Raw genomic sequence first — 72,089 nt, forward strand, 5'->3', positions numbered from 1 at the left:
GAAAATCATCTGATGTTACCCTCAGAGCTTGATCACTCCTTGTTCTATAGAAAAAAACATCTCACTAGGTTACAGTGACCCTCAGGGAATTCTCCTATATCGTTGATTCTGGATTCTGTTCTTATCCAAGGGCTTTATCTCTTGATTATAATCCACCTGGCCATTGGGCTGTAATGCAAGGAGGTAGAGAGGGAATGCTCAAGAATCCACAAGTCTGCCTACACTTGTAGCCTTCCCCTCTCCAACCCAGCCAGGCCTCTGCACTCCCTGGTATCATCCCCACTGGTAATGGCTGGAATGATACTGCCTCATGCTTTTCTGTCTCATCATGATTTGGAAGTGGGTAATCAGCACATTTTAAAACCCTACTCCCAGCCTTTTGCTTTTCTACTACACACACTTTTGTCCACCCTGGGCTGCTCCTCTTTTCCCTCTCCATACTCAGACCCCATGATCCAAACACTGTCTCTCCAGGGATAGTGCATCTTTTTTTCTTTTTTTTTCTGAGATCATTAACCTCCATTTTCCTTCTGTGATGTCACCAGAGTTGACTTCAGAGGTGTGTTAGGGTTCACCAGAGAAACAAAAGCAATAGAGAAAAAATGTAAATACATGTTCTCAGCCTCCATAATCACATGAGCCAGTAGTGAGATTTATGATAAGGGATTGGCTCATGTGATTATGGAGGCTGAGAAGTCCCATAGTCTGCTGTCTGCAAGCTGGAGGCCCAAGAAAGCCAATGGTGTAATTCAATCTGAGTCTGAAGGCCTGAGAATAAGGGAAGCTAATGGTGTAAATTACAGTCTCAGGGCAGGAGAAGATTGGATGAGATGTCCTAGCTTAAGTAGTGAGGCAAGATAAAAAGGAGGGAATTCCTTCTTCCCCCACCTTTTTCTCTACTGAGGCCTTCAGTGGATTGGATGATGCCCAACCACATTAGAGAAGGCAAACTACCTTAGGAGTTCACTGATTCAAATGCTAATCTCAGACACACACATAACAATGCTTAACTTGGGCACCCTATGGCCTACTCAAGTTGACACATAAAATTATCACAAGGAATATCAAGCCAACAGATTATTAGATCATTAGCTTCTCTCAGAGATTTGTATATAATTGCCCAATTAAAAAATCTTACCCAGTTTTAATGTGCATTTGCCAGTGAGCTATTTTAAGGAGAGTTTCTTTGCTTTTAATATGATATTCAATATTTGGTCTTCGCTGATGTGTTCTTGGCTGGTGATACAAAGAGCATATCCAACTTAAAGGGGATATACCTGAAGCTCAGGCTTCCAAAAAAGCCTTAGACAGTATATCATTCAGGATTCAATCAGAGAAAGAAACAGAGCCACCAGGATATGTGTGTGGTGTGCCTATGTGTGCATCTCTGTGTGTGTGTGTGTGTGTATGTGTGTGTAGATAGATGGTTAGAGATTTATAAATTATATTTTAGGTTATATATAGATATACATAGATGTGCTGGGAATAGATCCCAGCACACACACATCTATTCCCACACACACACAGTATTGCAAGGATATAGATAGCAAGATAGATAAACAGATACACACACATATATCTCAATGAGACAGAGAGAAAGAAGTTACAAAGATTTGTTCTTACACAATTATAGGAGCAAGCTAAACAGTCTCTGTAAGGCTGTTTCCTTTACATTTTATACTAGAGCTTGAAATCCTCAAGGCAGGGAGTTGGGTGGGAAGATGGAGTTATGGACAGGAGAACAAAAACAAGCTGGAACCCACCAACACAAGTTGGAAGCCACAAGCACAAACTGGAAACTGTCAGTTCTCCCTGCTGCTAACCTTGATGATAGGCCTTGCCAGAGAAATTAGTCCTCCTCATCACTGTGCTTAACATCCTTCCCAGAAGTTGAAGAAGCTAAAGGAGAATTCAGGGGAAGATAAAGCAGTTGCAGGCCCTGCTGCTGTCCCAACACCAATGAAGTAAGTCAGTGCATAAGTGCATGAGCTGCAGATGTGCCTGGTGACCCTGCCTGGACTTTTGAGAATATAAAACAATATGGCTGCTATTTTGGTTCTACATTCCAACTGTAATGCAAAAACAAAACAAAACTAGTCTCTCACGGCCCTCCTTACCCTGTAACATATAAGGAAAAGAATTCTGGGAAATGTAATTCAGCCTAGTCAAATCTCTATGGTTCCTCGTTATCTCATCATATTCCATCTGCAAGTCCCATGAAATTAAGAATTGAAATCAGGATCTTGAAGAGATATTATCACTTCTATGTTCACTGCAGCACAGTTTACAATAACCAAGATGGGGAGACAATCTAAACCTCCATCTGTGGGTGAATGGACAAGAAAAGGTGATATACAATGGAATGTTACGCAGCCTTAAAAAAGAAGGAAATCCTGCAATATGGGATAACATGGATGAACCTTGAGGAAATTACACTAAGTGAAATATATCAGTCCCAGAATTCTCCGTAATCCCACTTCTATGAGGTAGCAAAAGTTGTCAACCTCATAGAAGCAAAATGGAATGATTGTTACCAGAAGCTGAATGGAGGGGGACAGAGGGAATTGCTAATCAATGGGCATAAAGTTTTAGTTACGGAAGATAAATAAATTCTAGAGATCTGTACAACATTGTGCCTGCAGTCAACACCACTGTATTGTACACTTAAAAATCTGGTAAGAGAGTAGATCTCATGTTGTGTTCTTACCACAATAAAATAAAAAATAAATTATATGTTAGAATATCTTTCCTGGCCTGGCGCAGTGGCTCACGCCTGTAATCCCAGCACTTTGGGAGGCCGAGGCAGGTGGATCACAAGGTCAGGAGATAGAGACCATCCTGGCTAACGTGGTGAAACCCCGTCTGTACTAAAAATACAAAAAAATTAGCCAGCATGGTGGCAGGCACCTGTAGTCCCAGCTACTCGGGAGGCTGAGGCAGGAGAATGGCATGAACTCGGGAGGCGGAGGTTGCAGTGAGCCGAGATCGTGCCACTGCACTCCAGCCTGGGCGACAGAGCAAGACTCCGTCTCAAAAAAAAGAAAAAAAAGAATATCTTTCCTATGGCAAGGAAAATGGTGAAACTGCTGTAAGAATGAATATATCCCCCACCCCGCCTTAGAATTTCTACCTTACTTTGACCTCTCCTCAAAACTTCAAAAATCACTTTCAACCAGTTGTCAAGACACATATAGTATATCAACCAGGGTCCTGGCAGGAAACAGATGACACCCTCAAATTAGGAAGATTTGAAGACAATTTACGAAGTGACTATTTTAAAAGCGGTGGGCAGGATAAAAGGAGGCCACAGCAACAGTCAATGCTCTGTAGCTAAAACAGTGGTGCTTTTACCATACCTTTGCCCAAAGGGAGGAGAGAGGTCAGTTACCAGCACCCTGAAGGAAAGAGTCACATAGAGAGGGCTACCTTGAGAAAACCAAGGACCTTCCACAGAGTGACACAGCCAGTGCAACTCATCCCTGCAAATGAATGAGCCAAATGAACACATAATCTGACCTCCCTTTCTTCCCTCCCTCTGATCTACCACAAGGACTTCCAGTTAACCAAACGCAACCGAAGCCAAAGGGGCAAGAGAGCTTGCTGTCATTCTTCCGGGGTAGAGAGTAAGGTCGAAAAGAATGGAAAATAGGTGAGAAGAAGCCAATGGATAAGATTCAGCAAAATAAGATAATAATAATAATAACCCACACAGAAATTAGAAACAGCTAAAAATTACTTGAGCTAATTCTGTTATTTTAAAGGTGAAAAAGGCAATGTGTTGAGTAGTTGTGATTTATCAGAATAAAAGATCCATTAAGGACAGAAATATCTTGCTTATTTCATATCCCTAATACCTACTACAATGTCTGCCTCATAGTAGCTGCTCAATAAATGTTAATTTAACTGATTTGATTGAATCAAATTGGATTATATAAGACAGAGGCACAATTTAAACCCTAGTATCCTGACTGCCAATTGTATAGCACCACCTCCGGATATCATTTTCATTTCCAAATATCAGACATGCTAGAAATTGAACAATATAACTTCCTTGTTTTACTCCCACCCCTACTATAAATGGTAAAAGTCAGAAAGCAGGAAAGAAGAAAATTAAAGGGCTTGCCTGATTTACCAAATGTGTAATTAGCCTCCAATTAGATCTGAATAGGCTGCAGCACTTTTTCTCCTGTTGAATCTTTTAGTATTGAGCATATTGAGTGTTTCATCATGCCTTCACAATTGCACAATAGCCAGCCAAGCGCTGAAGGCTTCTTATATTTGGAAAATGAATCCATATTTCTAATACCAGTTTTTCTTTTAACCTATTTGTAAATGATTTATTGTAGTAGCAAATCAGATCACGATAAGATAAAGCTTTTTAGAGGTCATTAAAGAGTTTTGGGGAAGTTCCTACAAAGATGCTAGTTTTACACTGTCTGGGTGATAAGGCAACTTAACAATTTATGTCAAAGTTTGCAAAATGTGTTTGTCTGATAAACAGTTTGCTCTATGGGCATCAATCATACTTGCTCTCAGTGGTGTGTTATATTTTTCATGAAGTGAACTTTAGTGACTTTGCCCATCTACAGGTTTTTGAGATTGCAGCTTGCTAAAGAGAGCTTCCCATCTCCCCTCTGCCCAGTTGCATTTCAGATCTCACAATGCAGCTGCTATAATGCAGGTTGCCAATGTAGGCAACCTCAGCAAGATCGGTAAGAAAGGTAAGTGTGGAAGCTAGTGTCATTGGGGAGGGAAGATTCAATCTTTGGATCGGGGAAAATAGAAATGCTAGAGTAAAAAATTGTAAAGTATGCATGCGAAGACACACTTATACAGGCACATTGTCTAGGTGGTATAAGGATCAAATGGATATGATAACATTTTGTAGCACTGTAAATGTTCACAAATGTGAGGGTTACCTTGATACGAGGTAGAGAGCTGATTCCCAATCTCAGCTCTGATCCTCACTATGTGTCCTCATTTATAAAATGAAGGTAATAATACACCTCGTAGGGTCATCCCAAGATCAGACACAGGAAAGCAGATGAGCCCACTTTGCAAACTAAATTACTATGCAAATGTAAGCCATCACAAAAAAGGTTGGCTCAGGAGAGAGGATATACTTATTATTCTTTCATAATTTAAAAAATAAAATACCCAGGACCGCAGGACAACTCGGTTAACATACGTTTCGCTTTCTCAAATCTTACCATTTCAGAAGCATTTGCAACTGCTTATAAATCACTTCTCAAAATTGCCTTGAGCTGAAATGATATTTCTAAGCGCATGTTAAAAGCCTATAAGTGCTTCTGTTCTTGAACAAAGTGAAATCAGGTTACGTTAATAGAAGTATTAATTAATTTGCTCTAATTTTATTCAGCAGAATTAGCATTATTGAAAAGTCTTTCCCATCTTTGACTACCCTAAAGTGTGTGAGGCGTTAGAGATGGGGGTTCCAGCTGCAGCACCTAGCAGTGAGTATGAAAGTGCAGAAGATTATTGTCTAATTTGGAAACCTGAGATGTTACTGGGAAATGCTGTGGGGTGTGTTATAATGAAAATACCAATCCACATTAGCCATGGTTGCCATAAGCAAAAATCTTAATATCTTGGCCAAACCTACTTAAGGTTCATGTAATAAACCCACATTCCTAATTTTATTAGTGATGTGCGAAGTTAAGCACTTTGCTGGCCTTTGGACAGATTTATAGCTTGACTGTGCTGAATTAGTGGTGACTGACAAGAGGACATTGTTTTATAGGATGCTATTTAGATAAAAACCTGCAGGGTGTTTCTGTAATGTTGTCAGTTCAAGTCCAAACAGGAAAAAAGAAATGTGTATTAAGGAGGACTCTTCATTAGCTTTTATGAGTTTAATCTAGTGCAGTCAAACACTTCCTTATAAGGCAAGACATTTTAATGTACAGACAACCTTATCTCTGTTCCAGGTTTCAGAATAAAACAATCTCTTAGGCTTAGTATTGCATCAAAAGAGAAAGTTCAATGAGTTAATATTTGTTAAGCACTTAGAACAGTGCAAGGCACACAGCAAGAATGCTCTGTGTTTGTAAAGTAAGTTAAATAAGTGACATTGAAATCCAGTTTTCTCATTCCACAGTGTATATCTATATGTTTACCCCCCCACAAAAAAATCACATATAGTCCATCTTCCCTTCTTTGCCAGTATTTTCTTGCTAGTGGAGTTTTCCACATTTGTTAGTCATTATTTCTTCTCATGGTTTTTAAAATTCAGATACTTCTTACAAAGAGGAAGATCCGAACCTTCTGTTTATTCATAGACATCAGAACTAACATTCCTGCCGGGTTTCTTACCGAAAGCAATCTGCCTGTGAGTTATGGGAGATCATATTAACTTCAGACAGTTTTGGTGAGGATGTGAGGTTTTGGACCTCACTGTACCTCACTATTAACAGCTGAAGGATTTTGTGAACACAGACCCTGGCAGCCCCTTGGTTTGGTTTCTTGGAGGAACAAATCTTCTTTAGAAACTAAAGCCAAGGGCTCTAAATGTGTTTTCCCTATTACCTAAACAGCTTATTGGTCTGAATGTCAAATTTATTAATCCAAATCCTGACCCATTTCTCTTTTCTCACTAGAAAAAAAAAAAAAAACAAAAGAAAGACTCTCTGAACTCATTCTTCCCTTCTGAGACCAAAGATAAAGATAACTATATAATTATATTCTATATTCTTACCGCAAACCATGATTGTGAAACTCAAAACTCCAGATGAAGGATTTTAAAGGGTATCTTAGAATCACGTTAAACTCTTCCGAAACAAGCCAAACAAAAGAAGTCAGCTGATAATGGTGATATTATTCTCACATTTAGCAAAAATAGGCTCCTTTTGCCAACATAGCATTAGCAGAAATACATAACAAGCAGATTCTAACACCCCTAAGAGGTAAATTCTGAAACTTATGTTTGGTTTTACTTGAACATTCTTGTAGACACTTTGAGTCAAGATAGGAGTTTACCAGAAGTACTATAGTATCTTTCACCAACATTTTCATATCTCATCTGAGAAGCCTGAAATATCCAAAAAGTATTTATTTCTCTCAGCTCTTTTCTAGTTGTACATTATTATCTTAATTCACTCAAGCATGAACCCAGAGGTTAAATCACATGTACAAGGTCACTAGGGAACCAGAGGCCAACCTCTGCCTTTTATGGGTTTTGTCTCCACAAAACAGAGCCTCTCCCCTTACAGGCTCTTAGCCACTTTGATAATCCAGGTAATTAGGCATCATCTATTCTAATTCTTGATCCTGATGTTCCTAATATTTTTGGTCCGATGTCTGGTTTCAAAGTATAGATTGGCCAGACACCGTGCCTCATGCCTGTAATCCCAGCACTTTGTGAGACCAAGGTGGTTGGATCACTTGAGGTCAGGAGTTCGAGACCACCCTGGCCAACATGGTGAAACCCCATCTCTACTATAAAATACAAAAATTAGCCAGGTGTCGTGGCACGCACCCATAGTCCCAGCTACTCGGGAGGCTGAGGCATGAGAATCGCTTGAACCTGGGAGGCAGGGGTTACAGTGAGCCAAGATCACGCCATTGTACTCCAGCCTGGGAGACAGAGCAAGATTCCATCTCAAAATAATAAATAAATAAATAAATAAATAAATAAATAAATAAACTTTCGACTGCCTCTTCCATGAGCTAGTGGTGTGATCATTCTGAGGCTCAATTTCTGCATCTGTAAAATAAGATTGATAATAGTATCTTCCTAATTGGATCGTTTTGAAAATTACATAGGAAAACCAATATAAAGTCCATAGAACAATGCCTGGCACACAGTCCGTTTCTAACTAGTACTAACCTAAGTATGGTTTTATTGTTACCATTTTTTAATTTTTTTTATTAATCTCTTTCTTTGAAATGAAGAAACATTTAAGTTAGACGAGGCATGACTCCTGCTCTGTTTTATCTGCTTGGTTACATCCTAGGCATGCACAAGCATAAGCTACCATGCACAAACGCAGGTACTGGAGACAGAGTCCTGAAAACTCATTGTATGTGATATCCCATGTCTTGATCCATGCTTCTGTACTGCCTGACTGCTAGATTTAAAAGTGTGTGTGTTTATAAACACACTTATATACGTGTCTCCATGTACGCACAAATGTATGTATGCATATATTGCATATGATAGAAGTGATAAAAGAATATGAATGGTAAAGTGGCACTAAAATATTGTTTTAGAGGTACTGTATTATAACCTTTATAAAACTGCTTCCACTTCATAACTTTTGTGTTTTGTGTGTGTACATATACTTTGACTCCCAGGAAGAGACTTACCTGTTTCAATTCAGGTTTGAAAAGCAGTTCCCATCACCATATATTGATCCTGTGGCTCCTCCTCTCCCGTCCCTTCCTCTCCTCTCCTTTCTCTTTTCCCTTTCCTTCTCTTGAGTCCTAGATAGAAGATGAGCCTTCTGTTCCCCTTGTCTGCCCCATTAAGTGTGTTCCTTGCTTTCTGGAGCCTGGACGAAGTCACATGACTAGAATGCCATCTCTAATCCCATTTTCCATTTGTATACTGGATTTTGTTAACTGCTTTTTAAATAAAAATACAGCATGATGCTAATGTACTAAGGAGATCCAGGGATAACCATATAATTTCAAAATGATACTGATTTTGTTTATATGCAGCATAATCTTTTACAGTCCTTAGTCTTTATTTGAAGCATTGCAAAGTGGATTTTTATGAAAGGTATTATAAAGGACTCCTTGTTTCTTCATAACAGATCTGAACGTTAACTGATCAGAGTTCAGATAAATAGTCTTTACTCTCCATTAAAATATTAAAAAGCCTTTGGTAAGAAACTGGCATAAAGATCCTTCATTCTTGCTTAATGAACACTTGTTGGCAAGTATAACACTTTAATAGCTTTGCAGAATGAATTTTGTGTGTGCATCCTCCATTTCCCTGTCAGACACTTGTCCAGGTGCTAGAAATTTATTGGGGGAAGCATATTTTTACTCATTAGTTTTGTATTTGATTACAGAATAGTAAAATATGAACCACCAAGTCCCCGAGGCATAGCTGTGTACATTGAGATTAGTAATTGCATGTCATCGTGTTTTCCATTGGAATTTATATGGACAGATAGGATAGGTGCTTCTTAAGTAGGTTTAAAAGCAAAGCAAATTTGTATTTAATCTTTTTTGCAGCTATAGTTTCCCTAATGGAGAAAAGGTTAGGCTATATCATATATTTTAAACATAGTTTTAATTTATTTTTTCTCTTCTCTATTTTTTTCTTCACAGTTGAAGCATATCAGATTTTCATGCTAACCACTGCTAAAAAAAATCAGTGCCTATAAGAACGCTATGATATAAAACCTGTCAACAGAGACCAGTTTTGCCCACATTCCAGCAAGCACAATGAGAAGGGATGATTATAGGTGTAGACAAGCCTCACCATTCAAACAGGGAGCTTAAATACAAAACAGAAATTACACATTGATCTTCAAGAGACATCTTTTTTTTATCTAGAAAGTTGAGTATTTTTAATATGAAGATTGTAGTTTTCCCCTTAAACAAGTTATGTGTTTGGAGGCTGAGGTTGTAAGTTTTTTTTTAGTTATGCTTGCAAAGAGAAATTATCATTTTGTTGTTTTGTGATATAATAATAATAAAAGAGCTGCATTAAATAGGTGATTTTGTCTTAGATTGTGCTGTGGTTAAGCGGTGCCAATCATGTTGTGCTCTTTTCTGTAAAAATGCTCATAAATGCAATTTCTAAAACAGAATCTAATGAGGTACTTAATGGTCACAAAACTGGCACATTTGATAATTAATGTTCCTTACTGATTTTTTGCTGATGCTGCATAGTGATAAACAGTGGTATATGTTAACTAAACATATTCTTGAACCATTAGTTAAAATAAAATAAGAGCACAAAAAGAACTTTAATAATGTTATTTACTATAGAGTGAATGAACACTTCATGGCATCTTTCAAGGACCAGCAAGAAAACAATCCACAAAGTATTGTCCACTCTGAGAAGCAGAAACCCCTTCTTCACATGGAGGGTATAAAAGAGTTGTGGCAATTTATCTGCTTATATTGTCACTCTAATAAAAACTAAGGTACTTCATTTCATAGGTTCTCAGTTATCAAAAAAAATACAATTTATTGAGCACTTACTATGTGCCAGGCACATAGCTATACATTTTCTCATTACATCCCCTTAACAGTTCTATATGCAAATTCTCTAATGCCAATAATTGCCCCCATGTTAAAGATTAGGTACTAAGGCTTAGCAAAGTTAAGGTCACATAGCTTGTTAGAGAAGTCATTTATAAGGAAGGCAGTGGCATGTAATGAAAGTGCTGTCATTTTACTGAGCATATAAAACCTGACTTTGAATTCATGATCTACTATTTATTTTGCACTTATGTGAAGCACTTAGCCTCCTTCAGCCTTGGTTTTCTCATCTATAAAATGAGAATAATACCTGATAGTGAGTAAGGTTAGAAATCATATCTGTAATGCAGCTAGGGATATGACTTGAAGATGTTTAATGATCACAAAATGGTAGTTCTTTCCCCCCAAATACACGCGCACACACATGCAGAGAGAGAGACAGAGAGAAAGGGGAGAGAGAGAGAGAGAGAGAGACTCTCTCCATGCTTTCAAAGAATTCAGCAAGTGGAATTGAAAAACAGGTATCTCTGCCTGCAAAGCTCAGGACCTTTCCAATATTCTATTCTGCCTTTTATAAACATGAGTTATCAGTGATTCTTTGTCTCACAGCACACAAAGCAAGTTTAAATCATAGCCGATAGATACCTGAATCTTCAAATGTGACACATGACTTTATGAGTGTCTTTAATAAAAGTACATTAAAGGACTAGTCAACCTCACGACTCTAAACCTAACTTTGTGTGTGACCTTTTACAACCATTTATAATAATATTGCAGGAAATTCTGTTGTTCAAAAACGCATGCAGAAATCAATTTCTCCTTACCCCCAGTTACTAATCACAGAATCTGATTTGGGGTATGCGAATGTGTGTGTAATTCTTGACATTAGTTTGATTGGTTGACTTGAACACACTTTTAATGGAGAACATGCTAGATTAAAATAAAAATGTAGAAAGGTTTGGGGAAAAAATATGACCTAAAATCTTTACTAGACATTGCTTTTTCAAAAGAAGGAGAGATTAGATACTATAGTTTATAAACTACCAACTTCTAGTTTTTTCTTAAATTGCATCAATGTTTGAAGGCAGATGGATCATGTTTATTTTTTATTGTTGTTGTTTGTAAATTCCCATTGACTTCAAAAGGGGCATGCCTACTAAGAATAGTGTGCATTTCGCAGCTGAGATTTAAGGGATTTGAGGGACTCAGAAAAGCTGAGAGATAATTGAAGACTCACAAGGGAGGCATAGAAGGGATCAGAACAGCAAAGGGAGGCTCAAGGAGGATTGCAGGGGCTCCAAAGGAGCTGCGACTGGATCAGTGTAACAAACAGAGGTTAAAGGAGCTCCTAATGGCAGAGGAACAGTGAGAGAGAATTAGAATGTCATAGGGGACAAATAAGAAAGAGGATACAAGTATGGGCTAACTATACTCAGAATGCTACACTCATCTGGACATCTTTACCTGTCCCTGTGGACTAGACCCAGCCTACCTGCTAACTCATCCCTAGTGGCAGACCATAAATCCAACTGCCTCCTGAATGTCTCTATTGGGTTGGCCATAAATACTTTACACTTAGTGTGCCTGAGCTTGAATTAATCATCTCTTCTTCCCTGCCTGTGACTTAGGTGTCAGAGTATCTCAGAGAATTTCTGTGACTCATATCTTCCATTTAGAATCTCCTGGTTCTGAATGGTATTCTTGTACCTGGATTCTCTGCCTGCTTAGCTATTTAAATTGACCCTTTGGCTCTAGTGTCTGTCTGGCCTTCAGTTTCACCTCTGTTCTGTGTTCTGCAGTCCTGCAGGCCATCGCTGGGCTTGCCAAGCCCACATTCCTAGAGAAATTGTTTCTGGCTTTCTGTTAGTCTAAGAAAGAAATGTATGCCTTTATTTGATCTTAAAGTTGGGTGTTCTAAAGTTCTCCCTCATCCTTCCCTTCTCTATCTAATAAGCCACCAGGTTTTATCAATTTCACTTCCAAAATATTTCTTCTTTTATATTGCTCACCTTTTTCCTCAATGCCATTTCTTGTAAATTTATTATTTCTTCAACCCTTGACTGAAACATTGTCATCATCTCCTACCTGGTTGCCCTGTCTGTACTCTTAATCCCCATCTCCCACTCTATTTACCTAAATCATGTTTCTAGAATATAAATACAAGTACATCAAATTAGTTAATTCAATTAAAAATCTTTCAATGTCTCCCTATTGCCTTTAGGACAAAGTCCAAACTCTTTAACACAACATATAAATTCCTTCTAAGTCCATCCCCTTCCTTACTTCTTCATCATCACACTCTGCCATTCACTATCTCTTTTGGCACTCCCCAGCCATACTGAACTACTTGAAGTTTAATGGCAGGCCATGCTTCCACATCTTTGCTATTCCTTCCATTTGAAATGCCTTTCTCTCAGCCTCCTCCCCTCCCACTGTCATCCTGATGAACAGCTCTTATTCTACAACATTCAGCTCAAGTGCCATTTGGTAGAGACACTTTCCAAGGCACTCTTCCATTCAATCTCTATAGTCATGGCCAGACATACCCAAGTTATGTTTCCATGGAAGCAAAGGGGCCAGTAGGTTCACACCATATAATGAGAATGTTTTAGGGGTGGGGGGCCATACCCAGCTGAAAATACTGGGAGAAGTCTGGACCAGCACATAAAGCATGGAATGTTTGGGACAGGCCAATGGCTACAGATGATAGTTCAAATCAGAGGAGAGTCAAATGAAATGTGTGGGTGTCCTAATAAAGACATGGCACTCAACAAAGGAAAATCCAATAGCAGTCAATTAACTTAAGTAGGTAGATGGTTGGTTGATATGGGAATTTTGTTACAGAGGGCAGAACTACAGTTCCTATGCTTAGAGATAGCTGGATTGCTTAATAAAATGGGGTCTTGGGCTCACGAAACAAGACAAAAATAATCAGTAACCAGGAGAGGGGTAAAAGAGGAAAACAAATCTAGAAATAGGCAAAAGCCAGTTGTAAGAAATTGAGGCATACATTAAAGAGTCCATCCAGCAGCAAGTGACTTGATGCTGAGCTCCAGCATGCTGTGGGAGAGTGGCTCCAGATCATGGCCTAAGGCCTCCAGTTAGGGACTGAGTAGGGCTGGATCCCAGCAGAGAAAAGCGTGGCTGCAATCTTGCTATGAGCGAGCTGTCAAGACAGAGCCAGGGAGGGCCTAAAACCCTCCATACTCTAGCTAATATTAATTCTGTCAGGGTGGTGGTTTTTCTTGACATTTGGCCTAATTTTTTTCCTTACTTAATTTTATTCAGTGTAATTATTATACCATTATATCTCACTTTTGTTACACCTTTTCATGATCTTTTTAAAGAAAATCTCTCCCTGATATTTGTAGACTTCCAGTGTTTGTAAATTGTCGACACATCCCTATTAATTGTTGCTTAGTCAGCCCTCTTTCCAGTTTACATCCCTAACCTTTCTTTGTATTCCAGGCCGTTTGTTACATGAGCATTTCTCTAAATCAGTTATGCTCTCATCTTTCTGACATGGATATACCCTCATTCAAATGGGGAACTCAGGAGATGGCTCCCTCAGTTTTGTAACCATCACCATGATCAACAGGGCAAACTCACACAGAAACATAGTTCTTCTCCTGTCTGAAGGAGACCCGGTTCCACTCTGCCCCTCTAGAAAATACCTCAGACTTCTGCAAATTATAATGATCTTCTCACCTGAGATGGTAATGAGTACTGAATCTTCCACCTAAGGAATCTGGTTAGATTTTATGGCTTAGCAGTTACATGCCACAGCTTTAAAGACAGAAAGAAAGATCTATTCTAGGTCTATTTTTGCTGAAAAACTTTGGGCAAATTCAATTTTTATAGGCCTCAGTTTCCCTGCCTATAAGATGGCCATGATATCTCGAGGCTGTTGTAAGGAGAAAATATATGTTAACACTTTGGTACAATGTCACATACATAATAATTGTTCAATAAATGAGTTGGTAATTGTGATGCATGTGGAAAATCTCTCAGATCCAGGTTCTCAATTAGGGTATTTTTTTTTTCTCTTCAGAGTTATCAAAGCTGATACTCTCTGAGACTGTAATCATAGACGGAACATGTTTTTCAGGCTTTGGGGATTTTAGTCCCCCAAATTCATTGTGTTCTCCTCTTTCTATGCCAGCAAGGGAAGGTTTCTCTGCCGGTTTCACCTGATCTTTAGAAAGTTGCCTAATGTGAAATTCTAGGAAATTTCTGTCACCTTTCATTTAAGATCTTTGTTGATATGCATCATCCCTGGCTGGAAATTCATGATTAAAAGGTATTTCATAATTGCTACCCATTTCCTTTCCTCCCCAAATCACAGCAAAAAAATGTTGAAAGGATGTTATAGATGAAATCAAAAAGAAATCAATTGCCCAGAAGGTCTTTCGGCATTGATTGACAACCTGCCTGGTTCATACACATCTAACATCTTGTTTCTTGTCATTTTCACACAAACAAGTGTTATATAAGAGGAAACTGAGGCTCCCTTTTTTTAGGTACATTATAAGTAAATTAACTGTAAAATTCTTTTTCCCTTCAGACATTTCCACAACAGGCTCTAAAATAAGTGGACTTCAAGACTTCCTTGGCCACCACATTGTCTCTCTTAGGAGATTTAAATATGCAACCAGCATTTCTGGGTTTGAATCCTGACTCTACCTCTTATGAACTGTGTGATCCTGGGCAAGTTACTTAGCTATTATAAGCCTCATTTCCATCTGTAAAATGGATATAATAACCCCTGCATGGGATAGCTGAGCAGGCTTTCTGGTGTGTAGTGTGAGTTGGAAAATGGTGGCCCCTTCCTGCTCTTCCCGCCTACTTCAGGTCCTTGTCAAACATTCTTAGCTCTCCCTTTTTTTTCCTTCTTGGACAAACCTCTTCTGTTCAAGAAATTATTAATAATGTTCAGGTACATTCAGAGTAAAAACTAAATCCTTGGCTCTGTGTGAAGTGTCCAAATACTTTAAAATGTCCTTTCTTAAATTCCACCCAAAATGCTTTGTGATTTTTAAGCATATTGCCTTATTTAAACAAGCTGCAATCTGATGTTTAGGAAGAAGTGAAAAATAATACGGTGTTGGTGTGGAAAGTCAGAAACTAATATGTTTATTTTTATTTTAAATATTGTGCACATGTACCCTAAAACTGAGTACTGGGCCACTGCCAACACTAGGAAGCCAGGGGTGAGCACAGCCTACCTCCTGAAGTGTTGGAAAAATTACCTAAGAGAATGTGGGCAAGAGCCCTTGCAAACTTTGGTTGATTATGAAAATGGAACCTGAAATGGTAAAAATGCAGGTAAAATAGACAATAAAACAAATACTTGTTAAAGACACACGTTCCGAGAGACCCTACAATTTCAAGTTTTCGTGTGAGATGAGTGTATTTGCATCCTGTCCCCGATATGGATCATGAGTGCTTATGTCACTACATCTCTCTGCACCTCAATTTCCTCCTCTGTCATATGAGAGTAATGCAGTATCTCCCTCAGAGAAGGGCCCCTAAGATTATATATAATCCTTTCCTATGTAACTATGTGAAATAGTTATTACTTGTAAAAAGTAGCCAACATTCTAGAACTAGGGAGATAAAAATCTATCTAACCAAGCACAGGGCACTGCTCCCTCCCTCCCCCAACCCTTTGAAGCATCAAAGTAAGATTTCATTGTTTAAATTCTGATAGTCAAACTTCTTCACTAAATTTTCAAACCACTGACCCTCTTCACCAGTCTGCAGGCTCTTTCAAACTCAAGTGAATGGAAGTGTTTCTTGTGGCGTTTCAGTTGTGCTGTTGAATGAAATTGAAGTCACTCCAACAAATGATGCAAATAGATTGCTGTAGCCTGGGCGAGTTTCATCCAGCCAAACAGAAGAGAAATAACATATAGAATTCTTAGGTATGTCCTTCCCTTTTCTGTGGCCTAGTCCCTCTGCCTGTTGTCATGGATAATATTCAGCTGGCAGGTGCTGTCACTTGCCGCTTACGATTACGGAGGTTTTTCAGCCCAGAACGCTCAAGAGAGCTCTCAGAAGAATATTGCCATTCTGAGATTCCATACTTACCTCTTGTGCGATTCGTCTCCACTTGAAACTGAACGGAATCCCATTAATTATCACTTCAGGTAGTAAATCAGTTTCTCATATGTGAAAGGAATGCTGCAACCAGAGTCCCTCTTTTTGTTTGGGATCGTCAGAGGGTTATTACAAATGGTATTGAACTCATAAGAATAATTTTAGCATTACTGCAACAACAAAGCATTTTGTAAATGTATAACCTTGTTTTTCTTAAAAATCCCTGAATAACTCTGAAGTCACGTTGCTGGCTTAAGTGTGATAGCTCTTCTCTCTCTCTCTCTGTTCCCTCCAACTTTAAAAGCATGTATTCAGTCTCTGGCTTTAAAGTCAAGGCAATCTGCTGATTGACTGTGCTGACATAATTGTGTTAATGACAAGACACGGAGGCTACATTGTTAGATAGGTCGCTTATCATCACTATTTATTTAGTTCGCCCTGCCAAGTCTGAATTATACTTTTTATACATTGTGGTTAGAGCCAGTCATTTAAAGTGCTTCAGTGTTGAAACAACAGTTTTTTTTACAAGTCTTTTTGCTCTAGTTCAAGAGGAAAAAAATGTCTTCTACAGCATCATTAAACAGGGTTCAAAGTAAGTCCTTGCTGAAAGATGTGAAGTTTGAGCTCTTAGGAAATGAAATCTTTGATCTCCAAAATGATTAGCGAAAATATTTTTGTACACAGGCTCATTTTTATTTCATGTTAAAGAAAATAATACAATTTAATCTACATATTACTTTTTATTCTAATGCCTCAAGTCAATCTCTATAACTGCCTGAAAGCCCCCTGCTCACTGCTGAGGGAAGAAACTGGAGACAGGCCTATCTTTCAAGGCATCAGAGCTATTTGGCTGAGTGCAGAAGGACCTCACTTATATGGTGCCACTATCATATTTTCAAAGGATGGTATTTCAAAAATGCAAAATTCTTTTTTCAGATGACAGTTGTGGAGAATTAATATAAAAAATAAGTGAATAACCATGAGTCATTAGACTGAGCTGTTGAAGCAGTAGGCCATCCTCAAGCCATTCTATGAAAATAGGAAGGATGGCCTTTGGGATGAGAAAGAACAACAAATGCTAGGATCATTAGTACATAGGCTGAGCCAACTCTAGATTGTCCTGCTGAAAAATGATACAAGAGTGGAATGGTTATACTGAATGCTCAAATTATCCTCATGTACATAGAACTGACTTTCATTCTTGTCTTGTCTTTGATTTTGCTTGATTTAGGTGCATTTTAAAGCCATATTTATTTATTTACTAGGTGCCAGCCACTGTTCTGGGCTCTGGAGTATGGTAATGAACTAACCCAAGCCCCTGTCCACACAAAGCTTCTATTCTTTATAAGAGACACGTGAGCATTCTTGCACATGAATCCCATGCACTTATACTAGAATTTTTCTGGGATATAATTCTGAGTCATACAATAAGCTCATCTTCTGTATTATGGATAATGCCAAATTTCTCCCCTGAGTGGTTATGTCAATTAACACAGCAGCCCCCAACCAGGGACTGGTTTCGTGGAAGACAATTTTGCGAGGGACCCATGGGTGAGGGGTGGTTTTGGTTTGATTCAAGCACATTATATTTATTGTGCACTTTATTTCTATTATTATTACAGTGTAACATATAATAAAATGATTGTGCAACTTGTAATAATTATACATCTCACCATAATGTAGAATCAGTGGGAGCCATGAGCTTGTTTTCCTGCAACTAGATGGTCCCATCTGGGGGTGATAGGAGACAGTGACAGATCATCAGGCATTTGATTCTCATAAGGAGCGTGCAACCCAGATCCCTCGCATGCGCAGTTGACAATAGAGTTCACATTCCTATGACGATCTAATGCTGCTGCTGATCTGACAGGAGGTAGAGCTCAGTCAGTAATGCGAACAATGGGGAGTGGCTGTAAATATAGACGAAGCTTTGCTTCCTTACTTGCTCGCCTCCTGCTGTGCAGCCCTGTTCCTAACAGGCCATGCTCAGGGGTCGGGGACCCCTGAATTGACATATATGAGAGTTCCCACAGATCTCCCCTTGGTATTTTCAGACTCTGATTTTGCAAATCTAATGGGTGAGAAATTTTATGTTATTATAAATTAAAATTGCATTTCGTGACTACTAGGGAGGTTGAGCATGTTTGCTGTTCAACCTCTCAGTTTGTTGCTGGTGTTTGGCCACTCTGTTTCCTCTTTTCCCTATGGCACCTGCTCATTCTGTTCTTTTTACTTGCTTATTTTTAAGTAGAGATTCTTATCTTTTTTGCATTGTTTTGTTAGAAGTTTTCATATATTCAGATAATGCTTTGTCAACTATGTTTTGCAAATAATTTCACCCTGTCTGTATTTTTCTGTTCTTTTTTCTTTATAGTATCATTTGCTGGACAGAAGGGTTTTTTTGTTTTTGTTTCTGTCTTGTGAGACAGGGTCTCACTGTGTCACCCAAGCTGGTGATGCAATCATGGCTCACTGTAACCTTGACCTCCCAGGCTCAAGTGATCCTCCCACATCAGCCTCCTGAGTAGCTGGGACTACAGGTATATGCCACCATGCCCAGCTAATTTTTGTATTTTTTGTAGAGACAGGGTCTCACCATATTGCCCAGGCTGGTCTCAAATTCCTGAGCTCAAACGATCTTCCCGCTTTGGCCTCCCAAAATGCTGTGAATACAGGCCTGAGCAACCATGCCCCAACTAGGCAGAAGTCTTTAATGTCAAACTTTTCCATTTTTGTATGGCTTTACTATTGAATTGTCTTTTCCTACACTCAGATTAAACAAATATTCTCTAATTTCTTCGAAAAGTTTTTAAGTTTTGCTTTCACATTTAGGTCTCTGATTCACCAGGAATGGATTTGTTGTCTGTTAAGAGATAGGAATTCAAATTTTTTCCCCATATGGTTAATTGATGTTAGCATGTTGGATCATGGATTTGTAGTGCCACCTCAGTCATCCATTATAATTCTGTCTGTTCCTGGATCTCTTCTGGGCAACCAATCCAATCTCTTCTGTTCCACTGGTCCAACGTGTTTATTCCTAACTCTGTATTACACTGTATTAGTTATTGTAAGTACAATTACAATAATAATGTTTCTTTCTATGCAGTATAGTATGACCCATCTTATTCTTCTAAATCATCTTGTCCCTTTGCATCTTCAAGTTAATTTTATAATCATTTGTCAGATTGTATTTTTAAAGTCTTATTCAAATTTTAATTAGACTTTATAGATTAATTTGGAAAGAAATTGTAGCATTATAATGACAAATTTTCTTATACATGAACATGACAGATCTCTCCATTTATTTATTTATCTATTTATTTTTTGTTTATTGAGACACGGTCTCACTCTGTCACCCAGAGTGGAGTACAGCTTACTGCAACCTCTGCCTCCCAGCCTCAAGTGATCCTCCCACCTCAGCCTCTGAAATACATGGGACTACAGGCACATGTCACCACGCCTGACTAATTTTTGTATTTTTTTGTAGAGATGGGGTTTTACCATGTTGCCCAGGCTGGTCTCAAACTCCCAGACTCAAGCCATCTGCTTGCATCGGCCTCCTAAGATCCTGGGATTACAGGCATGAGCCACCACGCCCAGCCTTTCCATTTCTTTAGACATTTTTAATCTTAAAAAATTTTCACCTTTAAGATTTTGTACTCCTTAGTTGGGCATGGTGGCTTATTCCTGTAATCCCAGCACTCTGGGAGGCCAAGCAGCAGAATTGTGTGAGCCCAGGATCTGAAGAGGAGCCTGGGCAAAAAAGCAAGACCCAATTGCCAAAAAAAAAAAAGATTTTGCACTTCTCAAAATTTTTGTTAGAATCTTTTTTCTAAATGAAATACCTTTTCTAAATATTTTTCCGATTGTTGAAATTTACAGGAATGCATTTCCTTTTGTATATGAATTATTTATCCAAAACTATGTTGAAGTCTTTAAAGTCCCAAACCTTCTCGTTATATGCTTTGTTTTTATTTTTTATTAATTTTTATTTATTTATTTATTTATTTTGAGATGGAGTCTCACTGTGTCACCCAGGCTGGAGTGCAGTGGCATAATCTCAGCTCACTGCAACCTCCACCTCCTGGGTTCAAGCAATTCTCCTGCCTCAGCCTCCCAAGTAGCTGGGACTACAGGCGCATGCCACCATACCCAGCTAATTTTTTGTATTTGTAGTAGAGACAGGGTTTCACCGTGTTAGCCAGGATGGTTTCGATCTCCTGACCTTGTGATCCGCCCGCCTCAGCCTCCCAAAGTGCTGGGATTACAGGTGTGACCCACTGCACCCAGCCCACATTTTAATTTTTTTAACCATGTTATTAGTGAATTAGAAATGTTATCCTTACTTCTTTCTAATTTAAAAAAAATTCATCATGTATTGTAGACATAACTAGAGGCTCCAGCACAAAATGAATGCAAGTGGTATTAATGTTCAACCTATGTTCTGTCTTAAATTTGTAGGAGACTTTATCATTAGGTATATTTGCTGTGGATTCAGCAGAAATCTTTTTTATTGTTTGAGTGGTTTTCTTTCTATTTCTAGATTGCTATGACTTTTTATCACAAAGAACTGTAAAATTTCATCAAATACATTTTCTGCATCTGATGAGTGGTCTCATGTAGTTTTTCTTCTTTAATTTGTTCATGGGGTGAATTATCTCAGTAGGCTTCCTAATGTTAAAACAACCTTGCATTCCTGAGATATACTCAAGTTGGTCATGGCATACTTCTTTTTTTTTTTTTTTTTGAGATGGACTGTCACTCTGTCACCCAGGCTGGAGTACAGTGGCACGATCTTGGCTCACTGCAACCTCCACCTCCCAGATTCATGTGACTCTCCTGCCTCAGCCTCCCGAGTAGCTGGGACTACAGGCGCGTGCCACAATGCTTGGCTAATTTTTTGTATTTTTAGTTGAGATGGAGTTTTACCGTGTTAGCCAGGATGGTCTCTATCTCCTGACCTCATTATCTGCCTGCCTCAGCCTCCCAAAGTGCTGGGATTACAGGCGTGAGCCACCATGGCCAGCCTACTTCTTTTAATATATCATTGAATACATTATTTAAAATCTGTTTTATTTTGTGGGAAAATATACAAAACATAAAATTTACCATCTTAAGTATACAGCTTAAGTGTACATCTTAAGTGTACAGTTAAGTATTTCTGTGCAACCAATCTCCAGAACATTTTTGTGTTGCAAAACTGAAACTCTATGCCCATTAAACAACAAATCCCCATTTCTCCCACTCCAGTCCCCAGCAACAACAATTCTATTAATACTTTCTGTCCCTATGAATTTGATTACTGTAGATACTTCAAATAAATAGACTCTTACAGCATTTATCTTTTGGTGACTGGCTTATTGCACTTAACATAGTGTCTTCAAGATTCATCCATGTTGTAGCATGTTTCACAATTTCCTTTGTCTTTAAGGCTGAACAATATCCCATTATATATAATGTATGTATATGTGTGTGTGTGTGTGTGTGTGTGTGTGTGTATAATAAAATCTATATAGTCCCTTTTTTATTTTATTTATTTATTTTTGAGACGGAGTTTTTGCTCTGTTGCCCAAGCTGGAGTGCAATGGGGCAATCTCAGCTCACTGCAACCTCTGCCTCCTGGGTTCAAGCAATTCTCCTGCCTCAGCCTCCTGAGTAGCTGGGATTACAGGTGCCCGCCACCATGCCTGGCTAATTTTTGTATTTTTAGTAGAGATGAGATTTGACCATGTTGCCCAGGCTGGTCTCAAACCCTTGACCTCAGGTGATCCAACCACCTCAGCCTCCCAAAGCATAGGATTACAGGTGTGGGCCATGGCACCCAGCCCCTTTTATATTTACATATAAATACATATAATTATAAAATAGAATATATATATAACATAAGTCCACTTATATATGAATTTTTTTCAATAAAGTTACACCAGGTGTGCCTGCCTCTTTTGCCTCCTCCTCTTCCATCTCCTGCACCTCTTCCACTTCTGCCACCTCTGAGACAATAAAATCAATCCCTCCTCTTCCTCCTTCTCCTCAGCCTTCTCAACATGAAGATGATGAGGTTGAAGACCTTTATGATGATTCACTTCCACTTAATGAATAGTAAATATATTTTCTCCTCTTCATGATTTTCTTAATAACATGTTCTTTCCTCTAGCTTACTTTATTGTAAGAATGCAATCTATAATACATACAACATAAAATATGTGTTAATCGACTGTTTATATTATCAGCAAGGCTACCAGTCAACAGTGGGCTATTAGTGGTTAAGTTTTGGGGGGAGTCAAAAGTTATATGCAGATTTTCAACTGGGAAGGGTATTGGAGCCCCCAACCCCTGGGTTGTTCAAGGATCAACTGCAGTTAGAATCCTACAGTAGGCAGTCTTTTCAGATTAGCTTCATTCACTTATTAATATGTCTTTAAGTTTTCTCCATATCTTTTCATGGCTTGATAGCTCATTCCTTTTAATATCTATTAATACTCCATTGTTTGGGTGTACTGTAGTTTATATATCCATTCATCTGCTGATATGGTTTGGCTCTGTGTCCCCATCCAAATCTCATCTTGTAGCTCCCATAATTCCCATGTGTTGTGGGAGGGACTCGATGGGAGGTGATTTAATCATGGGGGCGAGTATTTCCTGTGCTGTTCTCCTGATAGTGAATAGGTCTCATAAGATCTGATGGTTTAAAAAACGGGAATCTCCTTGCACAAGGTCTTTCTTTGCCTTCTGCCATCCATGTAAGATGTAACTTGCTCCTCCTTGCCTTCCACCATGACTGTGAGGCTTCTCCAGCCACATGGAACTGTGAGTTCTCCATTAAACCTCTTTCCTTTGTAAATTGCCCAATCTCGGGTATGTCTTTATCAGCAGCATGAAAATGGACTAATACACCTGCTAAAGAATATCTTGGTTTCTTGGTTGCCCCCATGTTTGGGCAATTGTTAATAAAGCTGTTATAAACACCCATACATCCACAAGAAGCTTTTTATGTTGTTTATTTTTTAGAGACAGAGTCTTGCTCTGTCACCTAGGCTGGAAAGCAGCAGTGCAACCATAGCTTACTGAAACCTTAAATTCCTAGGTTCAAGTAACCCTCTTGCCTCAGCTTCTGAAGTAGCCAGGCCTACAGGCATGTGCCACCATGTTTAGCTTTTTGTTTTTTTTTTTTTTTAGTTTGTTTGTAGAGACAGGGTCTCACTATCTTGCCCAGACTGACCTCAAACTCCTGACATGAAGTAATCCTCCTGCCTTGGCCTCCCAAAGTGCTGAGATAGGCATGAGCCACTGCACCCGATCCCATGAGCATATTTTTCTGTGTAAAACATAACTCTTCAACTCCTTCAGGTAAACACCAAGGAGCATGATTGCTGAATCATATGGTAATAATAGGTTTAGTTTTGCCTATTAACTGCCTTCAGGGAGATTACAGTCTAGCTAAAGTGATGCTCAAATAGCTAAGTGAAATACAGTGTTGAAATGTAAAACTCTAGAGAACAAGGAGCTATTAGAGAATGTCATGGATTCATGCCAAATGGAGGAAATTATATCTAAGCCGAGAACTAAAAAGTGAATGGTAATTATTCAAGCAAAGAGAGTGGGAAAAGAGATCCAGCCAGAGTAAAAAGAATGTACAAAGACTCCTTGGCATGAAACAGATATAATTAAAAGGCTCGTTGCAGACACTGTGAAGAGAATCAATGGGAAAAGCCATGGCAGTAAATGCTGGTGTAGCTCCACTCAAGAGATGTTGCCACAGTTGAACCCAACTAGCCTAGAATTAGCTACACAAAGAAACAAAACAGATAAACTAAAAAGTCACAAAACTCAAGGGAAGTCATCCTCATAGTGGCCTAAATGCCCTGTGTAATAAGAAAAAAACAGTATGCAAAAGATAAAGATAGGAATTGCCTTTCTTGACTTCTGACAAGTTGCCAGACTGCAACATCTCAGAGAGATAAATTATATTGTTCAATAATTTCTCACGTGTTTCTTCCTCATATTCTCTCTAGCAGATTCTACGTTCCTTGAGCACAAAAATTATGTCTAACTTATGTCTAAATTCCCTTTAAATATAACCCAGAAAACACATTGTAGATATGTTAACTTGCTTTTCACTGGTGAGCAGCAAGTCCCTACATGATTATTTACATCTCATATGCTTTGATAACATTTTTCAAGACCTTGGTGTCTTTGACCTCTAAGAAAGAAAATAATAAAACTTTCAAGACAGGTATGAGTTAGTATATTATCCTTGTTTGAAACAATCTGTTGAAAGTGAATTTTATCCCACAGAATATAATGTCTCCTTTACACTCATTATGGTGTAAATAAATATGGATTTCCATATGATTATTAAATTGACACTATTTTTCCTGTATTTTCCTACTGTTATGAGTGGGAAATATGTAATTTTTTTTAACACACGATTTTCCTTCCCCCTTCAGAAAAATTCTAAGCCCTTTGGGAAATAGCATTTTTGGCACTTGTTAAAAACAATGTACATTTTTACCCTGTGAAGTAAAAAAAGATGGAGGTTTTCTCAAATGTGTTGAGTACTTTTGAGAACACAAGGTCACTCTGGTCATGTCACATAAGTTCAAAGATTGAAGTAGTTTCTTAATTTTCTTTAATCTAATGGGGACATGGTGGGCAACAAAGTATCATGACCCCTATTGTCCTTACTTAGCCCTGTTTTGAGAACACAGGGAAGAGACACAGGGACACACAGTGAATGACTTCCCTAGAAACTATTGTAAAAAGTATTCACGGATTATAAGTATCAGTAAATACATACATGTATTTTCTTTCTTTCTCCCTGTATATAATATATATGTGACACATATAAACTGATAAAAGGTCGTCAAGAAGAAAAGACAGATAGTTTTCTAGATGGCTTTGTTTTAGATTGATACAAGTATCAAGAAAAGACTGATTCAACTATTTGCAAAACTCAGGTATCATTTATTCAAAGTTTAGTTGACCCGTGAACAAGGCAAGAGTTAATGGCACTGACTCCTTCCCAGACAAAAATCCACACATAACTCTTTTTTTTTGAGACGGAGTCTCACTCTGTCTCCAGGCTGGAGTGCAGTGGTGCGATCTCAGCTCACTGCAACTTCTGCCTCCCGGGTTCAAGCAGAGCCTCCTGCCTTAGCCTCCTGAGTAGCTGGGACTACAGGTGCACCACCACGTGCAGCTAATTTTTTGTATTTTTAGTAGAGATGGGGTTTCACCATGTTGTCCAGGATGGTCTCGATCTCTTGACCTCGTGATCCGCCCGCCTCGGCTTCCCAAAGTGCTGGGCTTACAGGCATGAGCCACCAAGCCCAGCCAAAAATCCACATTTAACTTTTGACTCTCCAAAAGCTTAACTGCTAATAGACTACTGTTGACCAGAAGCCTTACCAACAACATGAACAGTCAATTAACACATATTATATACTGTATTCTTATGATAAAGTAAGCTACAGAAAAGAAAATGTTATTAAGAAAATCATACAGAAAAGAAAATGTATTTACTATTCATTAAGTGGAAGTGGATCATTGTAAAGACCTTCATTCTTGTCATCTTCACATCAAGTAGGCTGAGGAGGAGGAAGAAGAGAAGGGACTGGTCTTGCTGTCTCAAGGGTAGCAAAGTCTGAAGAAGTGAAAGAGGTGGAAGAGGAGGCAGGAGTGGCAGGCACACTTGTGTAACTTTGAGAAAGTACATATTCGTTTATCTAACATTTTGCTTTTCACTTCTTTAAAAATGTTTCTATACAGTACCAATCCTTCTTCCACCATTTGCTTTAGTTTCAGTGCCCATATCATAGAAGTGTCCATATTATAAAAGAAGTCAAAAGCAGTCTCAAATAATCAGAACCCTTCTGCCAGGTTGTCTAATTTGTGTTATAGCACTGCTTCTTCTATCTTTTTGCTCATTGTCTGGCACGGGTGCAGAAGCACACATGTCCATTAAGTCATCTCTTATTAATTCCTCTAGTGTAGTGTCTGTTAACTCTTAAATTTCTCCAAGATCCAAATTTTGAAACCCTTGCCGCACCATACCACTTTTGCCATATCCAGAATCTCTTTCATGACTTTCTTGATTGATTCTGTCATAAATCCTGTGAAGTCATGCACAACGTCTGGACATAGTTTTCTCAAGCAGGGACTTACTATTTTGAGCTAATGGCTTTCACAGCTTTTTCTGTAACAACGATGGCATCTGCAATAATGTAATCCTGCCAGACTTTCAAGATGTTCTCTCTAACACGGTTCTCTTTCGTGACATTGGAGATCCTTTCCATAGAGTACCATGTGTGATGAGCCTTAAAGGTCCTTATGACCTCCTGATCTAGAGGCTGAATTAAAGATGTTATGTATGGGGGCAAGTAGACCACTTCTACACCTTTGGTGTCAAACTCATGAAGTCCTGGAGGCCCAGGGGCATTGTCTAGTTTCAAAAGAACTTTAAAAGGTAGTCCTTTATTGGCAAGGTACTTCCTGACTTCAGGGACAAAGCATCAAGAGAACCAATCCAGAAAAATGATTCCCATTGTCCAGGCCTCCTCGTTGTACAACCAAAAGATTGGCAGCTGGTATTTATTTATATTTTCCCTCAAAGCTCCCAGGCTAGCAACTTTATAGACAAGGGTATCCCTGATCATAAGCCTGCATGTACTTGTACAAAATAGTAGAGTTAGACTATCCCTTCCTGCCTTAAATCTTGTGCTTACTCCTCTTCCTTACAAATAAATGTCCTTTATCGCTTTTTTTCCTCCCAGAATAGGGGAATTTCATCTGCATTAAAACCCCATTTGGACAGATATCCTTTCTCCTCAGTGATTTTCTTAATGACATCTAGGAACTTGTCTGTTGCCTTTTGGCTGGCAAAAGCCGATTCTTCTGTTACCTTGACATTTTTAAAACCAAACCTCTTTCTAATATTATCAAACCATCCTTTGCTGGCGTTAAATACTCCAGCTTTAGATCTTTCACCCTCCTTTTGCTTTCAGTTGCTGTATAATGACTTCACTTTTTCTCTAATCATATTAAAGTCTGCAGGTATGCTGTCCATATAGCAATCCTGCACACACATAGAAGCTGCATTTTCAATACAAGATAAAAAGATATTTTGCAAACAGCAGAAGAATATTGTGCCTGCTGGCATATCTGCAGTGACACCTTCAGGAATTTCCTTTTATCTTTTTCACAATGGTTCTTATACTTGGATTTATTTTGAAATGGCAGTCAACTGCAGCTGCAGCTCTCAGTTTATGTTACATTTTAAGCCATTCAAATTTTTCGTGTAATGTCATGACTTTTCTCTGCTTGTTGTGAGCACTTCCAGCACCACTAGCGATGCTTCTTACGGGTACCCTGGTGTTATTCAGGGTTCTGGGTATGGTGCTAAACACAATGAAAACCAAGTGAGAACCACAAGAGATTACTTTTTACTGCAACAGGTAATTTACTATAGAGAGAAAGTACTAATGTGGAGGTAATTAGTAGCATCATCGGGCATTTTAAGGAGATACTCCAAACACTTGAGCTCACCACAATAGCAGCAGGAGGTGGCTACAAAATTATTACAGTTGTACAGTATGTACTAGAGTTAATTTTATGTAGTTATGATTTAATACTGTGTCTTTATGTTTGTTTACATTTCTCTCCACTGCAAATGGCACCATGTACAGTCTACACGTGTTTGTGTGTGTGTTTCGATAAATTTTAGCTTTTTATAATAGATTTATGTATACTTTATGATAGTGAATGATAAAACAGACTAGTATCTACATATATCTTAATTTTTTCAACACTTCTAGGCTACACAGTTTGCAAGATTTTTTTTCAAATTGTTGCAAATCTCCAGAACATTTTCTAATATATTTATTTTTAAAAATCCATTTATAAGTGGACCCATGCATTTCAAACCCATGTTGTTCGAGGGTTAACTATAGTTACTGAGCACAATGTGCCAGGCACTGTATTAGGTTCCTGGGATATATAGTAGTGCATAAAATAGACACATCTTATACTTAAAGTCAGGCCATACTGTAGTGCAAATAGCCTTTAAGATATATCTTGGAAAGGATTATGTACATGACAAATATGTGTCTTGTGGGAAACCAATTACAAATAGCTCTTGTCATTATTTTCATCTTTTTTTTCACGGTGGTGGGCAGGGTTTCACTCTTTCACCAGATTGAAGTGCAGGTGCGTGATCTCAGCTCACTGCAACCTCCACCTCCTGGGCTCAAGTGATCCTCCCACCTCAGCCTCCTGGGTAGCTGAGACTACAGGTGTGCGCCACCATGCCTGGCTAATGTTTTGTATTTTTTTGTAGGGTTTTGCCATGTTGCCTAGGCTGCATTATTTTTGTCTTCAGCAGAGACTGAGAGTTAGAACAATTATTCTAATAAGTCCATTTTGTGCAATCCTCTCTACTGGTATTGACTCATTCACACCAAAACAGCATGGTACTGGTACCACAACAGAGATATAGACCAATGGAAGAGAACAAAGCCCTCAGAAATAATGCCGCATATCTACAACCATCTGATCTTTGACAAACCTGACAAAAACAAGAAATGGGGAAATGATTCCCTATTTAATAAATGGTGCTGGGAAAACTGGCTAGCCATATGTAGAAAGCTGAAACTGGATCCCTTCCTTACGCCTTATACAAAAATTAATTCAAGATGGATTAAAGACTTAAATATTAGACCTAAAACCATAAAAACCCTAGAAGAAAACGTAGGCAATACCATTCAGAACATAGGCATGGGCAAGGACTTCATGTCTAAAACACCAAAAGCAATGGCAACAAAAGCCAAAATTGACAAATGGGATCTAATTAAACTAAAGAGCTTCTGCACAGCAAAATAAACTACCATCAGAGTGAACAGGCAACCTACAAAATGGGAAAAAATTTTTGCAATCTATTCATCTGACAAAGGGCTAATATCCAGAATCTACATTGAACTCAGACAAATTTACAAGAAAAAAACAAACAACCCCATCAACAAGTGGGCGAAGGATATGAACAGACACTTCTCAAAAGAAAACATTTATGCAGCCAACAGACACATGTAAAAATGCTCATCATCACTGGCCATCAGAAAAATGCAAATCAAAACCACAATGAGATACCATCTCACACCAGTTAGAATGGTGATCATTAAAAAGTCAGGAAACAACAGGTGCTGGAGAGGATGTGGAGAAATAGGAACACTTTTACACTGTTGGTGGGACTGTAAACTAGTTCAACCATTGTGGAAGTCAGTGTTGCAATTCCTCAGGGATCAAGAACTAGAAATACCATTTGACCCAGCCATCCCATTACTGGATATATATCCAAAGGATTATAAATCATGCTGCTGTAAAGACACATGCACACATATGTTTATTGTGGCACTATTCACAATAGCAGAGACTTGGAACCAACTCAAATGTCCAACAATGATAGACTGGATTAAGAAAATGTGGCACATATACACCATGGAATACTATGCAGCCATAAAAAATGATGAGTTCATGTCCTTTGTAGGGACATGGATGAAGCTGGAAACCATCATTCTCAACAAACTATCGCAAGGACAAAAAACCAAACACCATATGTTCTCACTCATAGGTGGGAATTGAACAATGAGATCACATGGACACAGGAAGGGGAACATCACACCCTGGGGCCTGTTGTGGGGTGGGGGAAGGGGGTAGGGATAGCATTAGGAGATATACCTAATGTTAAATAATGAGTTAATGGGTGCAGCACACCAACATGGCACATGTATACATATGTAACTAACCTGCACATTGTGCACATGTACCCTAAAACTTAAAGTATAATAAAAAATAAAAAAAAGAAATATCTTCCCACATGCAAATATTCAACCAGGGTTTGACAGTTATTTCCAAATTGTTCAACACTAATTTCCTTATGTGTCACCTTTCTTCTCATGTGGCTATCTCTGGGTGTCTCCAGCCAACCTGCATGCAGTAAAGGAATTATCCTTTGTTTTTCACTAATTTGCCTTCTACATTAGACCACATCTTTCAAACCACCCCAGATGGTGGATTTTTACATGACTTCTTCTACACTCAAAAACATTCTTTCCTTATTGCATGTCAAGTTTGGTAACTTACTAAGTGAAAATATATATATATATGCCCATAATTCCAGAGAATGGCTCACTTAGGTTTGATTTCAAGGGAATTGAAAAAATGTAAGTCCTATATCCTGCTGTGAAGTTAAAGGGAAAGATCAGCCTTAGTGGGTATTGTAGCAGTTTTCCTTATTATAATTGTTCATTATCTAATTATAATTAAAAGAATACCAATAGAACATCGCTTCCAGGTTTCTAAGAGTTCTTTTATATAGCTCCTTTCTTGTTCTTAATATTTCTTTAAGCAATAGGTTTTTTGAAGTGTATTGTATGTCTCTCAAAATAGAAACTGTAAACCTTTAAGTCATTTATCTATTCTGAACTTAACCCACTCATGAGGTCACCATATGTCTCTTCTTTTCCTCCCATACTTTGAGTTACATTTCCTTTTTAAGGGCCAGTGGTTTTGTTTTGTGTTTTAATCAGTTATGAAAAAGTTTGCCTTTATGCCATTCTTAATAGCTTAAGTATATTTATAAGACATAAATGTTCAAAGTAAATGGAATATGTCCTGTAAAATATTTTTATAAAGAAAAGGGCAAGAGAGGCAAATTCCTTAATGTGATTCAAAAAATTTTGTAGGTAAAAAACTCTAATCTGAAGATGATGAAAGTGCAGACTAATTCTGGAAGAGTAATAACCAACTTGGACAATTGTTAACCTGTTTAAAAACTCTTAGCTGGTAATCCCTGATGATCTATAATTTCCCAGAAACTGTTCTGGTCCATCAGTACTTTTATTAAAGAAGACTAGATACTTTGGAAGTCATTGAAGTCATATGGTCAATAGTTTTACAAATAATGTATATATTAGATTAAGTAAATTCTATTCTATTCTTAGTTTACCAAGAACTTTTTTACATTTGTGGATATTGATTTTTTTTTTTTTTTTTGAGACGGAGTCTCGCTCTGTCGCCCAGGCTGGAATGCAGTGGCGCAATCTCGGCTCACTGCAAGCTCCGCCTCCCGGGTTCACGCCATTCTCCTGCCTCAGCCTCTCCGAGTAGCTGGGACTACAGGCGCCCGCCACCACACCCGGCTAATTTTTTTTGTATTTTTAGTAGAGACGGGGTTTCACCGTGGTCTCGATCTCCTGACCTCGTGATCCGCCCGCCTCGGCCTCCCAAAGTGCTGGGATTACAAGCGTGAGCCACCGCGCCCAGCCGGATATTGAATTTTATCCAATTTTTTCTTCATCTGCTGAAATGATTGTATGAGTTTTCTGCTTTATTCTATTAATGTTGGTGATTCATTGATTAGTTTTTTTTTTTTAAGTGAAAGCAAGTTTATTTAAAAAGTAAAGGAACAAAGAATGGCTACTCCACAGGCAGAGCAGCCTCACTGATTAATTTTTAAATGTTAAACCAACCTTATATTCAAGAATCAACTTGATTCATTATGATGTATGTATTATTTTAATGTATTACTAGATTCTATTTTCCAATATTTTGTTCAGGATTTTTGCAGCTATGTTTGTATGAGAAATTGCCTTATGCTTATTTTTTTAAAAGTACTTGGCAAGTTTTAGTGTCAAGGGTATGCTGACCTTTTAAAATAAATTAGAAAGTGTTTTCAGTTCTATTCTCTGGAAATATCTGTATATGATTGTTGAAAATTGATGTAATTTTCCTTAAATATTTGGAAAAATTCATTGGTAAAGCTATCTGAGATTAAAGACTTTTTGTGGGAAGGTTTGTATTAAGGATTCAATTAATTTAATATATATAAGAACATTTAGATATTTTGTTTCTTGTTTTATTAGTTTAGAAAACCTGTGTTTTTCTAGAAATTTATCTATTTCACTTAAGTTTTCCAGTTTCTTAGCATAAAGTTGTTCACATTATGCTCTTAGTATTCTGTCAGTGTCTCGAATCTGTAGTGATGTCCCATTTTTCAGTTCTAATATTGGCAATCTGTGTCACTCTCTTCTTGATCAATCTATCAGTTTAAAAGTCTTTTCAGAGAACAAACTTTTGGCCTTGTTGATTTTATTTTCTTATAAATTTGTTTTTTATATTATTATTCTCTACTTTTATCTTTAGTGGTTTCTTCTACTTTTGTTGGTTTTCATTTGTTGTGAGTTCTCCCCTGTATTTCTTGATATCAATTCTCACATTCTTGATATTCAGCCTTTCTTCTTTTAGCATGTATGCATTTAAGGCTATAGTTTCCCCTTAATCACAGCCTCAGCAAATTCCTAAAACTTTTGATATGTTATATTTTATTATCATTTGGTTAAATTTTTTTTCCAATTTTCTTAGTGACTGCTTATTTTCTGCATAAATTATTTATAAATGTGTTGCTTGATTTCCAAACATTTGGTTTTTTTATATTTGTTTATTAATTTATAGCTTCATTCCACTGAGAACAGAAAACATACTCTGACTGATCTCAGTTTTCCAAAATTTGAGACTTAATCAATGATACAGGATATGGTCTATTTTGGTAAATATCCCACATGCACTTGAAAATAATGTGTATTGTTAGGTTCAGATATTTTATGTATTTATTGACTTTCATCTGCTTTGTTTACAAGTTAGTAAGAGAAGTGTTATAGTTTCTCACTGTTATTACAGATATGTCTATTTCTACTTTTTTCTTTTTTTTTTTTTTGAAAAGGAGTCTCGCTCTGTCGCCCAGGCTGGAGTGCAGTGGCGCAATCTCGGCTCACTGCAAGCTCTGCCTCCCGGGTTCACACCATTCTCCTGCCTCAGCCTCTCTGGTAGCTGAGACTACAGGCGCCCGCCACCACGCCCGGCTAATTTTTTGTATTTTTAGTAGAGACGGGGTTTCAGCGTGGTCTCGATCTCCTGACCTCGTGATCCGCCCACCTCGGCCTCCCAAAGTGCTGGGATTACAAGCGTGAGCCACTGCACCCGGCCTTATTTCTACTTTTTTCTATCTATTTTTGACTTGTGTATTTTGATACTATGTTGCTAGGTGGTACAAACTTAAAATTATTATCTGCATCTAGTTATTCAAATCCTTTTATCATTTTAAAATGTCACTGCTTATCTCTCAAAATGCTCCTTTATCTGATATTAGTATAAATACAGCAGCTTTTGGGGCAGTTAGAATTTGCATTATTCCTGTGTCCATCCTTTTACTGTCAAATTTTCTGTGTACCTGTGTTTAAGATGTATCTCATGTAAGCAACACATAGTTGGGTTTTGTTTTTTCACCCAATTTGACAATCTTTGTTTTTCAATTGCAGTATGTAGTCTATTGACATTAAATGTAATTATTGATATTTGTAGTTTCATAGCTATAACCTTACTACTTGTTTTCTATTTGTTCCTTCTGCTTTGTATATGTTTTTGCTTTCTTTTTGCCTTCTTTTAAATTAATTAATTATTTTAAATCATTCCATTTTCTTTTTGTTGGTTTGTTAGTATTTTATTATTATTATTATTATTTTTGAGATGGAGTCTCACTCTGTTGCCCAGGCTGGAGTGAAATGGCACCATCTTGGCTCACTGCATGCTTTGCCTCCTGGGTTCACACCATTCTCCTGCCTCAGCCTCCCAAGTAGCTGGGACTACAGGTGCCCACCACCACACCCAGCTAATTTTTTGTATTTTTTTTTTTTTTTTTTTTTTTTTAGTAGAGACGGTGTTTCACCGTGTTAGCCAGGATGGTCTCGATCTCCCGACCTCGTGATCCACCCACCTTGGCCTCCCAAAGTGCTGGGATTACAGGCATGAGCCACCACGCCCGGCTGTATTTTATTATTTTTAATGATTACCCTAGAGATTAAAGTATGCATCGTTATTTTATTGTAGTCCAACATATAAATAAATTCATGTTTTTACTCCTTCCCAAGTAATACTGATGTTACCAACATGTTGATTCCCTTTGTCCTTTCTACCTTTTGTGTATTTGCTGGGCATTTGAGTTCTATATATTTCTTGTACTACATAGGACATTAGTGCAATTAGTTTTCACAGTAAATATTCATTTTTATTTACCCTTATTATTTAACACTGGCCAATGGCTGGCTGGCTTGCTTGTTCTTTCCTTCTTTCTTTATCTCTTTGCTTCTCTCTTTTCTTTGCTTATTTGTTTCTTTCTTTCTCTAAACTTTCTTATAGTTACGTTGGTTTGCTACTAGAAAAGTTGGCAAATAAACCATTTATACAACTGATTGGAGTTTTAGAAAAATTTGGCTCATGTGGACTGAGACAAGGTGACCAAACAGAAAGTCTGAAAACTTCAGTTTGATAGTGAGCTTACTACTGGCTGGCTATACAACATTGGACAAGTTTCTCAATTTGCCTATCTTTAAAGTGAGGGAATAGGGTTTTATAGAAAGTTGATTCCTATTTTAGTTTTTTGTAACACTAAGACATTTTTTCTTTGCCAGGACTATTCTAATAGACTGTTCTATTATGTCATACTGTCTCTTATTTTTGTAATTTTTAATTTATTTAAATTATAAATTTATTTATATTAAATTAAACTATAAATTTAATTTTATTGAATTGTTTTGGATCCAATTATAGACAGAAGTATAACAACAAGAGCTTTTTGTTACTGCCACTAAAATCTAAAAGTTAAACAAGTTCCAATATTTCAATTTTTCTACAAATTATCATATGAAAAGTATATTGTCAGTTAAATATAACATTTTCAAAGACTATTAAAAATTTTGCTGCTTTCTTGATTATCTGTGATTCTTATTTCTAATGCTGAACAAATATATACACACACACACGGATATAAAGGCACACTTTCTGTGGTATGTTATTTTATGTTTCCAATTATCTCAAGGGATATAATGAAATTCTCAAGAATTAATTTTAATTCACTTTAAAAAATAAATATGCCCCATACCATTTTGGGTGCTGGGTGTAAAAATAAGAGAAAATAATTAGTATTAAGTTAAACAATCTCTAGGAGGTTGGAAATAAAATTTAAAGGACAAATAAAACTTCTTATTTCTTGTAATATAATAGGAATTCAGCAAATGTTGAATAAATGAATGAATGCCAACTATGAATAAAAGGGAATTAAACTTTGTACAATCATTTGAACAGGAATATAATTGAGAGTAACTGACGCTGCAACTTGGCAATATCTGGGGAAATCAGAATTATTTGATTGATTTCTTTAAACTGAAAAGAAGCATTAACAGAATGGGCCAGCATTTTTGTCATCACAAGCCAGTGGTATAATCATAATTAGTAGCTGCCAGCAATATTCCATTGCAACCAATGCAGCCATGTAGAAATCAATGCTTATCTAGAGAAACCCAAGGAAAACTATGGTCTTGCCTGCTTTAAATACTGTTTCTTCTTATTTCCTTACCTTATCTTATCTTGAAAATTTTGCGCTCAAATCTATTCATAATGTTTGACTTGTTAAAGTTAGACATTATTACTTACAAAGTCAAAAGCAATCTATATTGTCTACAGTCCATAGTCCAAAAGTAACTCACCCAGAGAGCAACTAGATTTGTTTAACTCAAGCAGGAGGAAAATTTTCTATTTTCCAACAAGTTCTCCAAAATAACATGCTTATTTTTTCTTGAAAATATATTTCAAATGCTCATTCCTCTTCCTAGTTCTAAAGGCTGCTGTCTCATAGCCTATTAAAAAGTTTTACCTCTCCTAGAATTTACAGTAGAAGGGTAAGCAAAAAGCGGCACTGATTTCGGCAATCAAGAGGGGACAGAGGGGACAAGCCTCGTCCTCACAGAGCAAGTCTGGAGTCCTTCTGGATGGATCCTCAGCACGACCACAGCCTTCTAAATAGTGCTTCATATTTACTTGTTCCTTGAAAAATAGAAGCAATATATGTTCGTGGTATAACATTTCAACAAATATATAGGGTGTACAAACAAGAAAAATTAAAGGTACCCATAATTTTGCTACACAGTTATTTTATTCTGTAGAGCATCTTTTTCATGCTGAATCGAGGCAACATTTTATGTACAGCCTGTACTCTGCTTTTTTGTATTTTATTTCATAGATGTTCTAAAATTAGTAGTTTCCCTATTGATAAAAATTTAGGCTATTTCTACTTTTTTAATATCTTAAATAATTTTAGATGTATATCCTTGTCTACGAATCTTTATGTTCATAACTGTTTCCTTATAATGAACTACTGGCCATGGAATTATGTGTACCTTTGGCATAGCATTTCATAGCTCTAGATAAAGTTTACACATCACCAAGATCACAATTTTTTGCACTACATGTAAGTGATGTACAAGAATAGCAATTTTTTCAATAACTTTAGCAAAATTGAACATTATAGTTTTCTTTGTTCCTTGCTAATTTTTACAAGGTTAAATGTATCTGTCAGTTTCATATTTATTTTTCACAACTTCTTATTTGAAACAGGCAAGTTCAGCTGTATTGTGGAAAAAGGATTTAAGTAAAGATTGAACCTGGTGAAATGCAGATAGCTGGTCCACTTGAGGACATTCCATTTCTTCGCTTCTCCAATGGAGCAGGTGTCTGCACTCAGCTCACATGCTTGCGTGTATGGTGGCATTGCCTACTCTCTACCCAGTTGTCCCACCAACTCCCTACACTCTACACCACTGAAATCTGTGCAAACAAGATCAAGCTACTGATCATCTTCTGAACAATGAATTCTTTTCTGACAGGGAAGGATTGTTCTGCAACTCATGTGGAGCACCAAGGGTGCTGGAGACTCAGGTCCATAGAACCCCGCTTTACCATATGGATCTGCATCATAACACTGTATCATGATAATGCAAGACTAAACACTGGACTTGATGCCCACGGCAATGATGCTGTGTTTATCAAACAATAAAACTATTATCTTAAAAATCTGTGTAACTTGAAACCATCCTAGATGATTCAATACCTCAAGGCTTTCAAGAGAACAAACATTGTGAACAACGGCTTGACTTTCTTATGAAGAGAAATAATTAAATTGTAAACCAATTTTTATGCACCCTGATGATTTTTTGTTTTGTTTCCTGAGCTGAGTATCCTTGAGAAATTCAACAGTGATAAGTAAAACTGCATTGTAACTGCTCAGGATTTGTTCAACATTCAGTGTTTATTGACCAGAAGCAGTTAAAGTGTTTGGGTAAGGAATATAGACTCAGACCAGACTGCCCCAGCTCCGACCCAGCTTCTCCACTTAATAGCTATGAAGTTGAGCAATTTAGTGAACCTCTCAGTGCTTCACTTTTCTCTGTAAAATGGGGAAAATTTGAATCTATCTGCGGATGCTACGTGGGTTAAATAAGAGAATATGGGCTTATAACAATGCCTGAAACATGCTCTATAGATGGTATCCATTAGTGTAAGGCCTCTGTGGAGAACAGACATTTGACTCAATATAGCAATACATTAAATATATTCATATAAATTAAACATGGTGACTAACTTCAACTAATTTCCATCATAGTGGGGAAAACAAAACATGTATTTAAAACCTGCACATTATTTAAGGACCAGATTAAATGCATCAAAATCTTCATTAATTCCATGTTATTTAATGTAATCTTTCCCACAGCAACTTAAATGTACTTCCCTTTAACATGTTCTACCAAGTTTTATAATTAATTATGTACACGTTTATTCTTTCCTACCAGATTCTGATATCCTTGAGACAGATTCACTTCCTACTCTTTCTGCATGCCTGGTTGAATGACTGGCACATAGTAAATGCTCAATAAATGTTTGATGAATGCATGAATAACAATATAAGGCATTATATGGTGACAAAAGCATCACACAAAAGCATCACAACTGAAGCACAATTAAGCACCATAAACATTAACCTTCATCTCCTGCCATGACTGCTGAAGAGATCCAGAGAGATCCACTCCTGATCTGCATTCGTAGGGCAAGTTTTACAAAAAACATGGCACGGGAGGAGGTTCTTCAATGTTTAAACACAGCACTCAGTCTTATAGAGGCTCTGCTTCTTTAATCGGCCCTTTCTAATCTTCTCTCCTCATTGTGAAATTCAGGAAATATGTTTCTTTACATGCCTCCTCAAATTTACAGAACTGGCCCAAGCATTGATTTTCTAGACATAATTCACCCCCATTGCAGATGTCCTAGGAAATGGAGAGCTCTATGACAGAAATACACATCATGTGTCCAAAGTAACTTCATAATGGTTTCTGGGTTGTTAAAACAGGAGGAAACCATTGCCTTTTAGAGGAAAGTTACAGTAAATGTCACCATATGAATAAACATTGCAGTGACATGCTTAAGCCTGGTTTTACTTGTTATGATTATGTTGTCTGACTCTTACCACCAGAAGTGTTTCCCTCATATTTTCCTTCACATTAACATTTACGATGGAGGGGCAGCATTCCCCTTTGCTCACATTGGCCAAAATGAGTCCCTTTACACCCAGCAATATTTCAACAGTCACAGACCAGTGAGAGACCAGCATAAACCCAGCTTGCTGTGGGCCTCAGCATGTTCCACCAGCTTTACCCCAGCCAACAAAACTGCCATTTGGAATCTATCTGCTGCATTTCACGGACCTAAATTCTGACCTAGTAGGTAGTCATTGAACTCGAACAGAGCAGAAAGGGCCAGAGGTTCTAAAGGGAAACATTCTCCAGCACCACTACATGTGCCCTAAGACATGAAACACCAAAGACAGCACCTTGAGGCATATTTTTAAGTGCAGAAGTAGCAAAAAACAGAACATGACTCCCCAACCCTTCTTTATATTCCAATGAGATTTGCTAGTTTAACCAGAGCTGCAGTACAAAAGCACTTGTGGTTCATGTTATATTAATAGTGTGGCCTGATTATCGAAAACCATTACTCTTGGTTATCTTGCAGCGGCTGTACAGAGCTGCTATAAGTCAGAGTGACTGCCCACACAGTGTTTGCTCCATGCTTATGATAACAGTATTCTTAATGCAAAAGTGCATTTGTAAAATTATTGCCTTTTAAAGATCAGATTTGTTATAAATGAGATGTGATCACACAATTGCTTTTCTCTGTATAAAAAAATTAAATACATAAATTAAATGTCAGTATCCTCCATTGTTGTGGCTTCCTACGAGTCAGTTTACTTGTGGTCAAACTCTGAGGTATGGCTTTCAAAGCAGATGCGTTGTTAGCCGAATCCTGGCCAGAGGCACAAGCAGTTGCTTTTCTTTTCCTTTCTTTGATGTTGTCTTCTGTAGTTCTGATTGCGGCCTTGTGGATCCAACCCTTTTTTATGCTTGTCGAGGGGGGCTTTGTTTAGTTTAGTTTTGTTTTTTAAAACAGTAATGATAATGGATCGGAAACCATACCATTTCCCTATAGATTCAAATCATTGTTTCCGGTTCTTTGCAGAACTCCATGTGGCTCAGAGTGGCTGCATTCAGAGCGCCTTAATGCTAATGCCACCGTGGTTGACTTTTTAATGTAGCACTCCCTCGCTGGGACACTTTTTCACAAGCTTGGGTTTTGTGTGGAGAAGAGACAAAGACAGGAAGGAAAGCAACACTAATAAAGTAAAAGAACTCAGCTTTAATGCTCACTAATCTCCTCCTCTAGGTTATATGTCTCATTATACATGTTACACCGACCGGGAGTCTGAGAGCTATGGCTTTACTTCTGCAGCGCAAGGGACTCTACTGCCGTGCATCTTCCAACACTCTCAAGTTCCTTTACAAACAAAAATATAAGGGGAAAATATACAAGGCTCTCTCCCTTCTTCTGCTTTTCCTGTTTGAACAGCATCGTAGAATCCGTGATTGTTACAGACAGTTAAGCTTTTCAGACCTAATTCATTAAAAAAAAATTCATGACAAGTTGTTTGAAATGTGGTCCCTTAAGCTTTTTCTGTCTTTTAGAAACTGTTTCATATCGCTATCTAAGAAGAAAAGCCAGCCAAGATTTACATTTTAATTTAGTTAACCAAATAGTTCAGACTGTGTTCTCCAAAGACAAAGACTGGTCTGTAAGTGGGCCGGATTTTCCTGTATTTTATTGCTGTAATTTGCATGAGAAACACCAGATCCTGTATAATTGTTGCTTTGTTGTTGTGATACGAGTAGCTGTTTCCAATGTCAATAATTATAACTTGAAATGAAATTTAGTAGCAGTTAGGGGGTGGGGAGTGGAGGCGACTGCCAGCCAGTCAGAATTTCACATCAAACTAACCACAGTCTAGCCTTCTAAACGTGATGCGTGCAGCGACCAGGCTTCCAACAAAACTCCACACAAAGTAAACAGAATGAGCAAGTCACTTGGGCCTCCCCACACTATACATCTCGTGTTATGCCATTTTGTTTGGTGTCTAATGAAGAACTAGCATGTTTTATATATGATGGCTGCTAATTGCTTCATCAGCCATGCAAATCATAAAGGCAAACTGTGTCTTATCATAAAATCAGTAACTAGGCCATTTAAAAGCGAGGCTCAGGGAAGCATTATTATGTGCTTCTTTTGCCCCTGCATTCTTTTTTTTTTTTTTTTTTATGACTTTGTATTAAGTTGTAGCATTTTCCCTGTGGTCATTTGTTCCTTTAGATTAGTCTTCAGTTAAGATAAGCACGTAATGGATGAAGCAGCGAGGGACTGTGTCGAGATTGCTGCGGCGGCGGCGGCGGCGGCTCTTGGCCCAGCGTTGTGAGCTGATCCACCCACCACTTTGCCCCGGATGCTCTCAACTTATCTGAGAGGGAGGACGTTGTGAAGAGAGACTGCAAAATCTTGGGTCTGCCCTTATAGCCATGTGCCTGCCTCGGCTCTTTGTCAACATGGGGAAGATTGAATTGCTGAGACCCACTGCTGCACGGTCTTTTAAAGGTAACACGAAACCAGCAGAGTGGAAAAAGAAAATGAAAGTGGAAGCAGGATAGAGAACGGAACACCTTTAAGAGCCCCCCGGCTGAGTGGGGTGTCCTGACGGACAGATATCTCTTCAGTACTGGAAATTCGGACCCTCCTTAGCTCCTTATTCCAGATAATTAGCACCTTAGGGTTGACTAGGGGTGTGTCCCACATTTTCCTGATAATCAACTCATAGCTAATAAGGCATTTTGTTGTCCTTATTGTTGTTTTTCTCATCAGAGGAAGGAGAAAAGTTCAATGAAGGAATCTTTTTAAAAACCCATACATTCATAACAAAATTAAAATCTTATAAAGCAGTTTGCATTAAATCACCCAACCCAAATACTGCAGGCATATACACTGGCAAACCAAGGAATCTTTTACAGTGAATATAATTCCAGGCTAACTAGCAGAGGTGTCAAGGCAACAAAGAAATTCTGCCTGTGCACTAATTCCTCACCGCAGCTGTTGGGGTGTTAGATTAGGAGGCTGTACACCTTTCCCAGGAATATTAAAGCAGACTGTCTAACCGCCTGTGTTTGTCCTCGTAGCCTCATTCTTGCTGCTAGCAGAGCATGTCCCAACTGTTGTCAATTTATCAATGTAACGTGCACTGGTGGGCACAGTGTGAGCAGCCATTAGGACAGGTGCCTCTATCCATCACAGCCAGTCACTTATTCCACCTTGTCAAGGAAACTAAATGGAGCTTTTGGAGAAATGTAAACAACTCTCTAATGGACAATCAAAGCACCACTTTCTGAAGCAAACAAGAGGAAGAAATCTGACAAGACATTTTTAAGGGGGGGGTGATACTATTTAAGTGTTTTTTAAAAGAATTTTTAATGGTCATGGTTTTAAAACACTGGGGTGAAGTGGGCTTGAGGGGAAGTAAATAGGAGAAGTAAAACAGCTAAAGCAAAGCCCTTCTCGTGGCCAAAGATTGAGAAATGAGGATTATGACTTGGTGAGGTAACTGAGTGGAGGGACCATTGACTATTCTGGGGAAGATGCACAAAATTGCCAACAAAGTTAATTAAGAAAAAGAAGAAGAAGGAAAAGAAATCGTAACAGAAATGGAAGGCTTGTAGTTAATCATTTTTTATTGATATGTTTTTAAAGTTCCAAATGTACATGAGGAGGACAGAAAAACACTATTTAAATATTTGCTCCCCAAGACCACCCTTCATGGCACAAGCCTAACTTAACAGATGGCTTTTTCACTGTGTCCCAGAACACAGAAAAGTCAGCTTTGTCAAACCAGGAGGAGAAGCAGATTCTTCAGAAAATGGCCTGACTTTAACCCCCTGCTCGGGGCCATTCTTAGATGATGAGCATCGCACTGCTGGGATGCTGCTGAGGGGAGGAGAAAACCTCCAAAGTAGCAATTTCCAGCATGAGCATTCGGGACTGCACCTTGAATGTCACTGTGAAGTGACGAGGTAGCCAGGGCACACCGTGGAGCGCAGGTGTTCCTGGCATGGCAAGCCCGGTGCTTTTAAGCAGATGGACAGCGCCACACTGTGCCAGCTGAAGCTTCTGGGTGGTCTTCCAGGGACGCTTTGTGGTTATCCATTCTGGAGGCAACAAAGACTGGAGCTGCCAATAGCTGCGTCGTGGGGGAGGAGAGCTGGCCATTCTCAGAGCTGAATGCGAATAAAGAGAAAAGAGATGCTCTAGGAAGAGGTTGCCTTCTGGGAATCAGGTAGCAGCGAGGGGTCAAGAGGTCACTGCAACTTTGCCAGCTGTCATGTCTGGGAATAAATAAGGAGCATGAATTGGGACTGTTGAAATTGACCCTGACACTCTTTTATAAGAGAATACCTGCCTGAGTCAACTTGGACTCCCCTGTTGGGTGTCAGCTACTTTGTCCTCATCAGTGTCCCTAATTTAGGGTTACCCTGGGACATAGGGGTCAATATCCTATTCAGATAAGGTAAGAGCTGGATCTTATCAGCTTTCTAGAGCACTATGACCTCAGTTCTCCAATCAAGTCTTCCTAATAGTCAGGACCCATAGGTAACAAACACCCCATTAGGAAGAATTTGAATCTTTGTTTCCAGTCAGGTGAGCTATTCTTCAAACCTGTGCAGTCCATGACAACTTTCTGTGATAAGGAAATGTTCTCTGCAGTGTTCAGTATGGTAGCCACTAGCCAAATCTGGCTTTTGAGTAAGCTGGAATGTGGCTAGCAGGACTGCAACACAAATATTTAACTTTTACTTAGTTTTAACTGATTCACATTTGAATTTAAACAGTCCCAAGTTGCTAGTGGCTACTAGTGAAAAACGTAGCTCTAGACCCATTTCCTGAAAAATATGTAACACTGTATAAATCTGACCATACATAAATCTGACCAAATAAAGCTCTTCCGGGAGTGTGCTGTCCAATATGGCTGTCTGCACGTGGTTATTTAAATTTAAATTAATTATAACTCAATGTAACTAAAGATTTGGTTTCTTGGTCTCGCCACATTTCCAATGTTCAATGGCCACACGTGGCTAGTGGACACAGTATTAGAAAGGCACAGATACAGAATATTCTTATCATCACACCAAGTCCTATTGGATGCAGGTGCTCTCAAAGAAAAGACATCAATGGGAAGAGCAATCAAACCACTAGAAAGGTCACCTAATTCAACAAAATATGTACTGCGTATTGTTGAAATTAGAAGTGAGACACAAAAGTATTTATGTAGTCTATTTGAGCAAACAGCAATTCATGAATCAGAAAGCACCAAACCAAAAGAAGTTTTCACGGGTTCCTTGAGCTCCGTGAAAAGAACACAAGGGTCAAGCTTTCAAAAGGCAAATGCAGAAGCAAGACAAAGACAATATCTGATTAGTTACACTGTACAGTTGTATTATTTGTTTTTTATTTTATTTTATTTTATTTTTTTGAGATAGAGTCTTGCTCTGTTGCCCAGGCTGGAGTGCGGTGGCACGATCTTAGCTCACTGCAAGCTCTACCTCCTGGGTTCACGCCATTCTCCTGCCTCAGCCTCCCGAGTAGCAGGGACTACAGGCGCCTGCCACTACGCCTGGCTAATTTTTTGTATTTTTTAGTAGAGACGGGGTTTCACCATGTTAGCCAGGATGGTCTCGATCTCCTGACCTTGTGATCCGCCCACCTCAGCCTCCCAAAGTGCTGGGATTACAGGCGTGAGCCACCGCACCCAGCCGTATGGTTGTATTATTTGTTGTGTCACACTGAAGGGTCCCTAGTTACATGACTGTAAGTTAGTGGGCGGCTTCGCTGGTTGAGGTCAAGTTTTGTTTTTCTCTAATCCAAGTATTTATGAGAAATGGCCCAAGTTAAGTTTTGCTTATGCTTGCATTCCAAGCAAAGTTAAGGATACTTTCAAGGACTGCTCTGGAATTTTCCAGGCCTGGTCTCTATTTTAATTTGCTATAACAATATCTACTGTTTTCTAGGCACTGTGATAAGTGTTATGGATATAGTGGTAAACAGGAAATGTATGGGCCTGCCCACATGGAACTTAGAAATGAGTGAAGATCCAAAAAAGTAAATAATTGTATTTTTATTTAGTAGTGTAAGTAGTGTAATGGTGGTGGAGGAGACTACTAAGAGTCATGCTAGCACAGGGACTAACCCATAATTCAGAGATAAGAAAAAGTTTACCTGAAAAAGAAGGGGATAAGTAGGCATTAACCAGCTGTGTTAGAGGCTGTGGTACATTTTGCAAGGGGTGAAATGACTAGAAAAGGTAAGCAGAAGGTAGACCCCACAGGACCGTGTAAGCTCCAAGTATTTGGCCTTAATCTAAGTGCACTGGGGAGCTATTGAGGGTTTTAAGCAGAGAAATAAGCCAATCGTGTGCCACCTTTTATTTTCTTTTTAGATTTTTAGTATTTTATTAATAAGATCATTTAAATGAATTCAAAACTTGAGCTAAAATATACAACTAGAAAAAGATAATTCTCCAATACAGGGTGGTGTTTGTAAGAAAAATTTGCTCTGTATTCCCAAAATTGGCCGCTAGAAAATTTAACCTTTAGGTCAGATGAGTTTATTTTTAGAGACATTCTAACTTCTGTGTATTAACAGCGATAATAGTCACATTCTGATTTTTAATAAGTTCGTGTGCCTACTTTTGAAAATTAACTGACTCTGCTTGAGAAAATGATTTGCCATAAGGGGCAAGGCTGGAGAAGAGTTAGAAGGGTGTTGCAGTAACTCAGACATGATGATGGTCTACAGTATATAGCCGTGGAGAGACAAGTCGGTAAATTTGAAAAATGTATGAAATTAGTATACTTAATCCTTCTTCATTGCTTAGAGAACTCTGCTGACCTATCTAAGATATAATTATTTATTCAAACTTAGCCATTTGAAAATGAAAACAAATAATTGGAAGCCTGCATGTTACTGACATTCAATTGCTATTTCCCCAAAGTGTAATATGATTTTTATCTGCATCAATGGTGTACGTTGTTGATGAAAATCTTCTTAAGGCCAGAGGCCAAGTGTATGTCAATATACACAGCACCCGGTGTTGTATCATACACAGAATGGTAATTAATTAAAGCTTTCTGGTACTTTGGAAAGTTAGTTCCAGTATCTTAAGATAGATGACTATGGGAGTGTCCATGTTTTAAGATGTATTTCTTTTAAATATAAGGCTTTAACATCAGTTTTTTAATAGACATTGACACACTGGATCACTCCAGTGAGAAACCTTCAAATTTCTTGATTTTAGACTTCTGGATTTTAGATTTCTCAATGATTTGCTTATAATTTGTCACATTGTCTTAGTCCATCCAAGCTGCTATAACAAAATACCATAAACTTAGTGGTTTCTAAACAGCAAACATTTATTTCTTACGGTTCTGGAGGCTGGGAAGTCCAAGATCAAGGTGTAGGCAGATTTTTTTTCTGATGAGAACCTGCTCCTCACAGACAGTGCCTCCTAGCTGTTTCCTCATGTGGTAGAAGGCGCAAGGAAGCTCTCTGAGACCTCGTTTGTAAGGGCACTAATTCCGTTCATGAGAGTTCTGCCCTCATGATTTAATCACTCCCCAAAGGCCCTACCTCCTAATATGATCACATTGGTGATTAGGTTTCAACATATGAATTTGGGGGAGACATAGATATCCAGACCATAGCACATTGCTGGAAAAATGAATGTTTCTTATATAGATTAGGCAATTACAGCCATTTATTGACTATAACTGAGATTTAATGGCCACTGTTTTACAGCTTTCAGTAGGATATTTGTTTACTTCATCTAAATGTAGTGATTTTATTATCTCCAAAAGCAAAGTTAAAAAAAAGGGAAGTTCTAGTCTAATCTGGAGCAGAATCAAGTGCAAGTAGAAGATAGTCATGAACCACTTTGTGGCTTCCTTGGAGATTTGAATTCTGAGTCCAGCTACCTCATAGGTAGGATCTAACCAGGAAACCTAGGATTTAATTCCCACCTGCCTATCAGCAAATCTGATTCAGAGACCAATCCAGAATCATGAAAATGCTTGAAGCACGGACTACCTGATAGTGTTCTGTTATTGCTATTGAATGCTAAAATTGCATTATGCATCTTAGCATTCATGGATTTAACGTTCATGATTTTCATTATGTGTGTGTGACCCTGAATGAAGTTAATCACAGTGGCACCCCTTTGGGGGTAGACTATAATAGCCTTTTGAGTATTAGAGTGTAAGCATTTTACACATGGTATCTATTGACAGAGCAGTTACATCACTTTCCCAGGGGCCCCCAGTTAGTAAATTTGCAAACCCAGGCTTGTCTAACTCCAAAGCAAGTGACTTTGACCACATTATCCTGCCTCCCAACAACATGCAGTGATTTAAATATTATTGAGGCATGAAATTCGATGGCCTGTTCTTGTGGCTGAGGCAAAGACTGAATCATTTCACTGGTGGATTGCCTGGCTGACCACCCAGGATTTCCTCTCCTTGGGGCTTTATTGCTCTCCACTCTAGACAACAAGCAAATAAACAAAACTGCTTGGTGTGAAACACTGCTGAAAAGTAAACTAACTGTTTGGGACTGGTGATAAAACTGAAAAGGAAGTCATGCTTTTTGAGAACTTAAGGATTTACATAGGTCTCAGCCGATGATAATCTTACGGAGCTCAGGTGCAATGCAGGTGGAGAAAGTAGAGAGTGTGGCCATGCAGTTTGGAAACAGCTCTGTATTATTTCTTTTATGATGAACAGGGGCTGTTGTTCTGGCAACTTCCAAACTGTATAATCACTGCTCTATTTGGATGTGGATGGAGTACCTGCAATTTGTGTCTCACATGATGTGACTGGATAGTATAAGTTTCAGTCACTTTATGAATGCTACATTAGTATTTCCAAGAATATGCATGTATGTTTTCATGTATCAGGTGTCCTTCAATGTTGGAAAACTTATTGTAAAACTAAATTATCTAACTCACATCTTCTTTATTGAGTTACAGTAAGAGGAAAAAGATAAAATCTAGGTGTGGCTCTTCTATGTGCCGATCATTTCAATCCTGATGGGAAAACTATTCAATAAAGGTGTGGAAATCAGAATACACTTCAAAAAGCATGTGTCATTTTTTAGGGAATAAAAGCAAAATTACTATAGATATTTTCTTCCTCCTGAGGCATTCTTTCAGGTTCTGTTTAACGACCTAGGTCCCAAATCAGTCTTCACTGCTGGGCTGTACTGTTCTGTTAAAACAGAAAAAGAGACAGAGAGAGAGAGAGACAGAGACAGAGACACACAGACAGAGAATGTGGAAAGCCACAGTTCTTTAAGGAGAATTCCTAAAATCAATTTTTCCCTCCTGCCTGACCCAACTCTCTACTTTCCACGTTAAAAGGAACTGTGTTGTACATGAGAGTCTTCATTTGCCAAATTATGTGTGTTTTTTCTTCTCTTTATTTGTTGTTTGTTTGTTTAAGCCTGCATTGTCATAGTATTAGAAGATAACATGGTTTTCTTCCTTGGATTTCTTTTCTTTGCCTCCTCTTCTTCTTATTATTATTTTGAGACAGGGTCTCACTTTGTCACCGAGGCTGGAGTGCAGTGGTGCCATCTCAGCTCACTGCAACCTCTGCCTCCCAGGCTCAAACGATCCTCCTGCCTCAGTCCCCCAAGTAGCTGGGACTACAGGCACACGCCACCACTCTCAGCTAATTTTTGTGCTTTTTGTAGAAATGGGGTTTTACCATGTTGCCCCGGCTGGTCTCGAACTCAAAACCATAGCCACACATTAAAGCAGTAATTCCAAACCAAGTGATCCACCTCCACGGCCTCCCAAAGTGCTGGGATTACAGGCATGAGCCACTGGGCCTAATTTTCTTTGCTTTTGATTCCTGTACCATCTGCAACAATGTCCTCCATTTACTTTGAACTCATTCGTTTTCTCATTGAATAAACATATATTGAGCACCTACTATGATCCAGGCACAGTTCTAGGTATTGGGAATACAGATCCCAAAAAAGGAAAGAAAAAGCAAACCTGCTGCCATGGAGCTTGCATTCTGTATACATGAGCGGTTCTTAACGGGAATGATTTTGTCCCTCCCCTTTCCCTGTGACATTGGACAATGTCTGGAAACACTTGAAATTTTTGTTTGTCACAACCCGGGCAGTGGTGCCACCTGCACTTGGTGGGTAGAAGTCAGGGATACTGTCAAACATCCTACAATGCACAGCTATTCAGTTCAAAATGTCCACAGTGCCAAGGCTGAGAAATCTTGATATACATATATAGTGTGCCGAACACTGAACGCCAGAATATATATATTGCTTGCAAGGCTGGGAAAGGTGCTGGATAGCTTTTGGAATTGGAGGAAGGGCTATAGCAGCAAAGATCCCAGGTACTGAAATCAGGAATTCTGTGCTGACGGGACTCTCCCACCCTACTCATCTCTCATTTTGCTTCTCTCTTCTCTTTGCACAGTGCTGCTTCATGTGCTACTACAACAGAAAGGACCTCACCTGGTGGAGAATGGCCTTTTCCTCTAGACTTAGAAACCCCAGAGGAAAAATCACTTTTTAGGCATGGCATCTCTATATCAAACAATGTGCTTGCCCTTATTCTGGTCATGTGCCCGCCCCATGGACCAATCTTGGTTGCCTCAGGATGAGGTGCAATGATTGGTCATACCTATTCTTAAGGCTAGGCAGTTAGAGGTAGCAATGAAGGCTGGAGTCTTGTTATTGACAATCTCACTACAGCAGAATGAATGGTCAAAGGTAGCGCTGCAAAGGAAAAAATGATGGACAGGAAAATCAAAATCTGTATATGTAATTATGCTACAATGAAGGATGTAAAACCATAGCCACACATTAAAGCAGTAATTCCAAACCATTCTAGCATCGAGATCCCCTATATTGACACTCCTCTGTTTCCTAGCCTTTGGCCATCCAAAATATTTGAAATAATATTATTAAATTACAATGGATTTTTTTTTTCTTTTAAAGTATATTCTGAGAATGACTTTGAAAATTTTGAGGCTGGGCATGGTGGCTCACGCCTGTAATCCCAGCACTTTGGGAGGCTGAGGTGGGCAGATCTTGAGGTCAGGAGATCGAGACCATCTTGGCCAACATGTTGAAAGCCTGTCTCTACTAAAATACAAAAAATTAGCCGGGCGTGGTGGTGCATGCCTGTAATCCCAGCTACTTGGGAGGCTGAGGCAGGGGAATCACTTGAACCCAGGAGGCGGAGGTTGCAGTGAGCTGAGATCACGCCACTGCACTCCAACCTGGCGACAGAACAAGACTCTGTCTCAAAAAAAACAAAAAGAAAAAAGAAAAAAGAAAATTTCGAAATAATTAGAGGCACTCTGGGTTACTCAACAAGAAACTCATTTTACTGATCAATGCATATTAATTGAATACCTACTATGTACAAAGCTTTGTAATGGGCATGTGAGGGACACAACAAAGAAGAAGGCGCGGCACCTGCCTTCGAGCTTGTATTGCACTTGCAATGTAAGGCAGATGTACTAGAGTGTTTCCCTAATAATATAAGTTAGGCTAATCCTGGCATCTTCTGTCGCTGCCTCAAAAGGCACATGCCACTATAACATCGCCTATGTGTTGCATAAATTGGGCTAGAGGGCAAACAGCCCCTACTTAAAATTTCCTACTTGCTTTTACTTGTTTCTCCTAGACTTAACACCTTTCCAGTGATGCCTGCCAGAAACATTCTGACATGGTGGGGCGTTCCGTATTAGTCCTGTCTGGCCAATAACAGCAACAGTCACCACTATTCATGGGACACTGTGCAAGGTATTTGCATTCCCATTACACTCTTTTGGACCATTATGTGCAGTCAGCATTTATGCCCATTTTCCAGAGTTAGAATCTGAGGCAACAGAGTCTGGTAGATTCATCCACGATGACACAGCTTAAAAGTGGCAGGGCCTCAATTTGGCCTCAGGCCTATGTGACTCCAGAGATCCTGGTCTTAACCATTATGGCAGTCTTGTTGTCATTTCTACCTCGGTAAAGCAACCAAGTATTTTAAGCAATAGAGATATTAAGAACTGGACCGGGTGCCATGGCTCACCCCTGTAATCTCAACAGTTTAGAAGGCTAAGGCAGGAAGATCACTTGAAGCCAGGAGTTCAAGACCAGCCTAGGCAACATAGCAAGCATGATTCCGTCTCTACTGAAAATCAAAAATTAGCCAGGCATGCACACCCGTAGGCTCAACTACTAGGAAGGTTGAGGTGAGGGGAATTCGAGATTGCAGTGAGCTATGGCCGACCTGGGTGACAGACTGAGACCCTGTCTCTAATTTAAAAGTTAAAAAAAAAAAAAAGACTGCAGCAGTTCAAGGAAGAGAAAATATAAAGGCAATTTAGGACAGCTTTTTGGCAGAAGAGAATACGGGAAGTGTTCATTCATCCCCGGTGTTCTGCTTCCAGGCTGAGGCTAATTGCCTTGATTTTTAAGTGCCTTGCCTTAGCTCAGCAAGGTAGTATGTTGTCCACACCATGACACCTGACTGTTCTAGTGGAGAGGAAGAGGAAAGAACCTACTTATGCCAGGTACTGTGCCAGACTCTTTCATACACCTTTCATCTACTCCTCCCAAGGCCCCAGGAGGAGTCGTCGTATCCCCACTTTATAGGTGTGAAAAATAGTGCCCAGAATAATTAACTAACGGGAGCCAGACAGAAAATGAGCCGAGGTTCAAACACATAACCTATGTTCTTTCAACTGTTCCTTCCGTCTATGGCCGTCCTCATCCCCATCTTCATCCCTCGCCATGCCTTCCCGAAAATATTGACCTATTCAACCATCCTCGTCCCTAGCCATACCCTCCAAAATATCGACCTATTCTAAATAAGGAATTCAAAAGCACAGCTCTCTCTGCTGGGCTCTTCTGTGTTAGCAGCATGAATTTCTTCCAAGCAAACATAGTAACCTGTACGGGCAATGAAGAGTCTATCCATTTTGAGCTATGCCAGTGCCACCCTGCTTTCTGTAAACTTGGTAATTAACTTTTGTCAAACTTCCTAAAAATGTTAACAGGGTCCTGCCACACTCCACGTGTATAGCAACATTATTAATTTTAAAATACAAGACTGTGGTTTCTTCCAGTGGAAAATGCATTTGCCTTCACAGTCTAAGGCACTCAGCTACCAAATCATCATGGAGGAAAAGTGGAGAATGCAGACTGAAGGGTACGGTTTGTAGATCTCATTTATTTTTGAAATAAAGAATGACTTCCAAAAAATGATGTGAGTACAGAGCTTGTGTAATCTCCATTCCCAGTGATTTTTCTTTGATTGATGTGCCATTAATACTTTAATTGGCAACAGGTGCAGCTGATTGTTGGTTCCTATGCTGAGAAATGTGAAATTGAACATAAGGTTCTGATAAATTAATAAACTCCTCTGCTCCAAACAGTTGTCGCTGCAAACTAACTTCCCATGGAGTACTGCTCCATCAAGCACACTGAATTCTTTATGTTAAAAAGCGAAGTGTTACTTAATGATAAATTAAAATTACCCAAAGAGCCACAGATAAACCACAATAACATCCCCCTTCTAGGGAAAAGGGAAATTGCTGGAAGGAGCAGAAGAATGTGATTTATGAAATAAATTGGTTCAGTTTTGTAGACCAGTGTTTTGTCTCTAGATTCCATATCACGTTATTAAAATAATTTTGTATTATTTAATATAAATGTGTGAAGACAGAATAAAGAGTTTTTACATAAGGTCCTTTTTCCCCCAGAGGTAAAATTAATATTGAATGGAAACCTAGGGGAAAAATTGTGAAGGTTCTATAAAAGACCTTAAAGTTATGTTTTGTGTTATTTATTAATCCTGTAAGTATTGAGACCATATTAATAATTTTGCTGAAAGAATTTGTCTCTGAAGGACACAGAGGTTTAGGCCTTAATTTTCTCTTAAGAAGAAACAAATAATTTATTCACTGCCTTGGTTGTGATGGTAAATGAACATGGGTCATTGTCTCCATCCCCTAAATCAAACATGGAAGATGACTCAGAGAATATAAAGAGGTTGACAGATATCATAGTTATGGCCTCCCACCCAGCAAAGACACTCCAAAGCTGTGAGAAATCCGATGAAGGCAGACGGCAGTCCTAGCATAGAGGGAGGGGAATGGTAGCTTGAGGAGTACAGGGCTATGGACCTCGAGGATAGGCTAGACTGGGGAAAGATTTCTAGTTGTGCCCTTTCTTCCTCCCTCATGTAGATCTTTACTGCACTGTAGCTATTATGGGTGATAAAAGCAGCCCTGGAAGCCTAAAGCCATCTTGGGGCACCCAGGCTAAATTAGGGGAGTAGAGCCAGGGGAAAGTGGGGAGCCAATGTCACTGAGCTCAGGTAAGCTGGCTGACCCCATGAGCATCTCCTTCCTTCCCCTCTTCTCTCTACTCTGTAGGCTCTTACAGGGCCAAATTTCTAAGAGGTTAAAAATGTCAAAAGAAAAACCCAGGGATGTGTTACACCCAGAAATATCATCTCTAGAGGTTCTTGTTCCCTACCATGTCCCATCTGAAAAAGAGCACAAGCTGGGAACTAGACTTCTGCCTTCCCTCCAATATTGACAGGACTAGCAAAGGCAGCTAAAGATTCCAAGAGGATAAAGGGTGAGTTCACAGGCAAAAAATAAGATATCAGAGAAGCATTACCAAAATAAATAATTGGAGTAGCCTATAACAAAAAGAGTAAAATACATGAAATAGGCAAGAGTTTGAAATGAGCATGATAGATATCTTTAGAGAGAGAACGAGTGGACAGTGTAAGCACAAAATGGGAGCACATATTCTAAGGGAAAATCAGTTAGAATTCCTAGGTATAGGAAACATAATAGTTGAATGAAAAAAACACAAATGAATGGATTGGTTAAAGAGCAGAATGAATACAGCTGAGCTGTAGCATAGAAGATACTGGATGGGATGAAGTGATGGAAAAAAAAAGAAAACAGGGCATTGAAGCAAAATCTTCAATATATGTCCAATAGGAATCCAAATAATTTTTTTAAAAGGAAAAGAAAAAGATTATGTGGGGGAAGAAAGAGTGAAGAAGTGATGACAGAGAACTTCTCAAAATTAAGGAAAGATTTACAAGTCTAATAGAGTGATATTTAAGATATGAAAGACCATGTCAAAATTCCAAAAGCATACACAGAGCATAAGCAGAAGCATAAAGCTAAAGGAATTAAGGGAGTGCTGAAATTCTGGTCATGTTCAGAGAGGAAAGATGTGTCTATTGATAAGCTTTTGATGCTAATGGAAGGGAACTGCGGAAATGTGGGTATAAACAAGTTAGGAGTATTCATTAAAAGAATAAAAATAGAATGTGCAATCTTCAGAGAAACAAAATAAAATTTAATTTACCCAGTGGAAAACATGAAGAAGTGATAAAATAAAAGAATAAATAATAAATAGAAAATAGTAAGTCAAACTTCAGAAAGAAACCTTAAGATTAAAAACACTGAAAGTTTAAAAATAATTCATTGGAAAAATATTCTAAGCAAATATAAATCCAAGGAGAACCAGGCTAAAAATTTTAATACCAGACAAAAGAGAATTAAAAATCATAACAGAAAAAAATATTTATAAGAAAAAAATTTAAAAAGCACAATTATTATGACCATATTTCCACCTAATAATATAGCCTGAAAACTTATAAAGCAATAGCCAATAGAACTACAGAAAATAACTGGGCTTGGTGGCTTGCGCCTATAATCCCAGCTACTTGGGAGACTAAGGCAGCCAGATCACTTGAGGACAGAAATTCAAGGCCGGGCTGGGCAACATAGTAAGACCCCATCAATAAAAAATAAAAAATTAAGCAGGCATGATGGCACACACCTGTAGTCCAGCTACTCAGGAGGCTGAGGTGGGAGAATTGCTTGAGCCCAGGAGTTCCAGCAAGACTTCAGTGAGCTATGATCACCTGGATGACAGAGTGAGACCAGGTATCTCAAAAAACAAAACAAAACAAAAAACTACCCAGTAATAGTCATTGGAGATTTAATCCACCTCTCTCAGACGATAGTAGATCAGGTAGATAAAAATTAAGCAAAGACGTGAAAGATTTGAATACTATGCCTAAAAATATTCTTTATTACCAACATATATGAAACCCGTTAATTGCCACACTGACTTCCACAATGGTTGAACTAGTTTACAGTCCCACCAACAGTGTAAAAGTGTTCTTATTTCTCCACATCCTCTCCAGCACCTGTAGTTTCCTGACTTTTTAATGATCGCCATTCTAACTGGTGTGAGATGGTATCTCATTGTGGTTTTGATTTGCATTTCTCTGATGGCCAGTGATGATGAGCATTTTTTCATGTGTCTGTTGGCTGCATAAATGTCTTCTTTTGAGAAGTGTCTGTTCATATCCTTTGCCCACTTTTTGATGGGGTCGTTTGATTTTTTCTTGTAAATTTGTTTAAGTTCTTTGTAGATTCTGGATATTAGCCCTTTGTCAGATGGGTAGATTGCAAAAATTTTCTCCCATTCTGTAGGTTGCCTGTGCAGAAGCTTTTGCTGTGCAGAAGCTCTTTAGTTTAATTAGATCCCATTTGTCAATTTTGGCTTTTGTTGCCATTGCTTTTGGTGTTTTAGACATGAAGTCCTTGCCCACGCCTATGTCCTGAATGGTATTGCCTAGGTTTTCTTCTAGGGTTTTTATGGTTTTAGGTCTGACATTTAAGTCTTTAAGTCTTTGACGGAGTCTCACTCTGTTGCCAGGCTGGAGTGCAGTGGCGTGATCTTGGCTCACTGCAGCCTCCACATCCCACGTTCAAGCGATTCTCCTGCCTCACCCTCCTGAGTAGCTGGGACTACAGGCGTGCACCACCATGCCCAGCTAATTTTTGTATTTTTAGTAGAGACGGGGTTTCACCATGTTGGCTAGGACGGTCTCGATCTCTTGACCTCGTGATCTTCCCGCCTCGGCCTCCCAAAGTGCTGGGATTACAGGCATGAGCCACCACACCCATCTGAGAGTTTTAAGAGAAAGAAAAAACAAACAATACCTCCAACAAATACAGGATACCTGTTATTTTCTTTAAAAAAAAGAAAGGTATGTTATAAAATATCCATATTCCCTTTCTAAAGCATCAATAAATTGCAAAGGAACTGCAGCTTGCAGTTCTTCAGGAGTACCAATATTCAGCTATATTTGATGTACAAAAATGACAATTTCATTTGGTCCAAACTGGTAAATCACAGACTATATCTTCTCTGACTACGGTGCTATAGTATTAAAAATCAATGACAAAGCAAGAGCTTGAAAAATATTTCTGAAATATTTAACATAATCACTACATAGAAAAGTTTTGCCTTTGTCAAGTTTGATTTGGACTAAGCACTTCTCCATTAAAATCTGCTATAAAACCTGCAGAAGGGAAAATAAAAAAACCATTCAAAACCGTGGCGAGTGACCAACAGAGAACTTGAGACACTCTGATCCTTTAAGAGAAGGTAAACACTATGAATGAGATCTACTTTCACCTAGCTTTTTCTCCATGAGCATTTGCCAATATTTAGCACGAGAGAATAGAAAGTGGTAGTTCCAATGGCCGGAGAAGATACATGTTGGAGTTTTGAACAGCCAAACCAGCTGGGACTTGAAGGGTAAAATCTTGAAAGAAGGATACTACAGGGAAGTCAGCCTGGAACTCTGTTCAAACTCCACTTGAGGCTTTGGCCAATTTCTAGGCTGTACATGAAAACTGTCAGAAACTAGCAGCTGGAAATATTGTGGTACTGAGGAGGCAAAGATAGGAATGTAAGGCCTGCCAATGTCAAATGGCCTTGGTAAACATCCCAGACTCTCAGTTGAGACATCAGAAGGTCTATAACCTAGAAGTAAAGACAAAATGAAATAAAACAGCTCCAAAATCAATCTTCAACAGGATTAAGGTGATCTGCAAGTACTCCTTGCTGCCAAAAGAGGTCTTAACCCTCTTAGAAAGAAGATAACACCATACAGACTCTCTATAATTTTAATGGAATCAATACACAATGTCCAGCGTCCAACTAAAATGTATGAAGCATGTTAAAAAAAAAAGAAAAATCTAGTGACCAAAGCCAAGCAGAAACAGACCTACAGATGATTCAGATATTAGAATTATTAAACAGGGACATTAGAATAACTATATTCAAGGAAAGAGAGAAAAACAATTTCAGCAGGTACTAATAATCTATATTAAAAATCAAATGGAATGTATAGGTCTGAAAAATATAACAAGTGAAATCAGGAATTCAACAGAAGGATTTAATAGAAAATTAGACAGAGAGGAAATTAGAGTTTGTAAACTAGAATACAGGCCAGCTTAGACTATCTAGACCAGAGCACTGAAAGAAAAATATGGAAGTTAGGGAGAAGAGTAGAAGAGATATGTAGGACATAGTGAAAATGTCTAACACGTAATTGAAGTTCCACCAAGAAAGGAGAATAAACATGACACAGAAACAATATTTGAAGAAAAACTAGTTGAGAGTTTCTAAAACTGAAAGACATCAAACCACAGATTCATTAAACTTTAAAAACCAAACAGGATAAATATAAAGAAAACTACATCTAAGCACAAGATAGGAAAACATACTGAAAATCAAAGACAGAGAAACTCTTAAAAAACAGTCAAAGGTAAAAAGACACATTGACCTCAAAGAAGCAGTAATAATTCTTGGGGCTTATATATCAATATTGATTTTTTCAATGGACACCAGAGAACCATGAAAAACAGCTTTTAAGTACTGGAAGAAAATGACTAGTCACCTATAATTTTATAGCAGTCAAAATATTCCTCAAAAATGAGAGTGATAAAACATCTTATTATCCCAGAAATAAAGACATGCTCAAGAAATTGTAATAGGACATGGGAACTAGTCTGCATGGGCTCCCACTGGCCAAATCCAGGATAATTTAAACACCAAATAAATAATAACAGTAAGAGATTGTACTTCATTGAATAATAATTTGTGAATCCATACAAATACTAAATACATTATTGAATTAATTAAAGTAGAATGTTAACTGCAAATGTAGAGGAAATTATGGAGTTAAAAAATACCATTTCACAACCATCATAGTAGTAATTTATCGAGCAGGAATCATCAATGGATGATGAAACTACTTGGTGAAAATTTGATGAGAAAATGGGATATTTACATAGTCTCAAAATATCTTCCCACAAATTACTTATTAATTACAGAGACATAATGTGCCTTCTAATGTGATGCACTGATAAGGAAGGATACATTACTTCTGTGTTATTTCTGCCAAAAATGTATAACTTGAATCTAATCATAAGAAAACTCAAAGTGAGGATTAGTCTGCAAAACATCTGTCCTGTAGTCTTCTAAAATGTCAGTGTTGTGAGGGAGTTAAGGAAGCTGCTGCTGTCAGTCAAAATAGAGATGATGAAGACCTGAACTAAAGCATTACCATGTAGAATTTGAGAGGGGATCAAAAATGCAATATATAAATTCTACATTTTTAGCATTTAAAGACTGCTTAGATGTGGCAGGAGGGATGAAGAAATCCAAGTGTTCCATCTGGGATATTTATCCAGAATAAGATTTAGAATGATATTTTTAGAATTATTAAACAGGGACATTAAAATAACTACATTCAAGAAAAGAGAGAAAAACAATTTCAGCGGGTACTAGTAATCTATATTAAAAATCTAATGGAATGTATAGGTCTGAAAAATATAATAATTGAATATAGTTGATAAAGACATACCCAAGACTGGGTAATTTATAAAGAAAAAGAGGTTTAATGGACTCACAGTTCCACATGGCTGGGAAGGCCTCACAATCATGGCTGAAGGCAAAACGCATGTCTTACATGGCAGCAGGCAAGAGAGAAATGAGAACCAATTGAAAGGGGTTTCCCCTTATAAAACCATCAGATATCATGAGACTTACTCACTACCACAAGAACAGTATGGGGGGAACTGCACCCATGATTCAATTATCTCCCCAAGGTCCCTCCCACAACACTGAGACTTACAGGAGCTACAATTCAAAATGAGATTTGGGTAAGGACACAGCCAAACAATATCACAAGGTAAAATGGGTTCTATTTTAGAAACAGACTTTCTTTGAGGTACACATGAGCCATCTAAGTAAAGATACTTGGCCAGCAGTTGGGTTGAAAGGAGACAGCAGATAGATTCCAGAGTATAGGAAGACTCTGCTTGTGGGGAGTGGCTAAAGCCTTGGGACCAATGTGAGCATGAGGTATAAGAAGAGAAGGAAGAAAAATGAACCTAGGAACCACCAAAGGACTGAGCAAAGAAAAAAAAAGAGTCAGTAAAGAAAAATTGAAGGAAGATTCAGAGAATTTAGAAGAGAACTGGAAGAATTTGATGTCCAGGAAACCAAGGAATAAGAGAGTTTTAAGACCATGTGCCAGACGCTATGCTAGATACCCACAAAACTCAAAAGTTTGTCAGAGAGAAAAACAAAAACATAAAATATTTAAACCATTAAACCTTGATCTACATGGCACACAATGGAAGAAAAATATAGACACAGTTCAGTGGAAGCACAGAGCAAGAAGGCTTTCAACTCTCCTAGGGTGTTAGGGAACATGTCCCCAGGACCCATGGAGCATCTCTGGGTACTCTCAAATGATAATGGGTGTGGTGATACTCACTTTGTGCTGGTCAGTACTAGTTCCAGGAAAACCACTGGTGTGCTTGAGTGAATCAAGTAAGTATCCACCCTCAGAGGGTCATACAAGCTAGTGAATGGAGTCTCACTGTTTTTATTGTGCAGCCAATTCAATACCCTTTGCACTTAGGCACCTCTTTTTCTAAAGAAGACCAAGAGAATCATTCCTTTTCTCTGCCCTTTTCATGTTTGGTCTTTTTCTTATCACATTAGTGTTTGGCAGCTATGAAGGAAAGGAAGCAAAGTCATGACAAAGTCCTGTACAAAGTCATGGAAACTTCAGAAAAGTTGGAGAGAAACAAAAATAGTTTAATGCCACTGGGAGAGTAGCACGAGATAAAATTGAGGAAACAAAAGGGGGGGACCAAATTAAGAAGACAATTGCCACATGGAATAGAGTGGCAAAGGAGATGGATAATGAACAATTACACAAATAGTGCTCAATATGTGCCATGTGCCTGTCTAAGTGTCCTACTTATTTATCCTCCATCTGAGGTAGCTTCTATCATTATGCCATTTTACAGATTAGAAAACTGAGACATAGAGAGACTAAGTTTCCCACACATTTCATAAATGAGGGAGCCAGGATTTGAACACAGGTGGTGTAGCCTCAAGTCTGTGCTCTTAACCACCACACCCTGGAGCAGGAATCAGATATTAGAAAATGACAACTGAGGTAAGTACTATTAAAGGAAGGAATGAGGGTGTATTAGTCAATTCTCACGCTGCTAATAACGATATACCTGAAGCTGGTTTTAAAGGAAAGAGATTTGGTCGACTCACAGTTCTGCAGGGCTGGGGAGGTCTCAGGAAACCTGCAATCATGGTGGAAGGGGAAGCAAACATATCCTGGTGGCAGCAAAAAGTGCCCAGCAAAAAGGGGGAAAAGCCCCTTATAAAGCACCAGATCTCATGAGAACCCACTCACTATCATGAGAACAGCATGAGGGTAACTTCCCCCAAGATTAAATTACTTCCCACCAGGTCCCTCCCACAACACGTGGGCATTATAGGAATTACAATTCAAGATGAGATTTGGGTGGGGACACAGCCAAACCATATAAAACGGGCTGTGAGAACTATTTCCCAGATGGGGAAACCTTCAACAAATTGAGGGTAACTGATCTTCTCAAGATCATACTTTATCAGGGGTTGAGCTGAGCTTTATATTTGGATCAAAACTCCTAGGACTGTTCTGTGCTCGTTTCTCTTCTCCAGTGTTGCAAACTTGAAAAGGCCGAAATTGGAAGTCAAGAAAGGAATTAATCACAAATCGGCGATTAGTGCCTTATTTTGGGACAGAAAGAGCTGTCTTTGGAAGGGCAAGCACTGGGAATCTAGCCTTGCCTCCCTCATCAACAACTGTGATATGGTCAAGTGGGTATGTGGAATTCTGTACCTGAGTTTCCTCCTCCTTTGTGGATGCAGTACTAAGTAATTGCTGAAGCTTTGGCAGTGCTCACATTTTGTGACCTTAGCATCAGTTGGGCCTTTTGGTGGGGCTGTGGACACTTCCCAGTCATCTGGAGCTTTTAACACATTCATCAGAGGGCACAAAATTACATGGCCTGAAAGAATAATGTATTTTAAATGTATGTACTAAAAAAAAATTATCTGGGGCCAGGCACAGTGACTCATGCCTGTAATCCCAGCAACTTGGGAGGCTGAAACATGAGGATAACTTGAGCCCAGGAGTTGGAGGCTGCAAAGGGCTATGAAATAGTTGGTCTGACTGGAGCTAAGTAGGACAAATACCTATTGTGTGTGACTATTCTTGGTATGCGTGCCTCACCCCTTGCAGTCACTCAAACAATATTCATTGTTTCCTTCTTTGCCGTCCATTAGCTTGTGCTTTCTATATCTCTTAATTCCTGGTGGATGCATCCTAATGAATTTGCTGTCCTATTTATTCTTGTTTTTAAGAGCTTGGGCGATTTTGCAATTCTTAGTTGCCTCCTAAATGTACTAGCCCCTTAGATATTTTTCCCCTCCCTTAATATAGTTGCCTACTTTTGGAAAACTACTGTTTACCATGCACCATAGGCATACCTACCTGCAAATGGGCATAATTCTAAGCATTTGTCAAGAGAATTATCATTGGTTTGATTGAAGACACTGGGTTCAAAGGCTTTAGCGTTTGGGAAAGTAAAAATGTTTAGAATAAATATAGAAACTAAGCCTCCCAGGACTGATTGGTATGTCTTTAGACTTCTAACAGTCTTAGACATCAAATGCATCATCACTGTGACACTGGTGAATATAAATGGGCTGGCAAAATCTTTTAGATGAGGAAAATTGAGATTTGATGGATCAGCTCTCTCTGCAATATACATGGTCTCTAATCTAAATGTAAATTCCTATCTCTTGGAAAGTTACAAAGGAGTTCTAAGAGAACAGTAATGTCAAAAACAAACTACCATTTATTGAGCACTAACTATATGCTGGTGACATGTAAAACATACTGTACACTTTTTTAAAGTTAATTCTTAACAATAACTCTCTGAGGCATGTATTATAATCTTTGCTTTACACATGAAGAAACTGAAATTTAAAGAAGTAAGACCCAATGAACCACTAAGGGACAGGTGATCTGAAAAATGTGACTGACATTGGAGAGCTTGAGTGGGGGAGCAGGTGTTAAGACACCCCTTCTGGGGGCTGCTGCTGTAAAATTACTACAGACTTGGTGACTAAATCATCAGAAGTTAATATTCTCACAAGTCTGGAGGCCAGAAATCCAAAATCAGTCTCACTGTATGGAAACCAAGGTGTCGGTAGAGCCATACTCTTCCCAGAAGTAGAAACTGTTCCTTGCCAATGTCTGATGTTCAATAACATGTTCGTTTTCTTCTGAGTCCTCAGCTGAAGTGCTTCTAACATTCCTACCAATATTCTGTTTAAAGCAATGTAGGCTTTTTCTATCACGTACCTTAAAATTCTTCTAGCCTCTACCTCTTATCAAATTCCAAAGCTACTTCCACATTTTTAGGTATTTATTACCACAGCACCCTACATCCCAGTACCAAAATCTATACTGGTTTTATATGACCATTATAATAAAATACCACAAAATGTCTCTTAAAATGACAAGAATTTATCCTGTCACAGTTCTGGGGGTGAGAAGTGTGAAATCAAGGTGTTGCCAGGGCTTTGCTCCCTCCATTGGCTCTGGGGAGAACCCATGCTTCTCTCTCCCAGTGCCTGGTGGCTGCCAGCATTCCTTGGCTTGTGGCTGCATCACTCTGATCTCCAAGGTCAGCATCTTCAAATCTCTCTCTGCTTCATCTTTGTATTATCTTCTTCTCTTCCATGTGGGTCAAGTTTCCCTCTGTGTCCCTCTTAAAAAAAAATATGCGTGATTGCACTTAGGGCCTCCCTGATCATCCTAGATCATTGCTTCATCTTTTGCCATATAGTACAGTATTCACAGAGCCCAGGGAGAAGTCCCAATGTAATTTAGGGCTCACCACTCAGCCTACTACAAGAGGACACGCCATTCTCCTCCATTTGAGCCTTCCCATTTGATATGGTTTGGATCTGTGTCACCACCCTCATGTTAAATTGTAGTCCCCAGTGCTAGAGGTGGGGTCTGGTGGGAGGTGATTAGATCATGGAGGCGTTTCTCATGAATGATTTAGCACCATCCTCTTGGTGCTGTTCTCTTGATAGTGAGTGAGTTCTCAGGAAATCTTGTTGTTTTAAAGCGCATAGCATCTCCCCACTCCTCATTCTCTCTCTTGCTCCTGCTCCCGTCAGTGAAATGCCTCACTCCCCCTTTGCCTTCCATTATGACTGGAAGCTTCCCAAGCCTCCTCAGAAGCAGAAGCCACTGTGCTTCCTGTATGGCCTATGGAACTGTGAGCTAATTAAACTATTTTCTTTATAAATTACCCGGCCTCAGGTATTTTTTTGTAGCAATGCAAGCATGGACTAATACATTGTTATATCCATTACTCTTTCTCACCTTCATGATGTTTAACAATACTAGAATAGGCTCACAATTCCTTGTCCACAGTTCTGAAATCCGAAAAGCCCTGAAAACTGAAATACTTTTTCACAAACTTGGTACAAGCTCTGTGGCAACAAAAGCTGGCGTAGATTAATGTGAGGTTCCTTATGAACCTTATTTATTCCCTTAGTGTGAATGTTTATACATAGAGTATGGCAATCTTATTTTTGTTGTTGTTACGGGGTGCATGTATTATACTACTGGGGACATTAAGTAATTGATATTATTCTTCTAAAATCCGAGAATATCTAAACTCAAAAATCATTTAATTCTGAGAACTTCAGATAAAGCATTGTGAAACTGTAGTATGATAGGAGCTAGAAATAATCCCAAAGGATTTGGGTAGTGAAGAAACCTGTAAGACAAACTGAAAATTCCTTAAGGACCCTCGGGTAAAACATGAACTTTCAGGGACTCATGGAACCAACACATTTAGGAATCCCTATGAGGTGGTTAAAAAATGATTTCTTGGAAGATAATAGGTGTCATAGATAAATGTGTAAGTTATAGGGGGGGAAAAAACAAGGTATTCAGAAAGTATCCCTTTATCTCCTGGCAGCATTCTGCCCAAATTGTTAGGATCTGTCTGTCTCCCCAGAGTACCAGAGTTGGAGCTCCAGTTCTGAGTCACAGCAACATCTTCTACTATGACCATGAGACAGGGTGCTGACACGGGGATGGCAGCTGGCTTGCCTGGGTATGCCCTTAAACACAGGTGCAGCCACTGCCCCAGGCTCTGCACATAGCCCATCACAGCAGGTCTTTCCCCTGTTCACTTGCAGAGCCTCTTCCAAGATCAAAGTCAAATTGTGGGTGTGTGAGCTAGGCGAATCTCAGGTTTTGACTGTTCTATGAGCTCATCCTCTCCCAGTTGCCACCACCACTACCGCCATTTCTCCTGCTTAGCTATTGGCCAGCCTCCCTTACACCTTGCAAAAATAGATCTAATTATTCCCAGTTTCCTCCTTTCTTCCAACACACACACACACACACACACACACACACACACACACACACCCCTTATGGAGAAGATGCCTTCAGCACCTTTGAGGTGATGGTCTTCTTATATATATATATATATATTCATACAAATGCAAACATACTCACCCTTACCTTCTTTGGAAAGATCTAAATACAGACACTTAGAGGTTTATGAGAAATTTTTGTTTCATTTTTGATCTCTAGTGAGTATCCTAACATACTATTATTGGGTCAGACATTGTGAAAATACATAACCTTGGTCAAGGAGAATGTGGATGGTTGAAGAAGGCAAATCCATCGCATAAACTAGAAAAGAATTACTCAAAAAGCATGCACTACTTTGAAAAGATTGAGAAAGCCTGGTAACATCATTTCCCCTTGGAAAAGATAATATATTGTTTGTGGAGATATCCAGAAGGAAATCATACTATCTCAGTTGGTGATTCACACAAGTTTGTCATAAACATTCTTCTCCTTCCATTTCTGTTTATCATCAATACAAATGACATCCCTTTATAGTCTGTATGCCATTTTAGGCCAGTCTCCAAACTCTTTATTGGTAGTATAAAGGAATGAGAAATTCCACATGAGGAAAATTCCCAGAGAAATAAAACATACTTTTATAAAAACCAAAATGTGGGCATAAAATTATAATCATTTTAATGAAAATATTTGGATTGTATTGCCCTGCCTCAATAAGGAAGGGATGGGGAGTGCTTGACTTCTGGAAGTTTGATGTGCAGCAATTCCTAATAGCAGAGCTAAGGCTCACTATGTCCGTGAGAGTAACTATTAACAGAAGGCAGGAGAGTGACAAACAAACATGTTTCCCCAGGCGATTCTGGCAGTAGCCTAGCAGGCTTCACAGGAGTTCCCTGACCCCTCTGGCTCACATCATCCGTGCACAGACCTCTCTCAAATGCTTGCAACAGAAGGCACCTGTGCTGAGCCTCAGGGTCCATAGAAGATGATGACACTCTTAAGTAGGGAGAGAAGGTGGACGGTGTTGAGACCAAGTTCTTAATGTCACTGAGAAAATAAACCTAAAAGCAAGTTTTCTGAAAATATTTTGAGTAATTATACCAACACTTGAATAAGAGCACAGCATCCCAAGGGATGTGGGGACTGTCCATTATAGAAGGGGCCATTTCTTAGGAAGAACAACATCTTGGGGTTAGAGAGCCTGGAATCCCACCCCTCATTCCATCCTTTATTAGTTGTGTTGCACAGGGAAGGATATTTAACCTCACTGATCCCCAACCTTCATCCATAACAACTCAATAATAATAATAATAACCCCACTATTATAGATAAGAGCACTTTGAAACTATCATGAGTCAATATATAGGAAGTTTTTTATAATTCCAAAGTATAACACAAATATTTTCTATTATAAACTGAGATTTCTCAGTGCCAATTAAAATACCTATCTTTTTCTATAAACCACATAAAATACAACTTCTCAAAAATTTCCTTCCATCAAAAGGGTAAAACCTATGGTGATTGCTAAGATTCACTAAAACTTGCCACAGATCTGGATCAAACTTTTAATGGAGTTTTCTACCATTTAAGTAAAAGTTTTGGGCCTCTTTTATGTAAAGCAACAAAATGAGAGAATCAACATTTTAAAATGTATTTTACATGTGGTTCACAGTCTATATTCCTTGAATAACTTCAGGATGTAAGGGAAGGGGGCTAATCCTGGTGAGATGGCAGGTTAGGAAAACAGAAATACTATATTCTTGGTGGTAACAGAGAAGTTAACATCTAGGTCTCCAATGTTTACCTTGAAAATCATTAAAACAAAAAGAAGGAAGCAAAAATAGTCCATTAATTCCACATAAAGGCATTAAGCAGCCCCAATAGCCTCCAAGGTCTTCTCAGAGATGTCTATGAAAACTTTTCCAAAAGTTTCCTTCTGATTCCATGATGGTGACGTTCTTGTCACCTGCCAATGAGAAACAATGTCAGGGAGTAAAATAATAACTACGTTTAATATTTATGCCATTGCCTCATATTAAATGTAATTTATGCGATTGGTTTTTGTATTACCCTGTTTAATTATGTATACTTGAAGAGCCTTTATATTATACATGGTTATCATTTATAATTAATTCAATATGGAGTTTGTGTTCCTGCCCATAAAGAGTTGGGCACAGGGCCCTGTGTCAGGAGCATAATCCTCTTCTATATCATTCTCACTACAAGAAAATTGGGTTTAACCTACAGCATGGTTTCTAGGAATACCTTACCCTAAATGCAAATATCCCTTCTTTCTTATAAACATAAGTAAATGTGTCTTTAATGGGTAGGAGTCATCACTGAGAGTTAGGAGAATGTAGACAAAAGGGTAAAAGAGGTGTCACCAGAGCTGATTTTTGTAAGTCAGACTACATAAGGTGAGTTTTCGTATCAGATTGCTCTTTTAAAGTTCATTGGTAAAACTTCAAATTATGAAAATCAAGCACTTCTTCTTTATGCTCATTCTACTTAATACTGCCATCACAAGCTCTTCTTTCTTGGAATGCTCCTTCTCTCTGTTCATGCTGCTTCTTGCCCACTCATTATTTTACACGTGCTCCTCTGGCTGTAACCACCACCCCCACCTCCAACTCTCACTCTCCCAAGGTGGCTTTTTTTCCCCATTGTCTGAAAACTCCCCTCCACCCTCATGGATTCAACTATTCCCTGTGAGATGATGGTAGTCTAAACTACATCTCTAGCCCTAGCTGATCTCCTCATACATTTTATTTGGATGCCAGTAGGACATAACTCAAATGTTCCATAGACTCCCCAACTTCAATTTATCTAAAACACAATTAATTAATCTTTTGCCTCCTGTGGTTCCCTCCCCAGTTAACAGCTTCATTATCTCTTCCCTCCCAAGGGTCATCAACTTTGAAGTCTTCCTCATCCAATCAAATTCTACCTCATAACATCTTCATAGCATCCTCTCCATTCCACCACCATGTCCTTTGTTCAGGCGTGAGAGAAGTGAAGGAACTTAACATTTTCAAGTACTCACTAGACAGTTTCCAGACATTTTCCATCCATTTCTTCAATAATCACACAAAACGGGTATTTTCATCACCATTTTCTCTTGGAAAAACTGAGTCTCAGGAAGATTATAGTATTAGCAAAAGATCACAGAGCTAAAATGGAGCTAGTTCTCACTAGAAATCCCAGTGTCTTCCCACCTCCCATCTCGGCATTTCTTCTTCATCCCAATAATCTCCCTGTCGCTGGTCTCCCAGCATTTTTGGTGGGACATCTCAGTGGTCTATGGGCCAGGTTTTACTTTCATGACCTCATGGTATTGGCCAATATTTTAAATTTTAGAAGTTCTTCCCCATACCACCGCACCCAAGCCAAAAGCAGTCTATCTTTTCTTTAAAACACTGGAGTATTGGGAATGCTAGGCCCAGTTTCTCACACAGCAATGATCAATGGACTCAGCCCACGTGACAGCTGTTCCCTTTGGTCCTGGCAGTCACTCGGCAGTTCACTAGGCTCCATTGTTCTCAGGTATCCATCAAATCTGCCCTGTGTCTGTTGCCATTTATCACTGAGCTTATACTATTGCATTTCCAAGAACAAGTTGCTCCATTTATTTATATTATTTTTGTCACCCCATGGTTGTTTGAGTTCACAATCCCTAGACTGTAAGTGTATTAGTCAGCTTGGGCTGCCACAACAAAATATCAAAGCCTGAGGGGCTTAAACAACAGAAATTTATTTTCTTACCGTTTTGGAGGCTGGGAAGTCCAAGATCAGGGTGCCAGAGTGATCCGGGTCCGGTGAGGACTCTCTTCCTGGCTTGCAGATGGCTGCCTCCTTCCTGTGTCCTTATGTGACCTTTCCTTAGTGCACACACACAGAGACATCTCTCTTCTTCTTCTTATAAATCTACCAACTCTATCTGATTAGGACCTTACACTTAAGAACTCATTTAACCTTCATTATCTCCTAAAAGTCCTGTCTTCAAATATGGTCATTTTGGGTTAGGGCTTCACAATATTAATTTTGGGGAGGACACAATTCAGTCCACAGCAATAAGTTTAATAAGTATTATTTTCAGTAACTACTGTGTACAAGACACTGTTCTAGGTACTTTACGTGAACTATCTAATTTAAACCTCATGATAACTCTATGAGAGAAGTACTTTATATAATTTTCTCCATTTTTGCAGATTAGGAGGCAGAGAGAGGTCATGGAACTTCTGCAAATCCCGCAGCAGAGCCAGCATCTGAACCCAGACGTTCACATTCTTAACCACTATTTGATGTTGCTTTTTAGACTCCCCAGAGTTTAAAAGCCCAGCTCCACTTCCCAACCTGAGCATGAATTACTCCCTCACATAAATGGATCACTGGTCATTTTCTGACTGCTCCTTTTGGTTGTCACTTCTTTCCTTTAGCTCAGCTCTTTCCTTTTCCAAATATCCTCCTCTACCTTTTCCCAAGGGGTTATGCAGACACCTACTCACCCTCCAAGATCCTGATCAAGTTCTATCTCCCTTGCAGCCTCTTTCTGCTTTTATAACCCGTAACATAGCTGAGCTCTCTCTTCTGTACTCTCCCTGAATCCTTTATTCTGTAATCCTGATGTAAGTGTGTGTATGTGTGTGTGTGTGTGTTCCCCCTGAGAGCAGATCCCATGTCTTTTCAGTTTTGCATCCTCAAGCTTGACATGCAGAAGGTGCTCAAGACATGTTTGTTAGAGTAAATTGAATTGAATTAACCAGATGCCTCCTGAACTCCCTTCCAGTCTAAAACCCTATACTTTTTCTTTTTCTTTTTTTTTTTTTTTTTTGAGACGGAGTCTCGCTCTGTCGCCCAGCCCAGGCTGGAGTGCAGTGGCGCGATCTCGGCTCACTGCAAGCTCTGCCCGCTGGGTTCCCGTCATTCTCCTGCCTCAGCCTCCCGAGTAGCTGGGACTACAGGTGCCCGCCACCATGCCCGGATAATTTTTTTGTATTTTTAGTAGAGACGGGGTTTCACCATGTTAGCTAGGATGGTCTCGATCTCCTGACCTCGTGATCCACCTACCTCGGCCTCCCAAAGTGCTAGGACTACAGGCATGAGCCACCGCACCAGGCCTTCTTTTTCTTTTTATTTATTTATTTGTTGTTTGAGACAGTCTCATTCTGTCACCCAAACTGGAGTGCAGCGGCATGATCTTGGCCCATTGCAACCTCTGCCTCACAGGTTCAAGTGACTCTCACGCCTCAGCCTCCCAAGTAGCTTGGAGTGCAGGCAGGTGCCACTACACCTGGCTAACTTTTTAATATTTTTAGTAGAGATGGGGTTTCGTCATGTTGGCCAGGCTGGTCTCTGGCCTCAAGTGATCCACCCACCTCGGCCTTCCAAAGTGCTGGGATTATAGGCATTAGCCACCATGCCCAGCCTAAAACCCTATAATTTTTAGAAATTTGTGTGTGTAAGGCACGCATGCCTGTGTTTGAAATATTCTTATTCTGTTGAACTTTTGTAATTCTTTTTATCAATTCCTTTTAGTTTTAAGTTTGTCTTTATCCATGTTCATAATCAAGGAAATTATTTTTCTATCAGATGTGTTTTTTATTTTCAGGGGTTGAGGAGAAGCGAGGATGAGGTTGACCTAGGAAGGGATGCTTTGTCTAGGTATTCTATCACAATCTGGATGCTTGAGGTATCTGGAATTCTTATTTTTCACCTGAGTAGGATATTACTTGTTCTTAATTTTTTCTCATATCACTTTGGTCACTTCGTTTTTTTTTTTTTTAACAACCCATAATAAAAACAGAAATTCAGAGCTGGCCTGAGTGGTTGCAATTTTCACAGAGGCCTGACTCAGTGAGCAGTATTATCTTGCAAAGCCCTACACTGAATGTCCCCTTTTATAAATGGAGTCTGCTTGGTTCAACAGCATCAGTGTGCAAACCAGCCTGGGAAGGGTGCTGGGTTGAAAGGCATCATGTCCATACGTCCTTTGCTGCCCTCATCACCATTGATACATGTGCCTCTCAGAAGGTGGGGTCGAGCATATAATGAAAGGACAGAATTCAGTATCTGGGGAGGAGGTAGGATGACAGAGAAAGGGAAAAATAAAAGATTTTTGCAATGTTTTAGCTGTCTGTTTCAGCTTGACGAGTCCACCAAATGTCTCATCAGATAATAACTTATGTTGGGTAGCAATGTATTTTTTCAGAGTACTACCATATGCACTACCTGATTTCACCATCGGTGTAAGTTTTTATAAAGTATCACTATTCTTATTAGCATCTTCATTTTATAGAATCTCAGAGGTTTGAAGACATGCCCAAGATCTGACAGCCAATTGAAGAGCTGAGAGCCAGGATTTGAATTCAGATCCTCTGACCTCAAATCCCATACTCTTCCCATGAGAATACAATGTCTCAGATTTACAATGGTCAATTGATTGACATTTCATTGTCAGCTATTCCCCTTGGTCTCCTCTGACAGCAAGATGATCAAAAAGCAGGCCAACAGGAAGAGCAGCAAAAAGATTCAGATCATTCCAAAACTAAAATCCCAGTGTCTGAGGAATCCAGAGCTAACTGGGTACTAATTAGGTTATAATGGTGGTGACAACCAGAGAATGTTCCATTACTGTCATACTAATACTGATATCTCTACCCCTTTGAGAAGCCACCATTTGGATAATTCCTTTAATCCCACCCTGGTCACTGCACCTGGTGCTCTTGTAGGATTCACACTGCTCATGGCTGATCATGAATATGTGTAAAATCCAGTTGGAACATAGCATTGTGGAAAACGAAAGGTTGTGCTGAGTCAAATGATAGGCCTGCAAGAAGAGTTAGCCTTTCAAGCTAGGCAAACGGGTTACTTAGTAGGTTCTGCCTGCGCACCCCTCCACCTGCCCTTTTCTTGTTACCTTTCACTACATTGTATTAAAACAAATATTTCAAGGCCTCTGTGCTGCTTATGCGGCTTTTATATCAGGGACTCTGTTCTATTCATTCTTGTATTGCCATTGTCTGCTATTAGGAAGAACACTTATTCCTCCACTTCTCACGTTCCCACATAGCAGTGTTTATGAATGCAATACTCCAAGCTTCTCTGTGGCCCTTTGTCCACTGCTCTTCCTCTCCCAGGCTTCCCTGGAAAAAAAGAAACTTCTCTAATTGACAGATTTGGCAGAATGAACCCAGAACACATTGGAAGGAATCAGCCTGCCTTCAGGAACCTGTATTCTCTTTCCACTGTACTGAAAGCTTAGTGAGTTGGGAGATAAATTTAATTCAGAGAGTGCTGATTACCTTAGCAAGTCTATATGGCCTTTTCTCGAATCAGCTTTATTGGTAAAGTCGACATTTTGATCTGCATATCTCTGACTGTTCCTTTATCTTTGAAATGATCCTAAATATGAGACAAGGAAGTGTGGTGTTATTTATTGAGACTTTAAAACCCTAATGAATGTGTTTAAGAAATGTTTGTTGACGGAAGAAATTAATGAATGTATAATAGAATGTCTGACCAACATCTTTTATAATGGTACAGCTTTCACAGGGAAGATGGTTTAGTGCTTTTCCATAAGAATTGAATCTAATGGTTAGGAACTGAATCTAATGGTCAGAAACTTGCACGCTTGAGTCTCACAAATGTGTATGTGGAATGCTGGTCTTTAAACAAAAAACCCTTAGCAGTATGAATAATTAGAGCAGCCTCTAATCTTTAATGGGTAAGTATTGTAGGCAATTCCATATGCAACCACATC

This window comes from Nomascus leucogenys, chromosome 12 (genome assembly GCF_006542625.1).
Source record: "Nomascus leucogenys isolate Asia chromosome 12, Asia_NLE_v1, whole genome shotgun sequence".
NCBI classification, from domain to species: domain Eukaryota; kingdom Metazoa; phylum Chordata; class Mammalia; order Primates; family Hylobatidae; genus Nomascus; species Nomascus leucogenys.